This window comes from Amblyraja radiata, chromosome 14, assembly GCF_010909765.2.
Source record: "Amblyraja radiata isolate CabotCenter1 chromosome 14, sAmbRad1.1.pri, whole genome shotgun sequence".
NCBI classification, from domain to species: Eukaryota; Metazoa; Chordata; class Chondrichthyes; order Rajiformes; family Rajidae; genus Amblyraja; species Amblyraja radiata.
The window spans coordinates 56026202-56096245 of record NC_045969.1 but is presented as its reverse complement, the minus strand read 5'-3'; the positions used below and the strand labels follow the sequence as shown (position 1 = coordinate 56096245).

The 70044-nt window shown below is 47.2% G+C and overlaps 1 protein-coding gene across 1 annotated transcript; it reads right to left on the bottom strand.

The window, feature by feature from the left end:
- Positions 1–24269: 24269 nt before the first annotated feature.
- lrrc58 (leucine rich repeat containing 58) lies at positions 24270–63781 on the bottom strand. Its single transcript, XM_033033412.1, has 4 exons — positions 63150–63781; positions 33150–33278; positions 32114–32391; positions 24270–26310 (listed from the first exon to the last, which is right to left on the bottom strand). Exons 1-4 carry the CDS (start codon positions 63626–63628, stop codon positions 26117–26119), a joined length of 1080 nt encoding a protein of 359 aa, XP_032889303.1. The 5' UTR covers positions 63629–63781; the 3' UTR covers positions 24270–26116.
- Positions 63782–70044: the final 6263 nt, after the last annotated feature.

The following is a 70044-nucleotide window of genomic DNA, read 5'->3' as shown; positions in this document are numbered from 1 at the left end:
AGAACCCAGCCTTCAGGCTGCATCTGCGGAGGGAATGGACAAGTGACGTTTTGGGTTGGGGCTCATCTTCAGACTATTTCCATTTTGCCATCTCCCAAACCATCACCGAGTTTGATGCCTCCAGCCATCTCCTCTCCAACCCCGCCCTGCCTGTTTCTATTTCTTGCCCCCAAATACGCAGGTAGGCCGGTTCTTTCCACAAACTACTGCAGCACCATACTCATCTCCAAATGCCTCGATTCCACCTTGTCCCCCCCTTATCCAGTCACTCCCGACCAACACCCCAGACACCTCGCACACTCTTCTACGCTGTTCAATAACTCCCAATTGATCGGCCTGCATTGCCTCATCTTTACCGTGGATGCGCAGTTCCTTTACACCTCCATCCCCCATCAGGAAGGCTTCAGACCCTTCTCAATTCTGAAGAGTCTGAAGAAGGGGCGGTCACGGTGGCGCAGCGGTAGAGTTGCTGCCTTACAGCGAACGCAGCGCTGGGGACCCGGGTTCGATCCCGGCTACGGGTGCCGTCTGTACGGAGTTTGTACCTTCTCCCCGTGACCTGCGTGGGTTTTCTCTGAGATCTTCGGTTTCCTCCCACACTCCAAAGACGTGCAGGTTTGTAGGTTAATTGGCTTGGTAAATGTAAAAAAATTGTCCCTAGTGTGTGTAGGATAGTGTTAATGTGCGGGGATCGCTGGTCGGAGCGGACCCGGTGAGCCTGTTTCCGCGCTGGCCTGTTGGGTCGGGAGCCTTTTGAGTTTAGTTTAGTTTAGAGATACAGCGCGGAAACAGGCCGGAACTAAACTAAACTAAACTCAAAAGGGTCTCAACCCAAAACGTTGTCATTCCACTACCTCCAGAGATGCCGCCCGACCCGTTAAGATACTCCAGCACTTTGTTTTTCTCTTCCAGATTCCAGCGTCTGCAGTTCCACTTGTCCCCAGTATTTTTGTAAGGGATCTGGAAAAATACTTTGGGTCTGACGTTTATGTCACCCTGGCCCAATTGAAGTCTCCAATCCTATCTGGGGTCAATTATTTTCCTTTCCCTCACTCAAATATAAATCATTCAAAGTCCCGTTCACCATTGTCTACCTCTGTGCAAAGCCCATGGTATTGGCTCCTCATATCACCAGATCCGTAATGTAGATTCTGCAAATAATTCCCTTCTATAGCGAGAAACACAACCAGTTTGCCTTACGCCTTTACAAAGATGTTGTCAGGACTTGAGGGCCTGAGCTACAGGGAGAGGTTGGGCAGGCGAGGGCATTATTCCTTGGAGCGCAGGAACATGAGGGGTGATCTTACAGAGGTGTATAATATCATGAGGCAGGTGGGATACATGATGGCAGGTGCCTGGAACAGTCTGCCGTGGGAAGTGGTCAAATCAGATATAAGAGCAATGTTTAAGCAGCATTTAGACAGATGAGCAGGCGGGGAATAAAGGGATCAAGTGTTCAAGAAGGAACTGCAGATGCTGGAAAATCAAAGGTACACAAAAATGCTGGAGAAACTCAGCGGGTGCAGCAGCATCTATGGAGCGAAGGAAATAGGCAACGTTTCGGGCCGAAACCCTTCTTCAGACTGATAGGGGGTGGCGGGGAGAAGGAAGGAAAAAGGAGGAGGAGGAGCCCGGGGGCTGAGGGATGGGAGGAGACAGCAAGGGCTAACAAAATTGGGAGAATTCAATGTTCATGCCCACAGGATGCAGACTCCCCAAGCGGAATATGAGATGCTGTTCCTCCAATTTCCGGTGTTGCTCACTCTGGCCATGGAAGAGACCCAGGACAGAGAGGTCGGATACGGAGTGGGAGGGGGAGTTGGAGTGCTGAGCCAGGAATAAAGGGATATCAATCTTATGCAGGTCGATGGAATTAATTAGAAAGGTTTGATGTTTGACGCAGATATTGTGTGGGGTGATGGGCCTTTTCCTGTGCTGCATGTTCATATCGGCCAATGTTGCAGCATCTTGTGATATGGATCTCCAGGAAATTGAAGTACAATGTACCACTTTCTGAGTGTGTTTAAGAAAGAACTGCAGATGCTGGAAAAACCGAAGGTAGACAAGAATGCTGGAGAAACTCAGCGGGTGAGGCAGCATCTATGGAGCGAAGGAATAGGTGATGTTTCATTTCTCGACCCGAAACGTCACCTATTCCCTCACTCCATAGATGCTGCCTCACTTTCTGAGTGTGTGTATGTGGCTAGATCAACATTTACACCTGCTGCCTCAGAATGTTCCGTAGAAACAAGCTGTCTGAAGAAGGATCCCGACCTGAAACGTCACCCATCCATTTAATGTCCTGATTAATTTTACTGTTTGTATGCCTCGTTGTCACCTTCCCCTCAGCCAACAATGAACCGTTCTACATTCCCTTATCAACGTCTGCACTGATCTGTCATTTTCACACCTTCCCTTCCATATCTCTAGTTTCCCTCTCCCCTGACTCAGTCTGAAGAAGGGTGTCGACCCGAAAACCTCACCCATTCCTTCTCTGAAGAGGTGCTGCCTGTCCCGCTGAGTTAATAGACAATAGGTGCAGGAGTAGGCCATTCGGCCCTTCGAGCCAGCACCGCCATTCAATGTGATCATGACTGATCATCCCCAATCAGTACCCCGTTCCTGCCTTCTCCCCGTATCCCCTGACACTGCTATTTTTAAGAGCCCTATCTAGCTCTCTCTTGAAAGCATCTAGAGAACCTGCCTCCACCGGCAGAGAATTCCACAGACTCACCACTCTCTGTGAGAAAAAGTGTTTCCTCGGCTCCGTTCTAAATGGCTTACTCCTTATTCTTAAACTGTGGCCCCTGGTCCTGGACTCCCCCAACATCGGGAACATGTTTCCTGCCTCTAGCGTGTCCAAGCCCTTAACAATCTTATATGTCTCAATGAGATGCCCTCTCATCCTTCTAAACTCCAGAGTGTACAAGCCCAGCTGCTCCATTCTCTCAGCATATGACAGTCCCGCCATCCCGGGAATTAACCTTGTAAACCTACGCTGCACTCCCTCAATAGCAAGAATGTCCTTCCTCAAGTTACTCCGTCATTGTCTGTCTGTCTCCACAGATGCTGCCTGACTTGCTGATGTACTCCAGCACTCCATGCCTCTGGCTACTTCTTAAATGGAGTAAGTCATAATCACTGGAGGTGAAAAGGAGATGTAATCTTTAAGGTAGACAAAAGTGCTGGAGAAACTCTGAGGGTGAGGCAGCATCTACGGAGCGAAGGAAATAGGCAATGTTTCGGCCAGAATTAGTTTCTCCAGCACTTTTGTCTTCTTTCGATTTTCCAGCATCTGCAGTTCCTTCTTAAACATGAAATCTTTAAGAGTCATTTTATACATTTCTTGGCTGCCTCCAAACTCACTGGATTCCTAATTCAACATCACAAATCAGTCAGATTTGTAAATAACGTATATGAGAATCTACGACTGTATTAGATTTTGTACAAGGTATCTTTGCTTTATCTTCCTCATCTTCCCAGCTGCGGAATGACGATATCTTGTCAGCCTGTGATATCGTGTGGAACGGTGATAAAGAGTTTCACATTCCTGTGTCACCCTCATTTGCCTGCAGTGTTGAACAGTTCAAACGCACCTTTTCCCACTACTCACCAGGACTTCAAGCAATATGGTAATCCTGCAGTTTTAGGTGAATGCATCAATAGGCAATGAGATGCATTAGTGAGAATAGGGCAGACATGTTGCAATCGAGGCAAACCTCATTATCCACTCATAACAAACTCAAATGTGTAAAGTCCCCCTCCTGGGAAGGAAATATTAAATCATTGGTTTTACTTATGGCCCTGTCCCACTGTACGAGCTAATTCAAGAGTTCTCCCGAGTTTCCCCTGATTCGAACTTGGAGATTTACGGTAATGGCCGCTCGTCGGTACTCGGGGCTCTCGTGGACATTTTTCAACTACGCACATTCTACGTACTTACCATGAGTTTGATTTTTTTTTAAACTCGGGAGAGCTCGTGGGTAAACTCGTATAGTGGGACCTTAAAACAATGAAGGGGGAACTGTGCTCAGGGTACAGGTCTCTGAACTCCAGACCAAGTTAGCAGGAGGAGGATCTTAACCCAGCAGACAGAGGCCAGGAATAATCCCCAACTTGAGGTAAATATATATTTGGAGGGGCTCAAGCATGAGGTCAGTCGTTGCAGCAGGCACTTCTTAGGAAAGGTTCAGAGAGTCTCGGAGTTCTTTTACACATGTTGAAAAATCTTCACAAGTCTTCCCGAGCTTACTGCGTTTCCCGAGTACCTGCCATTAGCGTAACGAGCCGCTAAGAGACGTCCCCGAGCTCCGACGTACCCGCGACGTACATTCTACGTGCTTACCACGAGTTTGATTTTTTTTTAAACTCGGGAGAGCTCTTGGGTGAACTCGTACAGTGGGACAGCCCCATTAGAAATTCTGTATGACTAAAATGAATGATTCTAATGATTCAAGTGCATACATCACAACAATATGAACACCAAATTCTTCAATTTCACCTCATGCCTCCCCGACCCCCCTCTCTTTCCCCTGCCCCCTTCCCTCATACCGGTGTGCGCCCATATTCCCCCACCTTCCCAGTCACCCTGTTCCTTTCCCCTCCTCCCCACGCTCATCTCCCACCCCAGAGTCCCATATTTCCTTTTTATTCTCCCTCTTTACCCTCCTCCTACCCCTTCCACCCATCCCCCCCACCCTCTGGCTTTCCACGTCACTCCTCTTATCCTACGCCCTTTTGTCTCCTTTTCGCCTCCAGCCTTTGTCACTTACTCCACCCATCTGACCATCACCCCCCACTCCTCCCTCACCTATATCCACCTATCACTCGCCAGGCTTTGCCCCACCCCCACCTCTCTTTTCCAGTTTTCTCCCCGCAACTCCATCAGCCTGGAGAAGGGTCTCGATCTGAAGCGTTGTCTGTCCATTCCCTCCACAGATGCTGCCTGACCTGCTGAGTTCCTTCAGTACTTGGTGTTTTAATTTTCAGTCAGTAGATACTTATGAACGCAAGGATTTCTATTACTAAATCATGGAGCAAAGGACTGCTGGAAAGCAGGCATACAACTTTGGGTACACTATGTTTTAAGAATACATGGAGTTCTTCCAAAACGACACAAATTGCTGGGTTCACTCAACGGGTCAGGCAACATCTCTGGAGAACATGGATAGGTGACATTTTGGGTCGGGGCCCTTCTTCAGTCTGGCCAGCTGAGTTACTCCAGCACTTTGTGTCCTTCTGTATCAACCAACATCTGCAATTCTTTGATAGACATAAAATGCTGGAGTAACTCAGCGGGACAGGCAGCATCTCTGGAGAGAAGGAATGGGCGACGTTTCGGGTCGAGACCCTTCTTCAGACTGGTTAGGGATAAGGGAAACGAGAGATATAGACGGTGATTGGAGAGATGAAGAACAATGAATGAAAGATATGCGAAAAAGTAACGATGATAACAGAAACAGGCCATTGTTAGCTGTTTGTTGGGTGATAACAAGAAGCTGGTGCGACTTGGGTGGGGGAGGGATAGAGAGAGAGAGGGAATGCCGGGGCTACCTGAAGTGAGAGAAATCAATATTCATACCACTGGGCTGTAAGCTGCCCAAGCGAAATATGAGATGCGGTTCCTCCAATTTGCATTTAGCCTCACTCTGACAATGGAGGAGACCGAGGACAGAAAGGTCTGTGTAGGGATGAGAAGGAGAATTAAAGTGTCCAGCAACCGGGAGATCAGGTTGGTTCAGGCGGGCTGAGCGAAGGTGTTCAGCGAAACGATCGCCCAGTCTGCGTTTGGTCTCGCCGATGTACAAGAGTCCACATCTTGAACAATGGATACAGTAGATGAGGTTGGAGGAGGTGCAAGTGAACCCCTGCCTAACCTGAAAGGACTGTCGGGGTCCCTGGACAGAGTCGAGGGAGGAGGTATAGTGACAGGTGTTGCATCTTCTGCGGTTGCAGGGGAAGGTACCTGGGGAGGGGGTGGGAAGGGTGGGAAGGGATGAGTTAACCAGGGAGTTGCGGAGGGAACGGTCTCAGCGGAAGGCGGAAAGGGGTGGAGATGGGAAAATGTGGCTAGTAGTGGGATCCCGTTGGAGGTGGCGGAAATTTCGGAGGATTATGTGTTGTATGTGACGGCTGATGGGGTGGAAGGTAAGGACTAGGGGGACTCTGTCTCTGTTGCAACTAGGGGGAGCAAGGGCAGAGCTGCGGGGTACCGAGGAGACACGAGTGAGGGCAATTCTGTGTTTCGGCATGGTGCTCCTGCATTTTGTCTGGGAAACATTGTGACTTTCCAAGTGCAAGCATGCATATTCTGAATGATTAGGACAGCTTTTGGGAAGGGAACATTGACAAACCAGGTTCAAGGTTGTGAATGGTCGCTTTTGAGATGTGGAGGGTGATCAAGTCACACCTTGCATCAGATATGAAGAAATGTTTCTGTAGGAATAACAACTGCAGCCAGTCCAGGAGAGATTAACCCCCGGCAGCACATGGATTCAGCGAGTGGAGTTGCTCGTACAGTGACAGCCTTGGCTGCTGTATAAAGAATTTGCTTGTTCTCTGTGACTGCAAAGCTTTCCTCCAGATGCTCTGGTTTCCTCCTTTACAGAGGTGTATATAATCATGAGGGGAATAGATAGGGTGAACACACAGGGTCGGGGAATCAAGAACCAGAGGGCTTAGGTTAAAGATGAAAGGGCCACCTTTTCCCGCAGAAGGTGGTGGGTCTCTGAAACGAGTTTCCAGAGGAGGTAGTTGAGGCAGGCACAACAGCAACATTTAAAAAACATTTAGATAGGTATATAGATAGGCAAGTTGTAGAGGGATATGGGCTAAACGTGGGGAGGTGGGACCAGCTCAACAGGGCCATCTTGGTTGAATGCAATACAATTAGAAAAAATACATTAGTCCACAGTAGTACAGGAGGTGGGCCATGATGTTGCATTGCCGAGGTAGGATTGGGGCTGTGTGCGTTGTTTCAAGAACCTGATCATTGTAGGAAAGTACTGTAGGCTGAGGTTTACAGACTGAGGAATCAAGTTACCTGAAATTGTACAATTCTAGTTGCCTGAAATTGTTGAACTCAGGATAAATCTGTAAGGCTGGAATGTAACCAGGCAGAAGACTGGAAGCTGTTTTCATTCATAGGGTGGTAGGTATTTGGAATGATCTGCCAGAGGAGGCAGTCGAGGCAGGGACTAGAACAGCATTTAAAAGACACTTAGACCGGTATGTGGATAGAAAAAAAGCTGAGAGAGGTATGGGTCAAATGGGACTAGATTAGATGGGGGATCTCAGCCATGTTGGGCTGCACTGTGGCAGGTCAGGAGGCCACAGACTCGGACTGGGATGAAGATTTAAAGTGACGGGTAGCAGGAAGCTCAGGGTGGCCCTGACACACTGAACGCTGGCCCTCTTGAGGTTGGGATTAAAACGTAATATCTGCACCACCATGCCAGCCAAGACTGAAAACAATACGATGGGTGGAAGCTGAATAAGCAATGTCCAGTCACTAGATCGGGTGTCTCTGAAAAGCCCAGCATCGGAATGCTCTTCCTTAACTGTCCATGAGGTGGAGCTGTGAGGACAGCCTTCCTGAGGTGAATAGAAACTATGGTATGTCAAGAGTTAAGAGTGTTTTATTGTCATATGTCGTCAAGTCAAGTTTATTTGTCACATACACATACGAGATGTGCAGTGAAATGAAAAGTGGCAATGCTCGCGGACTTTGTGCAAAAGACAAACAACCAAACAAACTATAAACACAATCATAAACACACATATTCTTTTACATGTTAAATATTGCGGGCGGAAGGAAAAACGTTCAGTAGAGTTAGTCCCTGGTGAGATTGGAGTTTACAGTCCAAATGGCCTCTGGGAAGAAACTCCTTCTCAACCTCTCCGTTCTCACCGCATGGCAACGGAGGCGTTTGCCTGACCGTACCAGCTGGAACAGTCCGTTGCAGGGGTGGAAGGGGTCTCCCATGATATTGTTGGCTCTGGAGTTGCACCTCCTGATGTATAGTTCCTGCAGGGGAGCAAGTGAAGTTCCCATAGTGCGTTCGGCCGAACGCACTACTCTCTGCAGAGCCTTCTTGTCCTTGGCAGAGCAATTCCCAAACCAGATGGTAATGTTCCCGGACAAGATGCTTTCCACCGCCGCTGCGTAGAAGCACTGGAGGATCCTCGGAGACACTCTGAATTTCCTCAATTGCCTGAGGTGGTAAAGGCGCTGCCTTGCCTTACTCACGAGTGCTGAGGCGTGTGATGTCCATGTCATATCCTCAGAGATGTGGACTCCCAGATATTTAAAACAGTTCGCCCTATCCACAGGATCCCCATTTATCCTCAATGGAGTGTACGTCCTCGGATGATGTGCCCTCCTAAAGTCCATGATCAGCTCCTTCGTTTTTTTGATGTTCAAGAGGAGGCTGTTATCCTGGCACCAGAGTGCTAGATCAGCCACCTCCTCCCGGTAGGCCTTCTCGTCGTTGTCTGAGATCAGGCCCACCACCACAGTGTCATCAGCAAACTTAATTATTGAATTGGAGCTGAACCTAGCCACACAGTCATGTGTGTACAGGGAGTACAATAGGGGGCTGAGGACGTAACCCTGGGGCGATCCTGTGCTCAGGGTGAGGGACTTCGATGTATTCCCTCCCATCTTGACTACCTGGGGCCTGGCGGTGAGAAAGTCAAGGACCCAGGCACACAGGGAGATGTTGAGCCCCAATTCCATTAGCTTCCCGGCCAGTCTGGTGGGGACTATCGTGTTGAAGGCTGAACTGTAGTCTATGAACAGCATCCTCACGTAGCCCCCCTTCTGGCTGTCCAGATGGGAGAGAGCGGTGTGCAAGACCTGGGAGACAGCATCGTCCGTGGAATCTGTTCGGACGGTATGCGAACTGCAACGGGTCCATGTTCCGAGGGAGGAAGGCGCAGATGTGTTTCTTCACCAGCCTCTCAAAGCATTTCATGACTACCGAGGTAAGAGAACGGTAGTCATTCAGACAGGCTGGGGAGGTATTTTTTGGTACCGATACAATGATGGATTTTTTGAAACAGGCAGGGACCACGGACTTGTCCAGGGAGAGGTTGAATAATGTAGTGAGCACTGGAGCTAGCTGCGTAGCACAGGACTTGAGTACTCGCCCCGAGATGCCATCGGGGCCTGCAGCTTTCCTCGTGTTCACCCGTGTCAGAGCCCTCCTCACGTCGTGCTCGGACAGCGAGAATGTGTGCACATTCCTCCCTTCAGCTTCGGTAGCCAGCCCACTGGCGGTATTGTCGATAGTCGGCAGACCTGGGGTGGTGTTGCCCCTCTCGAAACGAGCGTAAAAGGAGTTCAGGTCATCAGCTAGGGAGGTGCCGGCACTTGCGGATGAGGGAGGGGTGCTCCGGTAGTTGGTTACAATCCGTAGCCCCTGCCACAGGCTTCTGGTGTCCTGCTGCTCCATCTGTAACTCCATCTTGTCCCTGTACTCCCTCTTTGCGTCCTTCACCGCCCTTCGCAGTCGGTAGGACTCTACCTTGTAGACATCCATGTTTCCTGATGCCAGGCCCGAGTTGTAGGCAGCGGTGCGAGCATTCAAGGCCACACGAACAGACCTGTCTACCCAGGGTTTTTGGTTCGGAAAGGTGCTTACCCTTGCCGTGGGGACGATGTTGTCGGTTACTGTTGCGATGAAGTCCGTGACTGCTTCCGCGAACTCACTGACGTCACTGGAACTTGCTTCGAACATATTCCAGTCGACATCACTCAGTGCATCTTGCAGCATGGCCTCTGACTGGTCGGGCCACCGCTTTACGTCCCTCGCCTCTACCGCTTCCCAAACTATCCTCTGTTGGGACAATGAAACTCTTACATGCTGCAGCACAACAGAATATGTGAATGTGTAAACATAGTACATAATGGGGGAAGAGAACAAAAAGAAACTTCAATAAATAACAAATATTGTGCAATAATAATAATAATAATATAGTCTTTTGCAGTTCAGAGTTTATTCGTTGTTGTGTTGAATAGCCTGATGGCTGTGGGGAAGTAGCTGTTCCTGAACCTGGACTTTAATTTTCAGGCTCCTGTACCTTCTTCCTGATGGTAATGGTGAGATGAGTGTGTGGCCAGGATGGTGTGGGTCCTTGATGATTTTGGCTGCCTTTTTGAGGCAGCGACTACGATAGATCCCTTCGACGGTGGGGAGGTCAAAGCCGGTGATGGACTGGGCAGTGGTCACAACGTTTCGTAGTCTTTTTCACTCCTGGACGTTCAAGTTGCCAAACCAGGCCACGATGCAACCAGTCAGAATGCTCTCTACAGTGCACTTGTTAGGAGAATCCTCTTCGACATGCCGAATCTCCGCAATCTTCTCTGGAAGTAGAGTCGCTGATCTGCCTTCTTTATAATTGCCTCGGTGAGCTGGGTCCAGGAAAGATCTTCTGATATATGCACGCCCAGGAATCTGAAGTTATTGACCCTCTCCACCATCGTCTCATTGATGTGAACAGGATTGTGGGTCCTCTCCTTCCCCTACCAAAGTCCACAATCAGTTCCTTGGTTTTACTGATTTTGAGAGCCAGGCTGTTGTGCTGGTGCCATTTGGTCAATCGGTCGATCTGACTTCTATACTCTGACTCGTCCCTATCTGTGATTCGTCCCACAATAGTGGTGTCGTCGACGAACTTGATGATGGAGTTCCTACTATGTCCAGCTATGCAGTCATGAGTATAGAGTGAGTAAAGCTGGGGGCTGAGCACGCAGTCTTGAGGTGCTCCCGTACTGATTGTTACTGAGGATGAAGTGTTTCCGCCAATTTGAACAGACTGTGGTCTGTGGATGAGGAAGTCGAGAATCCAGTTGAAGAGGGATGCGCAGAGACCCAGTTCCGTGAGCTTGGTAACCAGCTTGGAGGGGATGATGGTATTGAATGCCGAGCTGTAGTCTATAAACAACAGCCTGACGTAAGTGTTTTTATTGTCCAAGTGGTCCAATGCGGAGTGGAGAGCCAATGAGATCACATCCTCCGTTGACCTGTTGTGGCGGTAGGCAAACTGTAGTGGGTCGAAGTTCTTGTCGAGGTAGGAGTTGATATGCACCATAACCAACCTCTCAAAGCATTTCATCACCACAGACGTTAGTGCCACTCGTCAATAGTCAAAGTGATCTACAGGAGGCGCTGCCTCAAAAAAGCAGCCAATATCATCAAACAACTGCAAGTAAGATTCTCATCGCTTCATTCCTGGTTCACACCGCTTGGTTCACACCGCCTCTTCACTCTTGATTTATGATCACAAATGCAAATCCTGCAACCTTCAACATCTAGAAAGAAAATGGCAGAAGGCACATGGGAACACCAACATCCTCACCTCCTCATGAATTGCTTCATCATGGAAGTCCAAATCCAGAGTCCCCACCACACAGGGTTTGAATGCAATCACCTCCTACAAGATACAAGATACATTTATTTGTCACATATACCAATTGGTACAGTGAAATGTGTGGTCGCCATACAGCCATACGAATAATAAAGAGCACAGAACACGATAGTCTTTAACACAAACATCCCCACACAGCGGGATCAAAGTTTCCCACTGTGAAGGAAGGTTCCAAAATTCAATCATCCTCCTCTGTTGTCCTCCCGTGGTCGAGGGGCTCCCGAACCCCCCACTGTCGCCGCTACGGGCCGCCCGATGTTCAGGCCCACTCGCCGAGGTGATGGAAGTCCGACGTCGGGAGTGGAGGACCTCCTCAGCGGCTTGGACATCCGAGTCGGTCACCTCCTACCGGAGTCCGCGGTTCCCAAAGTCCGCAGGCCGCGCTGGCGGCCCTCGGCAACGGGTCCCAGGACTCTGCGATGTTGAAGACAGCACCAGCCATGCTGGGAGCTCTCCAAACCGCAGCTCCGCGATGTTGGAGCAGCTGCCCAACGCTCCAGGTAAGGCATCGCCCTCTCCGCGGTGAATTCAGCGCTGCACCTCCGCTGCTGGAGCTCTGATCCGGTCCCTGGTCCCCGGCAGGAAAGGCCGCTCCAATCCAGGTGGTAGCTCGCGAGGAGGGGGGCAAGGACATGACTCGGAGAATAGTCGCGTCCCCACCAGGAAGTGACTGGGAAACAGTTTACCCCATTACCCTCCCCCCCTCCCCCACATAGAAAAGTTAAAGGTTCCCCAAAACAAACTTTAAAACTGACTAAAAATTAAAAAAAGATTGAAAAACAAACAGACTGTAGGCAGAGGCTGCCTTCAATGCGGCGCCCTGATCACCTCCTACAAGGCGAAATTAGGAGGCAGCTCAAACGACAGCGAAGCATCACTCCCTGATGAGCTCAATGCGTTCTACGCACGGTTTGATAGGGAGAATACAGATGTGCCTTCCCGAGCCCCCATTCGCCCCGATGGTATTACAGTTGCAGTCACAGAGGCCAACGTCAGAAGATCCAGGGGGGTGAACGCTCGGAAAGCGCCTGTACCTGATGGTATACCCGGTCGAGTTCTCAAGACCTGTGCAGACCAACTGGCTGGAGTTTTTACGGACATTTTCAACCTCTCACTTCTGAGGTCTGAGGTTCCCACCTGCTTTAAAAGGGCATCAATTATACCAGTGCCCAAGAAGAGTAAGGTGACGTGCCTCAATGACTATCGACCGGTGGCACTAACGCCGGTGGTGATGAAGTGCTTTGAGAGGTTGGTTATGGTGCACATCAACTCCTACCTCGACAAGAACCTCGTCTCACTACAGTTCACTTACCGCCATAACTGGTCAACGGAGGACGTGATCTCACTGGTTCTCCACTCCGCACTGGACCACTTGGACAATAAAAACACTTACGTCCGGCTGTTGTTTATAGACTACAGCTCGGCGTTTAATACCATCATATCCTCCAAGCTGGTTACCAAGCTCACGGAACTGGGTCTCTGCGCATCCCTCTGCAATTGGATCCTCAACTTCCTCATCCACAGACCACAGTCTGTTTGAATTGAGAGCACCACAGGATGCATCCTCAGCCCCCTGCTCTACTCACTTTATACTCACAACTGTGTAACCGGACACAGTTCCAACTCCATCATCAAGTTTGTCGATAACACCACAGTTGTTGGACAAATTACTGATGACGATAAGTCCGAGTATAGGAAATCGATTGATCAAATAGTGCCAGAACAACAACCTTCCTCTCAACATCAGCAAGACCAAGAAACTGATTGTGGACTTTGGAAGAAGGATGAGGATCCGCAAACCTGTCTACATCAATGGGATGGTGGTGGAGAGTCAAAAGCTTCAAATTCCTGGGCGTGCAAATCTGTGAAGATTTGTCCTGGACTCAGCACATTGATACAATCATAAAAAAAGCCAACCGACACCTCTACTTCCTGAAAGGATTGAGGAGACTTGATATGTCAATGAATACTCTCGTGAACATCTACAGGTGTACAGTAGAGATCATATTGACTTGCTGCATCATGGCCTGGTTCAGCCACTCAAACCACCAAGAACGGAGAGGACTGCAGAGGTTGGTGAACACTGCCGACTCCATCACAGGGTACTGACCTCCCCACCATCGAGGGGATCTACAAGAGTTGCTGTCTGGCCTCACACTCATTTCACTCCTGCCATCGGGAAGAAGGTATATATATATATATGTATGGATGTTAGATTTTTTCAGGCTCCTGTTTCCATGCTGTATGACTTTGTTCTTTTGCATGTAGATATGACAATTAAGCACTGACTTGACTCTTGAATTGCCAGAGTTACTTTGTGAAATTAACCCATGAATGGGTGAACCATCACATCACGTCAGCACAGTTTCAATGCCCTGGTGATTGAGTAAATCCTCTTACAATGGTCAGTAAAAGTATTCACTAGATCAGTGATTCCCAACCTGGGGCCATGGCAAATTTCAGGGGGGCCACAGAAAGGTTTTGGGATTTAGGGGGCCACAGGTTCAATGAAGGGGGCCACAGAGCTACCACCCTGTTGCCTCCTAAATTTCAGTTCTAATAAATTGAAATCTATGTAGTATAGAATAGAATAAAAAAGAATATATGTGCAATTAACTGATATTTTTATGGAAGGTATTATAATATTGAAGTACTTTTTTTCCGCTAATAATGTCAAGGGGGGCCACAGAAAAATTAAAAGATCCCAAGGGGGCCATGAGCTAAATAAGGTTGGGAACCACTGCACTAGATCACTAATCCATGCAGATGGAGAAGATCCTAGATACAGAAAACTATTAAGATAGCTGAAGATAGGCACAAAATGCTGGAGTAACTCAGCAGGACAGGCAGCTTCTCTGGAGAGAAGGAATGGGTATCGTTTCTGGTTGAGACCATTTTTCAGTCTGAGAAGGGTCTCGATCCGAAACGTCACCCATTCCTTTGCTCCAGAGATGCTGCCTGTCCCGTTGAGTTACTCCAGCATTTTGTGCCTATCTTCAGTTTAAACCAGCATCTGCAGTTATTTCCAACACAATGAAAATGGCTGCATTGATTTGGTGCGTTAACATGACCCAAGCAAGAAGCTTCTAAATCCCAGCTCACGGTTTGTTATGTTGTAGTGGTATCACTTGTGGGAGTCAAGGGGTTAATGTTCTTTTGTCCTGTAACATTGAATGTCACTGCATCTTTGCAAAGTAAACCTCGCAGCAATCTGGTGATAGGGCTGCTTATACACAGGTGGACTTTGTACCAGCTCCACGAATACAACTCACATCAAATCAACTCACGTGAATACAACGCACACGGCCAACATGTTCCAGCATGTGATCAAAAACGTGGCTTACTTTACGCTTAATTTTGAAGAATGAGAACGTTGACTTATATTTTATGGTGGTTCAACGCAACGTGATGGGAAGTATTCTTCACAGGACTGTCCAAATACAGCTTTGTCCAGTTGACAACAAGCTCCTTGAACGGTACTGATCAGGAGTGTTTAATTGTCACATGAACCAACAATGCAACACTTCTTGCAGCTTAGCAGGACCTTAAATGCAACACACACACACACACAATAACCGGATAGACTGACAAATTATACTTGCAGGGTTGACGGTGGAGATGCAATGGCGAAGATTTAAGGGAAAATTGTTCGTCCCTGTCTGGTGAAAAAATAAAACAGGGAAGGCGGCTCAACCGAGCTAATGAGAGAAATCAAAGATAGTGTTAAATCCAAGAAAACATAGAAAATAGGTGCAGGAGGAGGCCATTCGGCCCTTCAAGCCAGCACCGCCATTCATTGTGATCCTGGCTGATCGTCCCCAATCAATAACCCGTGCCTGCCTTCTCCCCATATCCCTTGATTCCACTAGCCCCTGGAGCTCTCTCTAACTCTCTCTTTAATCCGTCCAGTGATTTGGCCTCCACTGCCCTCTGTGGCAGGGAATTCCACAAATTCACAACTCTCTGGGTGAAAAAGTGTTTTCTCACCTCAGTCTTAAATGGCCTCCCCTTTATTCTAAGTGTGGCTCCTGGTTCTGGACTCTCCCAACATTGGGAACATTTTTCCTGCATCTAGCTTGTCCAGTCCTTTTATAATTTTACATGTTTCTATAAGATCCCCTCTCAGCCTTCTAAACTCTAGTGAATACAAGCCTAGTCTTTTCAATCTTTCCTCATATGACAGTCCCGCAATCCCAGGGATCAATGTCGTGAACCTACGCTGCACTGCCTCAATCACAAGGATGTCCTTCCTCAAAATCCACGAAGAGGCATATAAATTACGAGGGGAAGCAACAAACATTAGGACTGGGAGACATTTAGAATTCAACAGAGCAGGACAAAGGGGTTAATTATGAGGGGGCAAAAAGAATGTGAAAACTGACTGTAAAAGCTTCTTTAGATGTGTAAAAAGGAAAAGACAAATGTAAGTCCCTTACAGTCAGAGACAGGTGAATTTATAATAGGGAAATGAGGCAATGGTAGTTAAACGAGTACTTTGGTTCTGTCTTCACTAAGGAAGACACAAACAATCTCCCAAAAATAGCAGGGGACCGAGGATCTAGTGGGAGGGAGGAACAGAAGGGAATCCACATTAGTCAGAAAGTGGTGTTAGGTAAACTGTTGGGACTGAAGGCGGATAAACCCCCCAGGGCCTGATGGTCTGCATTCCAGAGTATTCAAGGAGGTGGTCCTAGAAATCGTGGATACATTGGTGATCATTTTCCAATGTTCTCTCGACTCTGGATCAGTTCCTGTGGACTGGAGGGTGGCCAATTTTAAGAAAGGAGGGAGAGAGAAAACAGGGAATGATAGACCAGTTAGCCTTACATCGGTAGTGGGGAAGTTGCTGGAGTCGATTATTAAAGATGTTATAGCAGCGCATTTTGAAAGCAGTGACAGGATTGGTCAAAGTCAGCATGGATTTATGAAGGGGAAATCATGCTTGAATAATCTTCTGGCCTTTTTTGAGGATGTAACAAGTAGAATGGATAAGGGAGAGCCAGTGGATGTGGAGTATCTGGACTTTCAAAAAGCCTTTGACAAGGTCCCACAAGAGATTAGTGTGCAAAATTAGAGCACATGGTATTGGGGGTAGGGTATTGACATGGATAGAGAACTGGTTGGCAGACAGGAAGCAAAGAGTAGGAATTAACGGGTCCTTTTCAGAATGGCAGGCAGTGACTAGTGGGGTGCCGCAAGGCTCGCTGCTGGGACAGCTATCTACAATATATATTAACGATTTAGACGAAGGAATGTAACATCTCCAAGTTTGCGCATGATACAAATCTGGGTGGCAGTGTGAGCTGCAAAGAGGATGCTATGAGGCTGCAGGGTGACTTGGATAGGTTGGGTGAGTGGGCAGAAGCATGGCAGATGCAGTATAATGTGGATAAATGTGAGATTATCCACCTTGATGGCAAGAACAGAAGGCAGATTATTGTGTTGGATTAGGAGAAGGGGAGGTGCAATGAGACCTGGGTGTGCTTGTACATCAGTCACTGAAAGTAAGCATGCAGGTACAGCAGGCAGTGAAGAAAGCTAATGACATGTTTTGCCCTCAATGCGAGAGGATTTGAGTTTAGGAGCAAGGAGGCCCTACTGCAGTTGTACAGGGCCCTGGTGAGACCGCACCTGGAGTATTGTGTGCAATTTTGGTCTCCTATTTGAGGAAGGACATTATTGCTATTGAGGGAGTGCAGCGTAGGTTCACCAAGTTAATTCCCGGGATGGCAGGAATGGGTTGATGAAAGGATGGGTTGACTGGGCTTGTATACACTGGAATTTAGAAGGATGACAGGTTCTCTTAAAAAAACATATAACATTCTTAAAGAATTGGACTGGCTAGATGCAGGAAAAATGTTTCCAATGTCGAGGGCCCTGTTCCTGTGCTATACTGTTCTATGTTCTATATGAGAGGATGGCAAAAGAAAGAGGGTACTTGGTACTTCATGGATCACACATTGCTCTACAACTATCCAAAGCTCTCTTATAGTCCTGATCTGGTTTGGTGTTGTTATTGTCAGGTGTATGGAGGTAGATACAGTGAAGTGCTTGTTCTGCAGGCTATCCAGTCAGATCACACCGTTCATGAGATCAATAGGCCCTCCTCTGGACCAGCACACAGAGTCGCCATGTTCCAGCACCAACTTGCAACTTCCAAGTCTCTGAAAAGTCTGATCTTACCCCAAGGAGAGATGCAATTACCAACATATCTCATGTTAAGGCCCGGTGTCCTGGCGGCACTGGATGGGTGGTCGGGGTGGGCCTGGCCCAGCGCGATGCCGCCGGCTCCGTGCAGCAGCCGTTCCGTGCAGCAGCTGCAGGCCCAGTTCGATCCACTCGCTCGCCTGGCTGAGGTAGGGCCTCCCGCGGCTGCGGCAGCCTCCGCCAACACCTGCGGCCACTGCAAACGTGCCGTATAACTAAAGGGCCTGTCCCACTGTACGACCTAATTCAAAAGCTCTCCTGAGTTTAAAAAAAAATCAAACTCGTGGTAAGCCCGTAGAATATACGTGGCAGGTACGTCGGAGTTCGGGACGTCTCTTAGCGGCTCGTAACGCTAACGGCAGGTACTCGGGAAACGCGGTAAGTTCGTGAAGATTTTTCAACATGTTGAAAAATGTCCACGATAGCCCCGATTACCTACGAGCGGCTATTACCGTAATTTTCCAAGTTCGAATCAGGGGAAACTCGGGAGAACTCTTGAATTAGCTCGTACAGTGGGACAGCCCCTTTACTGTGCCACCCGGTTTTAGATTCTTCAACCCTATGCAAAAGACTGTGAGCGTTCATATTATCCATGCCCTTCATGGTCTTGTACACCTCAATGAGCTCACCCCTCAGCCACCTACGCGCCAAAGAAAAAATAGTCCCAGCCTTTCCACCCTCTCCCTGTAACTCAAGCCCAGACATCCTGACGTACAGTGGCTTGCAAAAGTATTCATACCCCTTGAACTTTTCCACATTTTGTCACGTTACAACCACAAACGTAAATGTATTTTATTGGGATTTTATGTGATAGACCAACACAAAATGGCGCATAATTGTGAAGTGGAAGGAAAATGATACAGGGTTTTCAAATGTTTATACAAATAAAAAACTGAAAAGTGTGGCTGGCAAAAGTATTCAGCCCCCCTGAGTCAATACTTTGTAGAACCACCTTTCGCTGCAATTGCAGCTGCAAGTCTTTTGGGGTATGTCTCTACCAGCTTTGCACATCTAGAGACTGAAATTTTTGCCCATTCTTTGCAAAATAGCTCAAGCTCAGTCAGATTGGATGGAGAGCATCTGTGAACAGCAATTTTCAAGTCTTGCCAGAGGTTCTCAATTGGATTTAGGTCTGGACTTTGACTGGGCCATTCTAACACATGAATATGCTTTGATCTAAACCATTCCATTGTAGCTCTGGCTGTATGTTTAGGGTCGTTGTCCTGCTGGAAGGTGAACCTCCGCCCCAGTCTCAAGTCTTTTGCAGACTCTAACAGGTTTTCTTCCAAGATTGCCCTGTATTTGGCTCCATCCATCTTCCCATCAACTCTGACCAGCTTCCCTGTCCCTGCTGAAGAAAAGCATCCCCACAGCATGATGCTGCCACCAACATGTTTCACAGTGGGGATGGTGTGTTCAGGGTGATGTGCAGTGTTAGTTTTCCGCCACACATAGCGTTTTGCATTTAGGCCAAAAACTTCAATTTTGGTCTCATCTGACCAGAGCACCTTCCTCCACATGTTTGCTGTGTCCCCCACATGGCTTGTGGCAAACTGCAAACGGAACTTCTTATGGCTTTTTTTCAACAATGGCTTTCTTCTTGCCACTCTTCCATAAAGGCCCGATTCGTGGAGTGCACGACTAATAGTTGTCCTGTGAACAGATTCTCCCACCTGAGCTGTGGATCTCTGCAGCTCCTCCAGAGTTACCATGGGCCTCTTGGCTGCTTCTCTGATCAATGCTCTCCTTGCCCGGCCTGTCAGTTTAGGTGGACGGCCATGTCTTGGTAGGTTTGCAGTTATGCCATACTCTTTCCATTTTCGGATGATGGATTGAACAGTGCTCCGTGAGATGTTCAAAGCTTGGGATATTTTTTTTATAACCTAACCCTGCTTTAAACTTCTCCACAACTTTATCCCTGACCTGTCTGGTGTGTTCCTTGGGCTTCATGATGCTGTTTGTTCACTAATGTTCTCTAACAAACCTCTGAGGCCTTCACAGAACAGCTATCTTTATACTGAGATTAGATTACACACAAGTGGACTCTATTTACTAATTAGGTGACTTCTAAAGGCAATTGGTTGCACTGGATTTTATTTAGGGGTATCAGAGTAAAGGGGGCTGAATACTTTTGCACGCCACACTTTTCAGTTTTTTATTTGTAAAAAAATTTGAAAACCATGTATCATTTTCCTTCCACTTCACAAATATGCGCCACTTTGTGTTGGTCTATCACATAAAATCCCAATAAAATACATTTACGTTTGTGGTTGTAACGTGACAAAATGTGGAAAAGTTCAAGGGGTATGAATACTTTTGCAAGCCACTGTAATAGGGACAAAAATAATTTATTAACTACAGCTACAACCACCGAACAAGGTGGAACTTGGATTTTGATAGGTAGCCAACTGGGAACTCAAATGGCTAACCGCTCTCTTGCTTATTAAATTAAATAATAGACACCATAAACACTTAATTGTTCTTAATAATATTGGCACAGTATTTGCAAGTATACATATAAATTAATTTCTACATTTGTTGGTGCAAGTGCTGCAAGTGCAAGGCATAAAATGAGTTTCTCGATTGTTGTGACTAGTTAGTTGTGCAGTGCAAGTGGATGTGACCCATTTTCTAATATAAGCAAATGTTTAAACCGCAAATTTCTACTGAGAAACGCATGTGGACTAACAATTTAGATAAGTAACATAGACAATTTCAATTTAATAAAAGTTGCTAAGTTCTACCATTTGATTCCACTAAAACAAAGTCACTTATGTGAGTCAATAAGGTTGCATGAATGAACTGCAAATAGGGCTGTGGAATTAAGATTAATCGATACAAAATGGGTAAGGCATCACTTTCCAATGCTCTTCAAAACTAAACCTAATACCTGGCAGTGGAACCATACTTCCGTATGGTTATGGACAACAAATGAAACAAGCCAAGAATGATCCCAAGTCGTGCCATACATTAAAATGCATCAAATGTATAGTAAAATCCTGCATCAAAAAATGTTGCTGATCCTCTTTGGCCGTACATTCATAATCAACCGATTTATACAAATGTAACATTAATACATGGTTAATAGCAAGACAAGCAAACTTTTGCACGCCACACTTTTCAGTTTTTTATTTGTAAAAAAATTTGAAAACCATGTATCATTTTCCTTCCACTTCACAAATATGCGCCACTTTGTGTTGGTCTATCACATAAAATCCCAATAAAATACATTTACGTTTGTGGTTGTAACGTGACAAAATGTGGAAAAGTTCAAGGGGTATGAATACTTTTGCAAGCCACTGTATATGTAGACCGGATAAACATATTTTATTTCTACAGTTTCACTACCTGACTTGTCAGGTTTCAACAAACAAGGCATGGATGATTTTTCATGATGAGTTAAGGGACAGAAACACATTTTTAGTTAACTACAAAGACAAGCGCAACTTTCTTTGCCTGAGCTAAAATGAAACCCGGAGGCAGTTAATTTTGTTGAAAGATTAGAAATTAATTAAGTAATTTTTCAAAATTGCTTTTCCTTCAAACAAAATTTATGTTTGATGTATTTTAGTTGCAATCATTATTTACAAAATAATAACTTTCAGAAGTTACAATTTTGAAAAAAGTCAACAAAGAGTTTCCAGTTTTATTCTTTGTGGTGTGTAAAATGTGACTGTGCTCCCTTTCATCACCACACTCAGTACATTGTTTTGATGCTGAAGGCACTGCAATGTTGTTTGATTTGACTGGTTCACATCATGTTCTTGGCTCAGTCTTTCATCTCCGATGAGGACAATTGTCTTGGGGCCTCAACATCTGTTGCATTTGAAGGAGAGGATGTCTTTAATTTGTAATTAAGATGCAGGTGACGGGCGGAAAATGTTGCATTCTTTCATTAACTCATTAAGAGGCAGCTGCTGGATTATGCATCCCGTCATTTGGCAATAATCTTCATTTACTGCATCCCAACTCAATTGTGGTCACAGCCGGCAAGGGCCCCCTCTCACCTGGTTCAAGCTGAATGTCTACCCTGAAGAAAATCCATCCTCATAAATCATCAACTTTCAATTAGAATCAGTGAGTCAGACAGCACGGAAACAGGCCCTTCGGCCCAAGTTGTCCATGCCACCCAATATGCCCCATCGAAGCTGGTCTCAATTGCCCACATTTGGCCCATATCCCTCTATACCTTTCCCATCCATGTACCTGTCCAGGTGCCTTGCAATGTTGTTTTTGTACCTGCCTCAGCTACTAGGCAGAAGGCAGGCACAAAATGCTGGAGTAACTCAGCGGGACAGGCAGCATCTCTGATGTTTTGGGTCGTGACCCTTCTTCAGACTGAGAGTCGGGGGAGGGGGAGATACAGAGATAAGGAAGTGTAAGGTGTGAGAATAAGACCAAAGGGGGCGGAGTTCAAGGAAAATGGAGAATAGATCATTGTTAGTTAAGAGAAGGTAACAAAAGCAAACAGATAAAATGTAATCAGGGACAGTTAGACTGGTCAGAGAACTGGGAAGAGGAGGGATGGAGAGAGAGGGAAAGGAAGGGTTACCTGGAACAGCGGATACAGTAGATAAGGTTGGAGGAGGTGCAAGTGAACCTCTGCCTCGTCTGAAAGGACTTGGACAGAGTCGAGGGAGGAGGTATACCACCAGGGGCGCCACATGATTGGCAGCCCCGCCAACAGTCAGCTTGTTTTTTTGCCTTTTTTTAATTTTGTGTGTTTGTTGAAAGTCTGTGTGAATGTTCTCCGGTTTGTTTTATTTGGGGGGAGGGGGAAGGGTCGGGGAAACATTTTTTCAGTTTCTTACCTTGCCGGAGATGTGATTAATTTTCGGATCGCATTCTCCGGTCGCTCTGCAGCCTACCATCGATGGAGCTGGAGGCCTCCTCAGTCTGACCTTGGGGCCCCACCACGGGGCGTGGACTTAACATCGGAGTCGATCCCTTACCTGGGATTGCTCCATCCGCGGCCTGTGGACTTTATATCGGGAGCTCGCAGCCTCGGGAGAGGCCGTGGATGTCGGGAGCTCCAACGTCACGGAAGGTTCGACCAGCCCCGACGCAGGGTTCGATCACCCGGCACGGGGGAGCTGACATCCCCCCCCGATGCAGGAGCAGATCGCCTCGATGCGGAGGGCCCGCCATCGGCCATGGGAGTCAAGATCATCCCGTAAACGGAGGACTCGAGGCTCCCGACTGCGGGAGAGCAAAGGGAATTTCGCCTTCCATCACAGTGACCCTCCACATTCCTCACAGTGATGGAAGGCAAAACCAAAAAAAATGTTGGTTAAAATGTGTTTTGTGTGTTCCGTTGATTTTTATTTATTTGACTGACTTGGCAAAATAAATTCCTCGTATGTTGCAAAACATACTTGTCTAATAAAGTATTATTTGTGATTGTGATCTCCTGCGGTTGCAGGGGAAGGTGCCTGGGGAGGGGGTGGTTTGTGTGGGAAGGGACGAGTTAACCAGGGAGTTGCGGAGGGAACGGTCTCTACAGAAAGCGGAAAGGAGTGGAGATGGGAAAATGTGGCTACTGGTGGGATCCCGTTGGAGGTGGCAAAAATGTCGTTGGATTATGTGTTGTATGCGAGGGCTGATTGGGTGAAAAGTGAGGACTAGGGAGACTCTGTCCCTGTCGTAACTGGGGGGAGGGGGAACAAGAGCAGAGCTGCGGGATATCGAGGGGATCCTAGTGAGGGCCTCATCTATGATGGAAGAGGGGAACCCCCGTTCCCTAAAGAATGAGGACATCTCAGATGTCCTGGTATGGAACACCTCATCTTGGGTGCAGATGCGGCGTAGACGGAGGAATTGGGAGTTGGGGGATAGAGTCTTTACAGGACGTAGGGTGGGAAGAAGTGTAGTCCAGATAACTGTGAGTCAGTGGGTTTGTAATACGTGTCAGTCAATCATCTGTCTCCTGTGATGGAGAGTGAGATCAAGAAACGGCAGGGAGATATCAGAGATGGTTTGTGAAACTATTTGGAAGCTCGTTCCATGCATCTATTGCTGCGTTTTAGTACATTTTGCTCTCAGTTTGCAGCTGATCGCGCCATCCTTTTCTCCGTCTAGTGAAAACAAAATATTCTGCATGATGCAACAGCAGCAAGAATGTTGGATTACAATTTGCTCATTCCCTCCCAAAAAACATTCACAAACAGTAAACCAAGGTGATAACCATTCTCTATTTGAAGAAACAACACTAACTCAGAAGCCTTTGGTATGGTTTGACCACCGGCTGGTCTGATCAATGAAGAATGATTCATTAGGTTAACATCACTGATATTTGAATAGAAGGAACACCAAAATAACAGAATGTTCCAGGTTAATTCAAATTCTAATATAGACATACCCTGACCAACAGGGCAAACAATGGAGATAGGACTATCAGACTGCTGTCCTTATCCAACCAGTAGATTATGAAAACATAAGACATAGGAGCAGAATTAACCCATTCGGCCCATCGAATCTGCTCTGCCATTCGATCCTGACTGATCTATTCCTCCCTCTCAGCCCCATTCTCGCCTTCTCCCCGTAACCTTTAACTCTTACTAATAAAGAACTCGAGACATCTCCCTGCTAGCAGCAAAGAAGATCACAGAATTACTTCATCATGGATTAAAAAGTATAATTCATGATTTTTATTCAGTTCTGCAATGAACAACGCAAAAAAAAAAATCCTCCTTCTGAATGCAAGGAGTTTGATTCTTTTTAAGTAAAACAATGGTCTTTTTATTTTGTTGATTCACAGCTAAGAAAGATGCGGCTGAATCTCGAGCCCCAGTTTCAGCTCGGCCGCATTCTCAAAACACGTCACGAGTATCTTGTCAAATATTGTGAATCAAATAAAATAAATTAATTTGCACCACACAAGCCCCCAAACTCTCAACAAGTTTGTCCACATTGTGCATTTTATTCAAGGTTTCACCCTAACATTTGAATAGTCTCCAGTGTTATTTAATAAACTGGCTCTACATTAGAATAAATCTGTTTTATATCCCATCTTACACACTTTGTTGCGGTAGACTGTTCCATCACTAAAGTCCCATTTGTTCCTTTCAATAGCATAACTCCAGCATTAAAACGGTAAAACACCAGTCTACGTGAAACTGGGAACAGGACTTGATTAATTTGAACAGCACCAGATGAAATGGAACTCAAATATTATTTTCCAAACACTTCGATGAAAGCAATAATAAACAATAAATCCCACACGGTGTACAAGTTCACAGCTGGGGAAATTTTCTCCCAGCGTTGTATGTATAAACGGCATGTTTCTCTCTGTCCCCATTGCCATCGATAGACGAGTTCAGGGAATGTCCGACATAAACCAATGTGAAGCGTTCATGCTTTCTGTCAGGTAACCAATCCACACGCAACACAACCAATTTCAAATGGATGAATGGGGGGGGGCCAAGTCAATGGACATTTTTAAGGCAGAGATAGATAGATTCTTGATTAGTACGGCTGTCAGGGGTTATGGGGAGGAGGCAGGAGAATAGGGTTAGGAGGGAGAGATAGATCAGCCATGATTGAATGGCAGAGTAGACTTGATGAGCCAAATGGCCAAATTCTCCTTCATATAACTTATGAAGAATGTATACCACGAGAGGAACCTTACGATGGACACCAACAAGTGTCCAGCATTTCCTCAATGGCTTGCAACTTATTTTTTAATGACGAGATGCATGGGCCAAATGGTGCGGTGTTGTTCTGTATTCTGTGACACAGGGAAATATAGTAGAGATGTTGAAAGGTGAGTGTCCTTGACTGGAAACAAGCAAGGACCAGCATTCACTACAAGGCTGCTGCCAAAGTAACTATTCTAGCAAAGGACATGGCTCCACAATTTAAACCCAGTTTGTCAAAAATCAAAAACAATTCTCTGCTTGGTATATTTAAGAAAGCACTGCAGGTGCTGGAAAAATCGAAGGTAGACAAAAAATGCTGGAGAAACTCAGCGGGTGAGGCAGCATCTATGGAGAGAAGGAATAGGCGACGTTTCGGGCCGAGACCCTTTCGGGTCGAAACTCACCCGCTGAGTTTCTCCAGCATTTTTTGTCTACCTTCTGCTTGGTATATTCTATTTTACAGACAGGATCTCCTCAAAAGCAAACATTAGCAAAAGTTTAGTAATAATTTGACGCATTAAAGCTGTGCTTTACATAATATTTTAGACTATTGTTATTTAAAATAACTCTTTGCAAATCCAATAAAGAATTACAGGAACATTTCAAAATCACTGGCATAAAAATATAGTCCTTTAATACAAATATTTAAGAGTCTGTGATAATACTTCAAAGATTAAGAATAATCCAATAAACTGCAAATCTGATGGGGAGGTTTGAATGTTAGTGTAATTGTTTCACGATTGGATTGAATAAAACCCTGACATGTTGTGTTGCATTCGACAGGTTCAAGTCAGCCAGGATTACAGTCATCCAAATCCTCAGGCGAGCGCCGGGAACGGCCGTTAACCAAGGAGAACCTTCTGCATCCGGTGCTGGGGGATGTTGAACTCTTCGTCAGAGTCACAGTCGCTCTGAGAGTTGGAGCTGCAGGGCGAGTAGCATTGCGGGGAACACAGGTAGTGCATGAGGGGCAGGCGGTACTTGCCACAGAAGTCGACAAACTTGATGTGCCGGACACACGAGTCAAAGTAAACTCCTAGGGAGGAAGAACAGATACGTTAGAAAAGTATCACCGAGCCCGGGCACATTTTTACAGAGGGTGCTGGATGCCTGGAACATACTGCAAGGGGTGGTAGTGGAGGCAGACACAATGCTAGTGTACATGGTGATCGCTGGTTGGCACGGACCCGGTGGGCCAAAGGGCCTGTTTCCGCGCTGTATCTCTAAAGTCAGATATATCAGAGGACATTGCGGGAAGCTAGAGAGGAAATTGCGGGAAGCTAGAGAGGAAATTGCGGGAGCCCTGGTTGAAATTTATGAGTCGTCCTTAAATATAGGAGAGGTGCCGGAAGACTGGAGGGTGGCAAATGTTGTGTCTCTATTCAAGAAGGGCTGCAGGGAAAAACGCCGGTGAGCTTAACATCTGTAGTTGGAAAGTTACTGGAGAGTATTCTAAGGGATAGGTTATACAGGCACTTGGAAGGGCAAGGGCTGATTAGGGATAGTCAGCATGGTTTTGTATGTGGGAGGTCATTCATCTCATAAATCTGATCAATTTTTTTGAAGACGTGACCAAAAAGGTCGATGAGGGCAGAGTTGTAGATGTATACAGATTCAGATTCAGATTCAACTTTAATTGTCATTGTCAGTGTACAGTACAGAGACAACGAAATGCAGTTAGCATCTCCCTAGAAGAGCGACATAGAATATGAGCAATAAATACATCTATTTACGTGCATAGTCATAGTGTTTTTCCTATGGGAGGAGGGTCCGGGGGGGGGGGAGTTGACTGGCAATCACCGAGGTACATTGTTGAGTAGTGTGACAGCCGCAGGGAAGAAGCTGTTCCTGGACCTGCTGGTCCGGCAACGGAGAGACCTGTAGCGCCTCCCGGATGGTAGGAGGGTAAACAGTCCATGGTAGGGGTGTGAGCAGTCCTTGGCGATGCTGAGCGCCCTTCGCAGACAACGCTTGCTTTGGACAGACTCAATGGAGGGGAGTGAGGAACCGGTGATGCGTTGGGCAATTTTCACCACCCTCTGCAGTGCTTTCCGGTCGGAGACAGAGCAGTTGCCATACCATACTGTGATACAGTTGGTAAGGATGCTCTCGATGGTGCAGCGGTAGAAGTTCACCAGAATCTGAGGAGACAGATTCAGTCTCCTCAGGAAGAAGAGACGCTGGTGAGCCTTCTTGACCAGAGTTGAGGTATTGTGGGTCCAAGAGAGGTCATCGGAGATGGATACATGGATTTCAGTAAGGCATTCAACAAGATTCCGCATGGTAGGCTGCTCTGGAAGGTTAGATCGCATGGGGTCCAAGGAGCTGAATGGATAGCAAATTGGCTCCATGGAAGGAAGCAGAGGGTGATGGTGGAAGGTTGCTTCTCGGACTGTAGGCCTGTGACTAGTGGTGTGCCTCAGGGTTCGGTGCTGGGGCCGTTACTGTTTGTCATCTACGTCAATGATTTTAATGAGCACATACAGGGCAAGATTAGCAAGTTTGCTGATGATACAAAGTTAGTAGTTTTGCAGATAGTGAAGATGGTTGTGAACGATTGCAGCAGGATCTGGATCAATTGGCCAGGTGGGCGGAGGAATGGTTGATAGAATTTATCTAATATAATCACAGAACAGTGTGAGGTTTGCATTTTGGGACGTCGAACAAGGGCAGGACCTACAAGGATGTTGCCAGGACTAGAGAGTGTGAGCATATAGGGAGAGGTTGAGTAAGCTGGGTCTCTATTCCATGGAGCACAGGAGGATGAGGGGTGTCTTATTGAGGTGTACAAAATCATGAGGGGAATAGATCGGGTAGATGCACAGGGTCTCTTGCCCAGTGTAGGGGAATAGAGGATCAGAGGACATAGGTTCAAGGTGAATGGGGAAAGATTTAATCGGAATCCGAGGGATAACTTTTTCACACAAAGGGTGGTGGGTGTATGAAACAAGCTGCCAGAGGAGGTAGTTGAGGCTGGGACTATCCCATCGTTTAAGAGACAGTTAGACAGGTGCATGAATAGGATGGGTTTGGAGCGATATGGACCAAGCGTAGGCAAGTGGGACTAGTGTTAGAAACATAGAAAATAGGTGCAGGAGGAGGCCATTCGACCCTTCGAGCCAGCACCACTGGGACATTGTTGGCTGGTGTGGGCAAGTTGGGTCGAAGGGCCTGTATCACTCTATGACTAAAAATCTAAAGATAGCGGCATTTAAAATACTTTTGGATAGGCACATGGATATGCAAGGAATGGGTTATGTGCAGGTAGATAAGTTATTCCTTATATGATGAGGAAGAACATCTATGTAGAAAAAAGTATAACAAAATTGAGATTTATTTTTTTTAAACAGAGTGCCGGGTGCCTAGAATGCACTGCAAGGTGGCTACAGAATAGACAGCGGCGTTTAAAAGACTTTTGGATAGGCACGGCTATGCAGGGATAAAGGGATGTGGATTCTTTGGTTAGATTAGAGTTGGTCCTTATATGAGCGAGAACATCTATGAAAAAAAATGTAACTGAATCACAATAATTTTCATTTCTGGCATTGAAATCTCACTTTCTTCTTCGGTGACCAAACTTTGGTCACTGAAAATATCGCTAAATACTCACCGAGTATGTCATTCCTTTCAAAACTTGGATAGGAAAGGTTTAGAAGCATACGGGCCAAACGCGGGCAAGTGGGACTGTGCGCAGATGGGACATCTTGGTGGGCATGGGGAAGTCAGGCCGGAGGGCCTGTTTCTGTGCTGTAATGCTCTATGATGGCAAAGCTAGGATCTTACACATAGACATAAGATATAAGGAGTTGGCTCAGATCCTATCCAAATAGACCACACCCACTGGTTCTCTGTTAGTTATTCTGTAGTGATGTAGAGTCAGAGAAATGACCCTTCAGCCCAACTTATCAATGATTACCAAGATGCCCCATCCAAGCTAGTTCTATTTGTCCACTAAACCTTTCCCATCCATGAGTTAGATAGAGCTCAGATTCAGATTCAGATTCAATTTTAATTGTCATTGTCAGTGTACAGTACAGAGACAACGAAATGCATTTAGCATCTCCCTGGAAGAGCGACATAGCAAATGATTTGAATAAATAATAATAAGTGTCCGGGGGGGGGGGGGTGATTGGCAGTCACCGAGGTACGTTGTTGAGTAGAGTGACAGCCGCCGGGAAGAAGCTGTTCCTGGACCTGCTGGTTCGGCAACGGAGAGACCTGTAGCGCCTCCCGGATGGTAGGAGGGTAAACAGTCCATGGTTGGGGTGAGAGCAGTCCTTGGCGATGCTGAGCGCCCTCCGCAGACAACGCTTGCTTTGGACAGACTCAATGGAGGGGAGCGAGGAACCGGTGATACGTTGGGCAATTTTCACCACCCTCTGCAATGCCTTTCCGGTCGGAGACAGAGCAGTTGCCATACCATACTGTGATACAGTTGGTAAGGATGCTCTCGATGGTGCAGCGGTAGAAGTTCACCAGGATCTGAGGAGACAGATGGACCTTCTTCAGTCTCCTCAGGAAGAAGAGACGCTGGTGAGCCTTCTTGACCAGAGTTGAGGTATTGTGGGTCCAAGAGAGGTCATCGGAGATGTTGACTCCCAGGAACGTGAAGCAAGAAACACGTTCCACCTCCGTCCCGTTGATGTGGATGGGGGTGTGCGTGCTGCCCCTGGACTTCCTGAAGTCTACAATGAGCTCCTTGGTCTTCTTGGAGTTAAGGGCCAGGTTGTTGTCAGCGCACCATGCTGCTAAGCGCTGGACCTCCTCCCTGTAGGCCGACTCATCGTTGTTGCTGATGAGGCCAATCACCATTGTATCATCTGCATACTTGATGATGGTGTTAGTACCATGTACAGGCGTGCAGTCGTAGGTAAAGAGGGAGTAGAGGAGGGGGCTCAGCACACAGCTGTGTGGAACGCCGGTGTTCAGGGTGAGGGTTGAAGAGGTGTGCTTGTCCAACCTAACAGACTGGGGTCTGTTGGTTAGAAAGTCCAGTATCCAGTTGCAGAGGGAGGGGTCGATGCCCAGGTTACCGAGTTTGGTGATCAGTTTTGATGGTATAGAGGCTAGTGGAATCAAGGGATATGGGGAGAAGGCAGGCACGGGTTATTGATTGGGGACGATCAGCCATGATCGCAATGAATGATGGTGCTGGCTCGAAGGGCCGAATGGCCTCTTCCTGCACTTTTTCTATGTTTCTAAGTATCTGTCCAAGTGCTTTTTAAAAGTTGTTGTAGTCCCCGCTTCAACTACCCTCCTTAGGCAGCCTATACCATGCGCCCTCTGCATTGGTCTGCACCATTACGGTGCAGGGGAGGGGAGTCATCCTCCTTAACGTGAAGCCCTGGGGAACGTTGGTGATCAGAGAGACTTGGGGGATGATACAAACCTTCTCTGAAGGTGGCGACACAGATAGACAGGGTGGTGAAGGAGGTATATGGCACGCTTGCTTGCCTTCATCAACCGTGGCACTGAATGCAAGAATGGGGACGTCAGGATGTTTCCTGGATTGGAGGCAAGATTGGATTGGCTGGGGCTGCATTCACTGGAGTAAAGGAGGTTGGGGGTGACCTGGCAGAGGTTTATAAAATCATGAGAGGCAGAGATAGGGTAGCTGATCAGTGTGTTTTGTCCAAGAGTAGGGGAGTCTAAAACTAGAGGGCATAGGTTTAAGAGTAGACACAAGGAATTCCAGATGCTAGTTTATAAAAAAAGACACAAAGTGCTGGAGGAACTCAGCAGGAAAGACAACATCTCTGGAGAACACGGATGGGTGACGTTTCAGGTTCTCACATAGGTTTAAACGTGAGGCGAGAGATTTAAAGGGGATCTGAGGAGCAAACATGGACTTGATGGGCCGAAGAGCCTGTTCCCACGCTGTATCTTTCCATTTAATTCAATTTCTCACACAAAGTGGGGAAAATTTATTCAAATTAAAACTATACTGACCTAGTGCACTGAACCATACTAATAAGAAAAGACAACTCCTTAGGATTTGAATAAAAATCAATTAGATCTCAGTGCATTCTTTAGACTTTAGAGGTACAGCATAGAAACAGGCCCTTCAGCCCACCGAGCCTGCGCCAACCAGCGATCCCTGTACCCTAGCACTATCCGACACACTAAGAACATTTTAACCAAAGCCAATTAACCTACAAACCTGCACATCTTTGGAGTGTGGGAGGAAACCGGAGCACCCAGAGAAAACCCACGCATATTCCTGGGATGGCAGGACTTTCATATGAAGAAAGACTGGATAGACTCGGCTTGTACTCGCTAGAATTTAGAAGATTGAGGGGGGATCTTATAGAAACGTACAAAATTATTAAGGGGTTGGACAGGCTAGATGCAGGAAGATTGTTCCCGATGTTGGGGAAGACCAGAACAAGGGGTCACAGCTTAAGGATAAGGGGGAAATCCTTTAAAACCGAGATGAGAAAAACATTTTTCACACAGAGAATGGTGAATCTCTGGAATTCTCTGCCACAGAAGGTGGTTGAGGCCAGTTCATTGGCTATATTTAAGAGGGAGTTAGATGTGGCCCTTGTGGCTAAGGGGATCAGAGGATATGGAGAGAAGGCAGGTACGGGAGACTGAGTTGGATGATCAGCCATGATCATATTGAATGGCGGTGCAGGCTCGTAGGGCCGAATGGCCTACTCCTGCACCTAATTTCTATGTTTCTATGTGTACAACCTTTCTACAGTCAGCACCCATGGTCAGGATCAAACCTGGGTCTCGGGCAGGGTGAAGCACCATGAGGCAGTTACTCGACCACTGCGCCACTGGACTGCCCCCCCCCCCCCACTCGCCACTAAAGACAACATCAATCTTCTTACCTGCACACTTGGGATTGGGGCACTTGCTGGCAGAATCCAAGTAGCTGACCAGGTTTGCGGGCATGTCTTTGTGAGAGTACTGGAAGTTGCGGGATTTGACAATGCGGCCAGCCAGCTCCAGCAGCGACGGAGGGTTGTAGATGAAGTCCTTGACGAACCGCACCACCAGGGGGTTGCCGCGGAGACTCAGCTCCTGCAGGTGCACCAGGGTGAGGATTTCTTGAGGAAGGTATGTGAGCAAGTTGTTGTGAAGGCTGAGTGACCGCAGAGAATTCAGCCTGGAAGGTGGAGGAACGACGGCAGTCAGTGTGATGGGAGGCTCTGGTCATTACCCAATGACGTCTGTTAAATAGAACATTCTGGCAAGCTGAAGCACCTCGCAAGCCCTTTCTATCATTCAACGTCGTGAAAGATGGCAGACTGACTCCATAATCCCTTCATAATACAATGGCCAGCAGCTTCATGGTGCTCACATTGAGTGAGGGAGAGCTTGTTGTCCTGACACCACCTCACTGACTTCCCCATCCTCCACTCTGTCTCACCATTGAGTGGGGTCAGGCCCATCACAGTGATGGCATCTGCAGATGCTCAGAATGGCTCATGCCACTCTCAGGGTGGTCTAAACCCCAATGTTGATGAGTTACAACACAACGTCTTCACAACAGGCCACGGGTTAACCAAGTGGAGTTATAAATGTACTTTAGACTTTGGAGATACAGCTTGGAAACAGGCCCTTCGGCCCACCGAGTCCACGCTGGCCCACCGAGTCCACGCGGACCAGCGATCACTCCGTACACTTACACTATCCTACACACCAGTGACAATTTACTGAAGCCAATTAACCTACAAAACCTGTAGGTCTTTGGAATGTGGGAGGACACCGGAGCACCCGGAGGAAACATATGCGGTCACTGGGAGAACGTACAAACTCCGTTGGGACAGCGGCCGAGGTCAAGATGGAAGCTGGGTCCCTGGCACTGTAAGGCAGCAACTCTACCGCTGCGCCACCCCAAAGAAGCTTTACCCCATTACTCACTGCGCAAGCTGCGGTGGAAGGCCTTGAATCTGGTTGTCACACAGTCCCAGGTAGCTGAGGTAAGGCAGGTTGGCAAGTTCCGGCGGGATGGATAGAATCCCATTCCCACCCAGGTACAACAGCTCCAGGCTAAAGGGGAACAGAAAGCAAAAGTGTTAAAAAACACTGCAGCTGGCAGGTCATCCATGCGACAGAAATATGACAGCACTGAAGGCCACTGGGCCGACCGTCCGCCCAACTGGTACTCTGGAGAACACTACAGTTAGTCCCATGCCCAGTTGTTTCCCTGTAGCCCGATTAGTTTCCTCCCTCGAGCTAAACAATCCTTTTGAAATTGGTCCTTCTCCACCATCCTGCAAGGCTGTGAATTCTTGATCACCGGAGCCAACATTATTGGACCTAAGCTGGAATGGGTGCAGAGAAGATTTACAAGGCCAGGCCTCGAATAGCGAGACGCTGGACTCCATTCCTTGCAGCACAGGAAGGCCGAGGGGTGATCTCCTAGATGTGTACAAAACCAAGAGGGGAATTGATAGGTTGCATGCAGAGTCTTTTACCCAGAGTAGGGGAATCAAAAATCAGAGAACATAAGTTTAAGGTGAGAGGGGAAAGATTTGATAGGAACCCGAGAGGCAACGTTTTCACACAGAGGGGTATATGGAACAAGCTGCCATTGGAAGTAGGAGTCAACCCAGACCACCTCCATCTTCAATATAAATATATGTATTTCCTTAAAAAAGGGAGACCAAATCTTCTTGCGATATTCCAGCTCTGGTTTCACCAGCATCTTGCATTGAAAATCCTCTAATGACATGATCCCACATTGCCAACAGGGAATGCATTAGTGGCCATTGGAGAAAAGCATAGAAAAGTACAGTAAAGGAACAAGCCCTTCAGCAACCTCTCCAAAGCCACCACATCCTTCCTATAATGGGGCAACCAGAACTGCACAAATACCCAAACTGCAGACTTATAAAACCGCAACAACTCATATACTTAATGCCCCAACCGATGAAGTCGAGTGTACCATACACCTTTTCTCCCGCCCTTCTTCAGACCCTTCAGGGCTCTCACTTAACTTTTTTTCCCTGTTGATAGCCGGGCAACCTTGACAGCTTTTTAGGTTGCCAAATGACAGTTTAGGTGGTTATTTAAGACGGCTTGCATGACGTGTGCGATAATGTGCTCGGACGAAGCGCGTAGTTACCAGTCGGAATTATGCTCAATGAAGCATTCACATATTATGTTCAAGAAGGAACTGCAGATGCTGGAAAATCGAAGGTAGACAAAAGTGCTGGAGAAACTCAGCGGGTGCAGCAGCATCTATGGAGCGAAGGCTGGAACCCATCAGTCTGAAGAAGGGTTTCGGCCCGAAACGTTGCCTATTTCCTTCGCTCCATAGATGCTGCCGCATCCGCTGAGTTTCTCCAGCACTTTTGTATACATTCACATATTATTTCTGCTTCAAATAACTCACAAACTAAACATATTCACCAATCAAGACATGATATATACCACAATGACATGCAGCAAATTTATAATACAGTATCTTAACTCTTTTTACACATTGCAATTAATGCAATTTCTATTAGTTCTTTCCACTTCCAAACAAAAATGTGGTTGGATTATTCAGCATATGATTAACCTGTGTCAATAAATCCTGGACCATGGTCACATATGTGCTTAACCATGCACACTACAGATTGATGCAAGCATGTTTTCAGTGAAGGATTGAAAATTATCATGACATGGCCATAGCATGGGTCGTATTGGTACAGAAACACTCTCACTTCCCACATAATTTATCCATAACGAAATATACAGGTTGCAAGGAATTTTCTAAAGGCATTTTATGATAATAGCTGTTAAAACCGACTATACCCATCTGACAGGTTAAACATTACACTAACTGACAGGAGATGGCCAAAGGACATAACTGCAGCAAATGTTCTTTTGGTAATACAGTATGTTTAAAGGTGTCAAAACAAATAATAACATTGGGAATTAAAACACATTTGTTTACATTCCGTTATCAAACATAGTCAATATTCGCTCTGAAGACCATGAAGCACAATAGGGTCAGGGGGTGTGTGAATCAGTGCGGGGTAGATAGATGGCGGGGGGGGTGGTGAGAAGGCAGTCGGTGCGGAATAGATGGATTGAGGCAGGAGAATTAGTACGTGTTGGTTGGAGTATGTAAAATTGTGAGGGGGGGTAGATTGGGGGGGGGGGGGGTAGATGGGGAGGGGAGCACAAGGGATGTCAGTGAGGACAAGAGGAGGGAATGGGGATCAGTGCGGGATGGAGAGGAGGGGTCCCAGGATAAGAGGGGTGGAGGGGGCGTACAAGAGAGAGCGAGAGAGAGGGGGAGGGGTAAGGGGAAGAGGAGGTGGGGAGGAAGGAAGGTCAGCGCTCCTCGGACAACATTTCCCCGCTGCCTTGGCCGTCCCTGTCCAACGCCAAAGTGCTGCCGCCAAAGGGGGCGGCGGTTACGATCTCCTCACCACCACCTCCCCTCCTCCGCCAGCCGACAGGAAGATGCGGGGCCGAGCGGTGCAGCTCAAAGATCCTATAGCTATAGGATCTTTGGTGCAGCTGTTTCAGACGGCGGAAGGAGGCCTCCCTCTCCCTCCCTCCCACCTCCCGACCTTGGTGTGCGAGAGGGGTTGTTTTGAAAGCGCCGTTGGCGGATTTGCAAGCAGCGGCCGTTATCAGGGCGCTGCTTGCAAATCTGCCAACGGCGCTTTCAAAACAACCCCTCTCGCACGCCGAGGCCGGGAGGAGGGAGGTAGAGGGAGGCCTCCTTCCACCGGGCGGGGTGTGGGAGGAGGAGGCGGTGGAGCCGCTATCGCGGCCGCTGCTGCCGCTGTTCGGGACCTGTCATTCGCTCCAACCCTCCGTCACCGCGCACCTAGTATCTTTGCCCCGCAATACAGCCGCCGTCGACACGAAACATCACGTTCCTATTCTCCGGAGATGCTGCCTGACCCACGGAGTTACTCTAGTTTTTTGTGTCTATAGGTATAAACCAGAATCTGCGTGCCAAGCCGGGTAAAATGACTCGGAGTTTAGGTTGCCCGGCGACACTTTGGGTGGTCAATGGCACCTGGGCAACCTCTAATTTCTAGCCCTGCCCTTTCCATAGAGGGTTCACGTTGACAGTCGTGCTGAACCAAAATAACACAACCCCTTAACCAGAAATAGAATTGTGGAAGCAGCCCAGACTATCACACAAACCAACCTCCCTTCCATTGACTCCATCTACACTTCACGCTGCCTCGGCAAGACCCGCAGCATAATCAAGGACCAGACTCACCCTGGTCACTGCCTCTTCTCTCCTCTCCCATCAGGCAAGACATACAGAAGTGTGAAAATGCTCACCTCCAGATGCAGGGACAGTTTCTACCCAACTGTGAAGAGGAAACTGAACCATCCTATGACCAACTAGAGAGTCATCTACCTCATTGGAAACCCTTGGACTATTTGTAATCGGACTTTACCTTGCACCAAACGTTATTCCCTTCATCATGTATCTGTACACTGTGGATGGCAGATTGTAAGCATGTATTGCCTTTCTACTGACTGGTTAGCAAGCAACAAAAAGCTTTGCACTGTACCTCAGTACACATGACAATAAACTATGCTAAATTAAAAGATACAAAAGTCCATGCATGATTGTATTGATCAGCCACTGTCACTGGATTCCATGGGACATTGGTGGCACTGGTTGTTATTTACACTTTGCTGTGTGATTTGACTGTGCACAACGTACTCTTGGGTCCACTGGAGATCTTCCAGCTGGCAATGGGATTGCCAATAGACCAACCGTGCCCAGTGTAAACTGGAGCTGGTCTGGACCCCAGCAGTCCAGTGTGGCCCCCTGCCTTTCGCAAGCTAAAGTGGGATCTTATTCTAAAGAATACTGGTGGCACGGTGGTGTATCGGTAGAGCCGCAGCCTAACAGCGCTACAGACCCAGGGTCGATCCCAACTACGGGTGCTGTCTGTACGGAGTTTGTATGTTCTCCCCGTGAGTTTTCTCCAGGTGCTCCAGTTTCCTCACACACCCCAGAGACGTACAGGTTTCTAGGTTAATTGACTTGGTATAATTGTAAATTGTCCCTAGTGTAGATGATTGTCCCATGAGGGGAAGCAGCCTTCTAACATTTACACCATCAGCTCCCATCCTCCTCTTGAATCTTGTATTGTACGATTCAATAACATTCTTTCTTAATCTCCCAAATCCTATGATGTGGGACAGCTGGTAGACCTGCTGCTTTACAGCGCCAGAGACCCAGATTTGATCCTGGTCTCAGGTGCTGTGTGTGTGGAGTTTGCACGTTCTCCCTGTGACTGCCTGCGTGGGTTTCCTCGCACATCCCAAAGATGTGTGTGTTTGTAGGTTAATTGGCCTGTGTAAATTGTCCCTGGTGTGTAGGGAGTGGATGAGTAAGTGGGATAACATAGAACTAGTGTGAACCTGCCCTGAGCAATGTTCAGCCTATTTCCATGCTGTATCTCAAAATTAAACTTACTCCACCATTCCTCATGAGACCTGCATTCCAGGAGCCACTAATACCCCAGGGCGGTGCTGCCTCCAGGTTAAGTATACTATTCATTAAATAGACACCAAATCTCCATGCTGTGCTCCAAGTGTAGTCTCAGTAAAACCCAGTTCAATAGTAGCACGGTTTCCATCGCGTTTACAGAAACGGGAAATACTGGAAGAGGGTCAGTCAGGCGTGGAAAGAGAAACCAGTCAACATAGAAACATAGAAATTAGGTGCAGGAGTAGGCCATTCGGCCCTTCGAGCCTGCACCGCCATTCAATATGATCATGGCTGATCATCCAACTCAGTATCCCGTACCTGCCTTCTCTCCATACCCTCTGATCCCCTTAGCCACAAGGGCCACATCTAACTCCCTCTTAAATATAGCCAATGAACTGGCCTCGACTACCCTCTGTGGCAGAGAGTTCCAGAGATTCACCACTCTCTGTGTGAAAAAAGTTCTTCTCATCTCGGTTTTAAAGGATTTCCCCCTTATCCTTAAGCTGTGACCCCTTGTCCTGGACTTCCCCAACATCGGGAGCAATCTTCCTGCATCTAGCCTGTCCAACCCCTTAAGAATTTTATAAGTTTCTATAAGATCCCCTCTCAATCTCCTAAATTCTAGAGAGTATAAACCAAGTCTATCCAGTCTTTCTTCATAAGACAGTCCTGACATCCCAGGAATCAGTCTGGTGAACCTTCTCTGCACTCCCTCTAGGGCAATAATGTCCTTCCTCAGATTTGGAGACCAAAACTGTACGCAATACTCCAGGTGTGGTCTCACCAAGACCCTGTACAACTGCAGTAGAACCTCCCTGCTCCTATACTCAAATCCTTTTGCTATGAAAGCTAACATACCATTCGCTTTCTTCACTGCCTGCTGCACCTGCATGCCTACTTTCAATGACTGGTGTACCATGACACCCAGGTCTCGCTGCATCTCCCCTTTTCCTAGTCGGCCACCATTTAGATAATAGTCTGCTTTCCTGTTTTTGCCACCAAAATGGATAACCTCACATTTATCCACATTATACTGCATCTGCCAAACATTTGCCCACTCACCCAGCCTATCCAAGTCACCTTGCAGTCTCCTAGCATCCTCCTCACAGCTAACACTGCCCCCCAGCTTAGTGTCATCCGCAAACTTGGAGATAATGCCTTCAATTCCCTCATCCAGATCATTAATATATATTGTAAATAGCTGGGGTCCCAGCACTGAGCCCTGCGGCACCCCACTAGTCACTGCCTGCCATTGTGAAAAGGACCCGTTTACTCCTACTCTTTGCTTCCTGTTTGCCAGCCAGTTCTCTATCCACATCAATACTGAACCCCCAATGCCATGTGCTTTAAGTTTGTATACTAATCTCTTATGTGGGACCTTGTCGAAAGCCTTCTGGAAGTCCAGATACACCACATCCACTGGTTCTCCCCTATCCACGCTACTAGTTACATCCTCGAAAAATTCTATAAGATTCGTCAGACATGATTTACCTTTTGTAAATCCATGCTGACTTTGTCCAATGATTTCACCACTTTCCAAATGTGCTGCTATCCCATCTTTAATAACTGACTCTAGTAGTTTCCCCACTACCGATGTTAGACTAACTGGTCTGTAATTCCCCGTTTTCTCTCTCCCTCCCTTCTTAAAAAGTGGGGTTACGTTTGCTACCCGCCAATCCTCAAGAACTACTCCAGAATCTAAAGAGTTTTGAAAGATTATTACTAATGCATCCACTATTTCTGGAGCTACTTCCTTAAGTACTCTGGGATGCAGCCTATCTGGCCCTGGGGATTTATTGGCCTTTAATCCATTCAATTTACACAACACCACTTCCCGGCTAACCTGGATTTCACTCAATTCCTCCAACTCCTTTGACCCGCGGTCCCCTGCTATTTCCGGCAGATTATTTATGTCTTCCTTAGTGAAGACGGAACCAAAGTAGTTATTCAATTGGTCCGCCATATCCTTGTTCCCCATGATCAACTCACCTGTTTCTGACTGCAAGGGACCTACATTTGTTTTAACTAATCTCTTTCTTTTCACATATCTATAAAAACTTTTGCAGTCAGTTTTTATGTTCCCTGCCAGTTTTCTTTCATAATCTATTTTTCCTTTCCTAATTAAGCCCTTTGTCCTCTGCTGGTCTCTGAATTTCTCCCAGTCCTCCGGTATGCTGCTTTTTCTGGCTAATTTGTACGCATCATCCTTCGCTTTGATACTATCCCTGATTTCCCTTGTTATCCACGGATGTACTACCTTCCCTGATTTATTCTTTTGCCAAACTGGGATGAACAATTTTTGTAGTTCATCCATGCAGTCTTTAAATGTCTTCCATTGCATATCCACCGTCAACCCTTTTAGAATTAATTGCCAGTCAATCTTGGCCAATTCACGTCTCATACCCTCAAAGTTACCTTTCTTTAAGTTCAGAACCATTGTTTCTGAATTAACAATGTCACTCTCCATCCTAATGAAGAACTCAACCATATTATGGTCACTCTTGCCCAAGGGGGCACGTACAACAAGACTGCTAACTAACCCTTCCTTATTACTCAATACCCAGTCTAAAATAGCCTGCTCTCTTGTTGGTTCCTCTACATGTTGATTTAGATAACTATCCCGCATACATTCCAAGAAATCCTCTTCCTCAGCACCCCTGCCAATTTGATTCACCCAATCTATATGTAGATTGAAGTCACCCATTATAACGGTTTTGCCTTTGTCGCACGCATTTCTAATTTCCTGTTTGATACCATCTCCAACTTCACTACTACTGTTAGGTGGCCTGTACACAACACCCACCAGCGTTTTCTGCCCCTTAGTGTTTCGCAGCTCTACCCATACCGATTCCACATCCTCCAAACTAATGTCCTTCCTTTCCATTGTGTTAATCTCCTCTCTAATCAGCAACGCTACCCCACCTCCTTTTCCTTTCCCTCTATCCCTCCTGAATATTGAATATCCCTGGATGTTCAGCTCCCAGCCTTGGTCACCCTGGAGCCATGTCTCCGTGATCCCAACTATATCATAGTCATTAATAGCTATCTGCACATTCAACTCATCCACCTTATTACGAATGCTCCTTGCATTGAGACACAAAGCCTTCAGGCTTGTTTTCACAACACTCTTACCCCTTATACAATTATGTTGAAAAGTGGCCCTTTTTGATTTTTGCCCTGGTTTTGTCTGCCTGCCACTTTTACTTTTCACCTTGCTACCTATTGCTTCTACCCTCATTTTACACCCCTCTGTCTCTACGCTCACACATTTAAGAAACCCTTTCCCTTTAACTCCATCCTCCACTATCCCATTCGACACCCCACCCCCCTTATTCAGTTTAAAACCACCCGTGTAGCAGTGGCAAACCTGCCTGCCAGAATGCTGGTCCCACACCTGTTAAGATGCAATCCGTCCCTTTTGTACAGTTCCCCCTTACCCCAAAACAGATCCCAGTGATCTAAGAATCTAAATCCCTGCCCCGTGCACCAGTTCCTCAGCCACACGTTCAGGTCCCGTATCTCCCTGTTCCTGCTCTCGCCAGCACGAGGAACTGGAAGCAAACCGGAGATAACAACCCTGGAGGTCCTGCTTTTCAGCATTTTTCCGAGCTCTCTAAAGTCACGCTGCAGAATATTCATCCCCTTCTTTCCGACATCGTTTGTGCCGACATGCACTACCACTTCCGGATGTTCACCTTCGCCCTTGAGGATTTTCTGCACTCAACAATTGGGGAACCCTTCCTCAGAACCTTTCTCTGCAGATGCTGCTCGTCTGGCTGAGTTCTTCAGGCATTTTCTGTTTCTATTTCAGATTCGATCATCTGCTGTTTGGTTTTCCTTCTTGTCTTCTCTCCTTCTTGCAGTCTTCTCTCCTTCTTGCAGTAAAGGCCAACCTTCCATTTGACTGCCCAATTCCTTCATGCGACTGATGGCTAACTCAATGATTCGTGTCTGAGGATGCAGAGATTGCTCCGAATTGCTCTGGTGGCGCTTCGATGGCAGCCTCACCTACAGTCTGTCTGTCCTTTTCGTCTTTTTATTTTTTATTTTTAGTGTTAATGTTCTGTGGTTTGTTTTATGTGGGGGGGGGGGGGAGGGAGAAACTATTTTTCAATCTCTTACCTTGCCGGAGATGCGATTGTTTTCCGGGTCATATCTCTGGTCACTCTGCGGCCTAACATCGTGGATCCGGCGGCCTTGCTCGGGACTGTCTGTGAGCCCCACCGCGGGGCGTGGACTTACCATCGGAGCCGATTCCTTGCCTGGGATCGACGCTCCAACTGCAGGCCTGCGGACTTTAACATCAAGGAGCTCGCAGTCTCGGGTTGAGACCGACGTCGGGAAGCTCAAAAAGCCACACGACTTTCGACCCGGGGTAGATCACCCAGCGCGGGAGAGCTGTGATTCCCCCCAATGCAGCAGCTTGATCGCCCCGACGAGGAGGCCCGCCTCCGGCTACGGGAGAAAGATCGTCCCGTCAACGGAAGGTGAGGCCCCTGACTGCTGGAGGACAAAGAAGGGAGAAATTGAACTTTTTTCGCCTTTCATCTCAGTGAGGAATGTGGAGGAGTCACTGTGGTGGATGTTTACGTTAAAATGTATTTTGTGTGTTTTGTTGCTTTTTATTGGTATGACTGTATGGCAAATCAAATTCCTCGTATGTTGCAAAACATACTTGGCTAATAAAGTATGATTATGGTTATGATTAATTAGTCTTGCACCCGTTTAAATAATATTCCCATTTTGTTTATGTCTGATCAATATCCAACTATCTCTTGAAAACATCCAGTGAATTGGCCTCCACTGCTTTCTGTGAGATTTCCACAGATTCACAACTCTCTGGGTGAAAAAGTTTTTCCTCATCTCAGTCCTAAATGGCCTACCCCTTATTCTTAAACTGTGACCCCTGGTTCTGCACTCCCCCCAACATCGGGAATGTTTTTCCTGCATTAAGCCTGTCCAATCCTTTAAAAAATGTATATGTTTCTATACGTTTCCCTTTCATCCTTCTGATGAGTATAGAAGTGGGATGTAATGTTAAAATTGTACAAGGCATTGGTGAGACCAATTCTGGAGTATGGTGTACAATTTTGGTCGCCCAATTATAGGAAGGATGTCAACAAAATAGAGAGATTACAGAAGAGATTTACTAAAATGTTGCCTGGGTTTCAACAAACTAAGTTACAGAGAAAGGTTGAACAAGTTAGGTCTTTATTCTTTGGAGCGCAGAAGGTTAAGGGGGGACTTGATAGAGGTCTTTAAAATGATGAGAGGGATAAACAGAGTTGACGTGGATAAGCTTGTCCCATTGAGAGTAGGGAAGATTCAAACAAGACTTCAGAATTAAGGGACAGAAGTTCAGGGGTAACATGAGGGGGAACTTCTTTACTCAGAGAGTGGTAGCTGTGTGGAATGAGCTTCCAGTGGAAGTGGTGGAGGCAGGTTCGATTTTATCATTTAAAAATAAATTGGATAGGTATATGGATGGGAAAGGAATGGAGGGTTGTGGTCTGAGTGCAGGTAGATGGGACTTGGGGAGAATAAGTGTTTGGCACGGACTTGTAGGGCCGAGATGGCCTGTTTCCGTTCTGTAATTGTTATATGGTTATATGGTTATAATGCCAGTGAATATAAGCCCAGTCAATCCGTTATTTCATTCTTCTTTAGTTTTAGTTTTACAGATACAGCATGGAAACAAGTCCCTCGGCCCACCAAGTCCATGCCAACCAGCGATCACCCTTTTACATAGATTCTATGTTATCCTACTAGGGACAATTTACAGAGGGCCAATTAACCTACAAACCTGCACATCTTTGAGATGTGGGAGTAAACCAGAGCACCCGGGGGAAACCCACGTGGTCACATGGAGAACGTGCAAACTCCACACACAGACGACGTGATTGAATCCAGGTCTCTGGCGCTGAGGCAGCAACTCTACCGTTGCGCCACCTATATGTATATTCAGAATCAAAAATGAAATAACACCAGTGGTGTTATGGAGCCTACTGTATGTACTAGAATCCACACAGGTATCTCTCACATGAACTCTTACACTTTGGGCGTGGTTGACATCAAACTCAACCTCTGGGGCTGAACAGAATCAGTAACAGATGGAAAATTAAATGCCGCCTACAAAGTATAATAGGAACAGTCAATTCAGGCACCACACAGCACTTTACAATGCGATTAACCAACTCACTAAACAAATATTTGCTTTCACAGAGTACAATTGTACTACGCTAAATGACTCAATAAAACAACATTTACATTAACACAGTAGAATTTTACAATTCTCTCACAGACACCTAGAAAATAAAATTAATCACAAACTCAATGTTTTGTACATTCTCAAATATTGATTTAAAATAAAACCGGCAACATTCTCAATGAAAAATATTCAACATGAACTTTCATGGACCAAGTAATTCACCATAATCACACGTCATTACAAGGAAAATGGCTTCACTTCATGGATCGAGCCAAAAAAATGAATAAATGCCTATTGCTTTCTACTTCAGCAAGGCCTTTGATAAGGTTCTGCATGGTAGAGGTTCTGGAAGGTTAAAGCCCTGTCCCACGGTACGAGTTCATTCCAAGAGCTCTCCCGAGTTTAGAAAAAATCAAACTCGTGGTAAGCACGGAGAATGAACGTAGCGGGTACGTCGGAGCTCGGGGACGTCTCTTAGCGGCTCGTAACACTAACGGCAGGTACTCGGGAAGACTCGCTAACGGCAGGGAAGCTCGGGAAGACTCGTGAAGATTTTTCAACATGTTGTAAAATGTCCACGAGAGCCCCGAGTGGCCATTACCGTAAATCTCCGAGTTCGAATCAGGGCAAACACGGGAGAGCTCTTGGAATGAACCCGTACCGTGGGACAGGGTTATATGATTGCATGGGATCCAGGAAGAGCAAGGTAACTGGATACAGAATTGGCCTCATGGAAGGCAGCAGAGGGGCTGGACGGTGGAAGGTTGTTTTTCGGACGAGTGGTGTGTCTCTGGGAATGCTGCTGTTTGGGGTTTGTATCAACGATTTGGATGAGACTGTACAAGGCACGATTAAGTAAGTTTGCAGATTACATTAAAATAGACATCATAGATAGTGAAGCTGGTAATCAAGAATGACAGCAGGATCTTGATTAGTTGGGCAAGTGGGCTGAGGAATGGTTAATGGAGTTTCATGTCGATAAGTGAGAGGTGCTCCATTTTGGGAAGTCAAACCAGGGCAGGACCTACACAGTGAATGGCAGGGCCCTGGGGAGTGTTGTGGAGCAGAGGGAACTAGGATCACAGGTACATAGTTCCCTGAAAGTGACGTCACAGGTAGACAGGGTGGTGAACATGGTACTTTGGCACGCTGCCCTTCATCAGTCGGGGTACGGGAGTACATCTTGAGAACGTGGATAGGCCATTTTTGAGATCTGGTCCCGTTACCAAACCATGTCCTGCAGTGAGGCTGCTTGACTTGCTGAGTTACTCTAGTGAAGATAGACACAAAATGCTGGAGGACCTCAGTGGGACAGGCAGCATCTCCGGATAGAAGGAATGGGTGATGTTTTGGGTTACTCTAGCACTGACTAAGTGTTGCCTTATTGTGTATGTATGCATGTGGGTGGGAGTGAGATAGTCACACAGCACCGAAACAGGTCCACAGCCTAACTCAATGAGCACCAAGATGCCCCATCTAAGCAATTTCGATTTGTCTGTGGCTTTCCCACATCCCTCTAAACCTATCCTATTCATGTACCTGTCCAAATGTCTTTAAAATTTTTGTTATGGTACTTTCCTCAACTACCTCCTTTGGCAGCTCGTTCCATATACCCATCCACATCAATGATTTGTGTAAGAATGTACAAGGAATGATTAGTAAGTTTGCAAATGACATTAAAATAGGTGGTGTGTTATGCTCAATGGTGTACAAAATACCCGGGTCCGTCTCCTCCGTGGTAACTCACCCTCATGGCCTTCTCCATCGAAACGCGTGGTGCCCACCATGACGAACACCAACCCCATCCCCCCCCCCCCCCCCTGTGTCTCGGCGGCGGCAGCGAGCATGCAGGCAGGCGGGAACGGGCCGAGCGGCAGCAGCGGGTGGTCGGACAGCGTCGGGTCAAGCGGAACCGCAGATGCTGCTTTTTATGGATGGAGGGAGTGACTGAGGTTAGGGGAAGGGAGAGGGAAGGGGAGGTGAGGGAGGGATTGGGGGAGGTGAGGGGGAAAGATCCTGGGGAGGTGAGGAGGGAGAGTGGTGGGATTGAGGGAGAGGAAGGGAGGGAGAGGGGGAGAGTGGGGGCGGTGATGAGAGTGGGGGAGGAGGGGAATAGAGAGAGAGGAGGGGGGAGTGGGGAAGGTAGGGAGTGGGGAATAGAGAGGAGGGCAGTGGGGGAGGTCAGGAGGGATAGTGGGAGGTGAGGAGTGGGGGATAGAGGGATAGGAGGGGGGTAGGGATGGGAGAGGAGTTATGGAGGGAGTGACTGAGGGTAGGAGAAAGGAGAGATAGGGAGAGGTGAGGGAGGGATTAGGGGGGAGGAAGAGAGGGGAAAGAAGAGGGAGGGTGAAGAGGAGGCGGCGGGAGTGCTGGGAATGCGTCGCGTCTGCGCAGTTGGGGGCTATGCGTGAGTGGAGCAATATTGCGTTGGGGGGGATGGGTTATATTGGGGGAACGGGTGAGTGGTGGAATATTGTATTGGGGAACGGGTTGCGTTGGGGGACCAGGCCTCCCATGTGACAGGGACCCAACGGGTCCCACTCACTCTAGTATCCCTTTAAATCTTTTGTGTCAATAAACCTGTCTACATGTCTCTTAAACTCTAATTGTAGCTGCTTCGATAACATCCTTCCGCAGTTTGTTCCATTTATTAACACCATTTGTGTGAAAAGAATTGTTTTAACTTCAGAACAGGATGGCAGCGACATGTTAATCATTCCAAAACGCTGAGAATCGTCTGACAATATGCATGGAATCGAGTCAAGAGTATTTAATTGTCATATGTAGTACCTGCAATGGAATAATTACATTCTTATTCACAGCAACTTTACAGGCCCATAAACACAATAATACGCAGATAATATAATAATCAATAATACAATACATTAATATGCATACTAGATAACTATAATAGTGCAAAACCAAAGTCTAAGTGCAACATAGTCTGTGGAAGATGAACTTGCTGAGGGTATTGTTGAGGCGACCCCCATGTGACATAGATCACATCTGAGCGACCAGCTGGAATTACTGCACCAGATGTGACTTTATCCTGCCTCTCATTGGACTTTTAGCCACAGATGAGAGCAGGAACGTTGGATATGGAATCTGAGAGTTAAACAGCATGGAAACAGGCTTATTGACATTGATTTTTCTTTTTTGTTATCTCTGTGTACTCTGTTAATGGGCTGTTAAAATGTTGCAAGAATATCATTCATTGTCAGTACTTAAGACCTTTTTGATCCCTGGTACAGAATGACCATTGGACACCCATTTACAGGAATCTAACACTAGTCCTTTGCTGAGACAAGGAACTGCAGATGCTGGCATACAAAAAAAGACACTAAGTGCTGGAGTAACTCAATAGGTCAGGCAGTATTCTTGGAGAACATGGATAGTTCAAGAATAGCTTCTTCCCTACACCCATTAAACACTGCAACCTCAAATAAGCTCTGAACTACATAGACTATTGTTATTATTGCACTATCATTGTTTTGTGTGTGTGTGTGTGTGTGTGTGTGTGTGTGTGTGTGTGTGTGTGCGCGTGTACACATATACAGATCATTTATATGCGTGTGAGTATGTGTGTATATCCACACTCTGAATTATTTTTTCCTCATATATTATATTGTTTAAGGTGTACAATGTGTATATAGTATACATTTGTCTACCTATGTTTACATATTCTGTTGTTCTGCTGCAAGTAAGAATGTCATTGTTCTATCTGGGACATGTAACAATACAACACTCTTGATGCATGACTAGGTGACGTTTCAGGTTGGGATCCTACTACAGACTAATCCTACACTCTTTCATCCCCGTCACCTTCCCCAAGCTTTCCTGCCACTTCCCACAGGGATAAATGAACGTTCCGACCATCACGTCTTTGCTATGAAAACCGGTGGAAGTTAGAGAGTGTCCTGGAGAAATCTGCAGCTCACATCGAACGTGCAAACTCTGTACAGACAGTACGCGATACTGGGATTAGCTCCAGGTCTCGGCAGCCCTGACACTACAAGAGAAAGCATTATGCGAGTTCCTGGCCTCTTGTGGAAAATCACCGTTGGCTGGGTGATGACAAACACGCTTTCATTTTGCAATCGCATTAGATTTCTTCAAGCCATTTCCTCAAATCTGGGCCAATGTGTCATTTTGTATTTTGCAAACAGCCCTCACCTGAAGGCACACAAGAAAAACTTACCCATTCTGTACCAACACCTCTGCCCTGGGCCTCCTCCATTGCCAGAGTGAGGCCACACGCAAACTAGAGGAACAGCACCTCATATTCTGCTTGGGTAGCTTACAACCCAATGGTATTCTCCAATTTTGGGTAAATAATAACCATCTCCAGCTTCCCCCCCAACTCCACCAGTCCGAAATCCTATCTGTCCACTCCCTCCACAGATGCTGCCTGACCTGACCGGGGGCTCGGGAGACTGTGGAGCTGCGGACTACTCACCATCGTGGGGCTGGCCGGCCTCGGAGCGTGGGGAGCGGTGGTGACTCTCTGCTGCGACTCGACTCCTGGGGCTCGGAGGCTCCAGCAACGCAGCCGCAGGTCCGGTGGACTGGGACATCGGGAGCTCGCGGGTCCGGGTGGAGAGACCGCTTCTTGGAGCTCCCGCAACGCGACTTCTCCAGCCCGTGTCGTGGGGTTGGAACGACCCGGAGCGGGGACGTACAACGCCCGGCGCGGCTTCATGGCCGTGGGACATTACAGCGCCCGCCGGGGGCTCCAACACTGTGACTTTTAGACCGGGAGCGGGGCCGTAAATCGCCCGGCACGGCTAAAATGGCCGTGGGACTTATCATCGCCTGCCTGGGGCTTGGACATCGGGAAAGAAATAGAGTACAGGGGAGAGAAAAGACTTTGCCTTCCATCACAGTGGGTTCACTGTGATGGATGTTTGTGTGAATTAAATTGTGTGTATGTCTGTAGGAAATTGTCTTGTATGGCTGTATGGCTGTGGAAACGGAATTTCGTTTGAGCCTCACTGAGGCTCAAATGACAATAAATTGTATTGTATTGTATTTTATTGACCTGCTGAGTTACTCAAACACTTTGTGCCTGCTCAAGATTCTAGCATCTGCAATTCCTCGTTTCTACAAGAAAATGAACAAAATAATGAGCACCAGTGTTGTGGCATCTGAATGTGTGCGCATCTAAAGCCGACCCCTTCCAATGACATGTTTCCAGCATAGAGGTCATGGTCACAGAGATGTACAGCACAGAAAGAGGCCATTCAGCCCGCCAACTCTGTGCCTGCCATTTACACCCTTCCATTCAACTCATTTTCCATCCTTCCAACATTCTCATCAAACCCCCCAGATTCCACCACTCTCCTCCGCGTGGCTATTGACAGCGGCCATTTCACCGAGCAACCCACAAGACTTTGGGAGGAAACCGTCAATGCACATCGAAACTTCCAATTCAAATGCTCAAGTCACACTGAAGCGATTGCAGACTACGGGTGGAGCAAAAATGAATCCAGGGGTGAACTGGCAAATATCACAACTAACTCTGCCAAATATGTTAATGCCCATAAAGCTCACAGTCCCATGCTTGTTGAATACATTGGACTCAAGCCAGGAGTTCCTAGTATTGTAATTCTACTAACGGTTTGTTCAATATCCAGAGCAGTCTACGCTTTGAAAAACAATAGATCTCAAACTGAATACACATAGGAGACGTGCAGTTAATTTCAATCGACACATCCTCCTCCTTGGTGAGTTTTATTTGCAAATACAAAACCTTGTCACCATACATTGACTCAGTATTATTATCACAGAAGGATTCACCCAAAATACAATCTGCATTTTACTCAAACCATCCTGCATTCCACTCCAATTTGCATTCATTTGCAGTCACAAGGAACGGCAGGTGCTGGAATCTTGAGCAAAACACAAAATGCTGGAGGAACTCAGCAGGCCAGTCAGCAACGGAGGAGGGAATGGACATTTGAGATTTCGGGTTGGGACTCTTCTTCAGACCGATCACTGCAGAAGGTGTCTCATGGATAGGGTTCAGGATGATTGGTTAACTGAGTTACAAGAAGACTAATTGATCGCACTTAATTAATGTGCTGCATGACCACACATTGATTGAAAGTGGAGACTGAGATGCAAGCACATAGGATTAGGTTTATTATTGCCACATGTACAGTGGTACAGTGAAAAGCTTTGTTTTGCAAATACAAGTGCAATATAGGTTGAGCAATGGGGAAGTTCCAGAGTGCAGAATATAGTACTCAGCATAGTAACGCATCAGTTACAGAGACAAAGTACAATGTCCTGATTACAAAGTACAAATTTGAGTATAGGAGCAGGGAGGTTTTTACTGCAGTTGTACAGGGTCTTGGTGAGACCACGCCTGGAGTATTGCGTACAGTTTTGGTCTCCCAATCTGAGGAAGGACATTCTTGCCATAGAGGGAGTACAGAGAAGGTTCACCAGACTGATTCCTGGGATGTCAGGACTTTCATATGAAGAAAGACTGGATAAACCCGGCTTGTTCTCGCTAGAATTTAGAAGATTGAGGGGGGATCTTATAGAAATTTACAAAATTCTTAAGGGGTTGGACAGGCTAGATGCAGGAAGATTGTTCCCGATGTTGGGGAAGTCCAGAACAAGGGGTCACAGTTTAAGGATAAAGGGGAAATCTTTTAGGACTGAGATGAGAAAAACATTTTTCACACAGAGAGTGGTGAATCTCTGGAATTCTCTGCCACAGAATGTAGTTGAGGCCAGTTCATTGGCTATATTTAAGAGGGAGTTAGATGTGGCCCTTGTGGCTAAAGGGATCCAGGGGTATGGAGAGAAGGCAGGTACAGGATTCTGAGTTGGATGATCAGCCATGATCATATTGAATGGCGGTGCAGGCTCGAAGTGCTGAATGGCCTACTCCTGCACCTATTTTCTATGTTTTCTATGTCCTCAAAGGGGTAGAGGTGAATCGGACAGTACCCCGGCTTATGGAAGAAGTTTTTGGTGCTATTTGTTGTACAGTTTTGGGGCACCAAAGACCTTTGGCAAATTAATTGTTGTAGCGATAGCAATAAAACAGGGACCTGTGTGGTGGGGGAGAGAGAAGCAATACTTTGGGCCTCCGTAGTCTTGGTACGAGTGGAGGAAAAAAGCCATGGGAAGTACTGTGGTTGGGAATAGAGATGGGGTGTAGTGCGGCAGATGGGAGGTATATTCCATGGATCTCAGGATACGGAGTGGAGATCGGAAGAGGATGACAGTGAAGAGCCGAGGGCAACATCCCATAACTGCAGCCAATGAGCAGCTGGTGGGTGAAGGATCACACCTGATGGTCCGTCAAGACCAGGAAGAGTTGTCTATGATTGTAGCCGAGGATTGGTGAGGATGTGGCAGTAGAGGGAGGTGAGTTGGGGTGTTATTGGAGACAGAGGCAAACATAGAACCCTTAATGGGATGGAAGGGGGGGGGTCTGAACATAGGAGCTTCAATAAAGCAACGTCGGGAGGGGGGGGGATTACATCAAATAAACAAATATGCCGCACTCCCAGAAGTGGCTGGCCAATTTTCCCTCTCCATCAGCCAATATTATCCGTAAAGCAGCCAACATAATCAAGGACCTATACCCTGCCCATTCCCTCTTCTCCCCTCTCTCATTGGATGAAGGATTCACATACCACCAGATTCAGGAACAGCTTCTTCCCCACTGTTATCAGACCACTGAGCCATCAGCTAAGGTGCAGCCCGAATCTTGCAACCTACCTCAGTGCAGAACTCGGACCTTTTCTCTGCAACAGTAACTTTATAAGCCTGTAAACAGTATATTCTGCACTCTGCTATTTTTCTCTTTGTCCTACCTGTTGTACCTGTGTACGGGGTGATTGTACTCATGCACAGTCTGATTTGACTGGATAGCATGCAAACAAAATATTTTCACTGTACACGTGACAACAGAATAAACCAATACCGAAACGTGTTGCTATCGCATTGCCCTCCAGAAAAAGAATCAATGTTCAAATGCGTTGCACGGAAAAAACAAACAATAAAGCAACTTCTAGGCCAGAACATTTTGTGTGGAAAGTTAACAGTACAGAACTGAAAATTATTCCCCGTTCCTCCCTGCATTGGTGACATTTGCTGAGTGAGGGAAAAGTCAAGAGTCAAATATTAGGAGTGTATTATTATCACGTGGTAGACAAAAATGCTGGAGAAACTCAGCGGGTGCAGCAGCATCTATGGAGCGAAGGAAATAGGCAACGTTTCGAGCCGAAACCCTTCTTCAGACTGATGTGGGGTCCATGTGGTATCAGGTGGGTTCAGGACACATGATATTATTATCATGTGTCCTGAAACAAGAATGAAATCCTTACTTGCAGCAGCAAAAGGGGGAAAGTGTTAGCTGAAACAATATTAGGTTGAAGGAAACTCAGTGCTTATAACAACGTCAAGTTCAGCAGATAGATAAAAAGAGTCAGTCAGTATTTGGCTTCAAAGCAGCTCATGTTTATGTCGTTGGCACACCAGAGGACTAGTTCAATTCAAAGTGGCATCAAGGAAGTTGGTCTACAATCTGCTGACTGGAATGTGCTGTCATTATAAAGGGCCTGTCCCACTTTCACAACCTAATTCACGCCTTTACTCGTGGACATTTTTCATCAGGCTAGAAAAAACGCCGCGACCTACTTGATGCCACGAGCACCTACGACTAGCATCACGACTTGCTACGACCTACCTATGACCTCGTGACGACCATGCTGCGAGTATGAGTCAAGGGCAAACTCGACAGAGGTCGTGAATTAGGTCATGAAACCCAGCACAGAAAGGCTGGTCACACCACCCAACACATTTATTGGCAAACTTCACTGATCCACGGCACAGTGTTTCCACTGACTGATAATCTTTGTTACCGGCAAGAAAGTGCATTCGAGTGCAACTTTTCTCAAAACACAAGGCAGCAGGATTTGGTTTAGTAATAAAAAGGAACTGCAAATGCTGGTTGATATCAAAGATAGATGCGAAATGCTGGAGTAACTCAGCGGGTCAGGCAGCATCTATGGAGAAAATGGATCGGTGAAGTTTCATGTCGGGACCCTTCTTCGGACTGATTGTAGCAGGAGAGTGGATGAAAAACTGGAAGCAAAGAAAATAACAGGACAAATCACGGCTGGCAACAACAGGACAAATCAGGGATGGCAACATAACATTTAGTTTAGTTTATCTTAAAGAAACAGCACGGAAATAGGCCCTTCGGCCCACCGAGTCCACGCCGACTATCGATCACCCGTTCACACTAGTTCTATGTTATCCCACATTCTCATCCACTCCCTACACACTAGGGGCAATTTACAGAGGCCAATAAACCTCCAAACCCACATATCCTAGGGCTGTTGGAGGATACCAGAGCTCCCGGAGAAAACCCACACAGTCACAGAGAGCACGTACAAATTCCACACAGTCAGCACCCAAGATAGATATTGAACCCAGGTCTCTGGTGCTGAGAGGCAGTAGCACTACCAGCTGTGCCACTGTGCTGCCCTTTTGCACAAATCTTCTATTCATTGCTTTTGTTGTATACATACCTTATACATAAGCACACACAAGTCTGAAGAAGGGTCCCAACCCAAAATGTCACCTAGCCATATTCTCCAGAGATGCTGCCTGACTCGCTGAGTTGTTTCAGCACTTTGTGTCTTTATTTGTAAAGCAGCATCTACAGTTCCACATTATTATAAATGGTCTTTTCATTAAAATCTTGACCAAGCAAGCTTTCATTCTTTGCTCTGACAAACTGTCCTTTGCATGTACACAAACTGGTTATTGTATCCCAAGTCTGAAGAGTTCCAACCTTGATGGACACGTAATTATGATATCATAAAGTTTGGGCTGGGGTGTTACGCTGTATGTGTGGAAGGGGGTGCTGAGTGTTTCAAACCTCTCAGAAACAAATGCTATAAATTTCTTGTACGGAGTCGAAGAATAGCAACATAATTCCTTTGATTATTTAAATATTCCTGATCCAATAACAGGTTCGTCCATTAAATTTCCTGTTATAAAGTTAAAATAAGCAAGGCCTTACTTCAACAAGGCCATTGATAAGGTTCCGCATGGCAGGTTGCTCTGGGAGGTTGGATCTCATGGGATCCAGGGAGAGCTAGCTAACTAAGAGGCAACGTTTTCACACAAAGTGTGGTGGATATGTGGAACGAGCTGCGTGAGGAGATAGTTGACGCTGATGCTAAAACAGCATTTAATAGACGTCAGACAGGTACATGGCCGGCAAAGGTTTAGAGGGATATAGGCTAATGGCGGGCAAATAGCACTGGCTGAGATGGGGCATCTTGGTCGCTTTGGGCAAGTTGGGCCAAAGGGCGTGTGACTCTGTAAGTCTACATATTTCCCGACATACAGCAGGAAGACAAAAGCGACCTGACTGCTCAACGGGAGCTCAGAGAACACAATAATGCCATCGGGTTTGCATGTCCATTGATTTCTTGATGTATCTAAAGAGCCCCACAATAGAACATAGAACAGTAGAGCACAGAAACAGGCCCTTCAGCCCAGAATATCTGTGCTGAACATGATACCAACTCGATCTACCTGCACATAATCCATATCTCTCCATTCCCTGCATATCCACGTGCCTATCCAAAAGCCTTTTAAACGCCATCAACGTGTCTGCCTCCACCAGCAGCGTGTTCCAAGCACCACCTTCTGTCCCTGCATACCTCCTTTATACCTTGCCCCGCTCAAATGAAAGGACCCTGACTAAAGAGTGCTGATCTTTGTTATCCCCAGGACTGAAGCTGCGAGTTCTTTCATTTATACCTCGGCCATGTATATGAATGGGGAAGGTTCAGTGGAATATGGGCCAGACGCAGGCAAATGGGACGACCTTAGATTGAGCATCTTGGCGTCATGGACGACGAGGGCCGAAGGGTCTCTGTCCATGTGTATAATGCAGAAGACTTTAATCATATAGACCCTAACATTGATCAAGATCTACATTTAAATGTTAGGATTTACATTTGTATAACAGCCTTCAATGAATAAGCTGCCTTGTAATAAGCTGCAAGTTGCATGGAAGCATTTAGATTACTTAATTTCATATTATTGCTTGCAGAGAGTGATAATATCAAACAGGAACCAATGACATTTACACTAACATTTGAAACAGATTCTATCAAATGGCATACATTCCCAAAAGCTATGCACTTTTGATCCAGGAGTCTTATTTACAGTTTTGCATTAAATGATGAAGAAGGGTCTCGGCCCGAAACATCACCAATTCCTTCTATCCAGAGACGCAGCCTGTCCCGCTGAGTTACTTCAGCATTTTGTGTCTATCTACTATATAATATTCTTAGGCTGTTCTTGGACCTTATGATTTCCCCTTCAAAAATCCATGCTGACTTTGACTGATCCTGTTACTGCTTTCCAAATGTGCTGCTATAACATCTTTAGTAATTGACTCCAGCATCTTCCCCACTACCGATGTACGGCTAACTCGTGTATAATTCCTCGTTTTCTCCCTACCTCTTTTCTTAAGAAGTGGTTACCTCCAGTCCACAGGAACTGATCCAGTGTCGAGAGAACATTGGAAAATGATCACCAATGCATCTACAAATTTCTAGGGCCACCTCCTTGAGTACTCTGGGATGCAGACCCTCAGGCCCTGGGGATTTATCTGCCTTCAGTCTCAACAGTTTACCGAACACCATTTCCTGACTAATCTATATTCCCTTCAGTTCCTCCCCCCCACTAGATCCTCAGTCCCCTAGTATATCTTGGAAATTGTTTGTGTCTTCCTTAGTGAAGACAGAACCAAAGTACTCGTTTAACTGTTCTGCCATTTCCTCGTTTCCCATTATAAATTCACCTGTCTCTGACTGTAGGGGACCTACATTTGTCTTCACTAATCTTTTCCTTTTTACATATCTAAAGAAGATATTTGGTGGGGAAGAGAAGTCGGTAGTTTGTCCTCATCTCTCTAACAAATGTTGGTTATCATAAGACCATTGTGCAAGGGGAACTCCAGTGAAGTTAAACACTAAGTGCTGGAGGGACTCAGCGGGTGAGGCAGCGTCTGTGGAGGGAATGGACAGACGACTTTTCGGGTTAAGATCCTTCTTCAGTCTTCGGAATCACTTTTGGCCTGGTGGCTACTATTTTCACACAGATGGCCATTGACATGCTGCTGTTTCACTCTCCAGTTGACCGTCTCTGAAAAGTCCCCACCCACCATAGAAGAATAAATGCGTCATTTAACACAGGTGAACACAGACGTGCAGAAATTTACGGGCATCTCGAAGTGACTGAGCAACTACAAGGATAATGTGAGACACTGATCATTGCACCAAGATGCTGGCTTTTCCCCAGATACAAACGCCGTCATCGAGCATGCAGATGAGATACAGGGAACTGCAGATGCTGGAATCTTGAGCTAAACACAAAGTACTGGAGGAACTTAGAGGGTCAGGCAGCATCTGTGGAGAGAATGGGCAGGCGATGTTTCAGGTCGGTACTCTTCTTCAGACTGATGGAGAAGTGGGGAGAGAGCTGGAAAAAAAGTGGTGGGGGCAGGACAAAGCGTGGAGGGGGAGAGAGATGATAACAACTGAATTCTCCAATTTCATGGAATGCCTCCCTATCTTCCTCTCTTTCCCTGCCCCCGCAACCCCCCCCCCCCACTACATGCACATTTTCCCCACCACCTTGTCCATCACAGATGCTGCCCGACCCGCTGAGTTCCTCCAGATTTTGCTCCAGATTCCAACACCTGCCGTCCCTTGTGTCTTGGTTAAATTATTCAAGTTGTCCTGGGTAAACTTGCCTGTTTACAAAGCCCAGTGTCCAATAGACGTTTCATAAACCTGCCATGCTATCATCAGTGGGGCAGCACTGTGGCGCTGCCCCACAGCGTCAGAGACCCGGGTTCCATCCTGACCTTGTGAGCTGTCTGTGTGGAGATTGCACATTCTCGCTATGACCGTGTGGGTTTCCCCCGGGTGCTCCGGCTTCCTCCCACATCCCAAAGATTAATTGCAGGTTAATTGGCCCCTCTGTAAATTGTCCCTAGTGTGTAGGGAGTGGATGAGAAAGTGGGATAACATAGAACTAGTGTGATCGGTGGCCGGCACGGAATCGGTGGGCCGAAGGGCCTGTTTCCATGTTGTATCTGAAGTCACAGTGAGGGTGGACCCAGCTTGGTGATTTTGTGCATCGCTGTTGATTACCCAACAGTTAAACCAGTTGTTTTTCAAAGTCGTTTCCACAAATTGCATCATTTTACATTATTGTATTCAAAAACATTCAACACTTCTTCCTTTTCCTCCTGAAGTCTGATACTTTCATGTTGAGAGTTTACTTCGCATTCCCCTGCTCGAACTTAAGACTCTGAACTGAATGCCTTCCTAAAAATAAAATCCCGATGAAGGGGAACAGCTGTTAAGATGAAGCTCTCACTGAAAACACTTTTGCAACAAGTGCATGTGATGTTACGACAGGCACTTTTTGTTGTTGTTTTTCTGTCTTGTTTTAGTTAAATTTTAGTTTATTAGGTTGTGTTATGGGGGGGGGGGTGGGGGTGAAACATGTTTTTTTGTCTCTTCCTTCGGGGGAATGCGACTTTTTCTTGTCGTATCCCCCTTCTCTGCCTCCGTCTGCGCTGAGGCCTAATGGCAGAGCTGGCGGTCTCCAACCTGCGACCGACCTCGAGGCTCCGGAGGCAGAGCCAGCCAGGACTTATAACGCAAGGCTGGCCGACTTCAGGGCTGAGGCGGCAGCGGCCCGACTCGCTGATGCGGCGTTCCAGCTTTCGGCAGCGGCCTGACTCGGAGCTGATGCAGCGGTGGCCTGACTCGGAGCTGAGGCAGCGGGACTCGGAGCGGAGGCAGCAGTGGCCCGTCTCGCTGAGGCAGCGGGACTTTGAGCTGAGGAAGCGGGACTCGGAGCGGAGGCAGCGGTGGCCCGACTCGCTGAGGCAGCGGGACTCGGAGCTGAGGCAGCGGGACTCGGAGCTGAGGCTGTGATGGGCCGACTCGGAGCGGAGACGGCGTTCCGGCTTTTGGCAGCGGCGACATCACTTCGGAGGTCCGCTGGACTGGTGGGCGGCATCTTCGGCCTGGATCGCCTCAGCGCAGAGGGAGAACAAGGAGGGAAGAGACAGAGACTAAGACTTTTGCCTCCATCACAGTGAGGAGGTGCTTGGTGAACTCACTGTGGAGGATGTTAATTTGTGTTTATTGTATGTTTTCCTGCCTTCTCCTCATAACCCCTGACATAGTAGGATTATTCTGCCAAGTGATAGGCAGCCGATATCCTCAAAGATCCACACCACCCTGGCCACGCTCCCATCTCACTGCCACCGTACAGGAGCCTGACAACCGTGATCTCCAAGTTCAAGCCTCTTCCCAGCAGCCATCGGGCTCTTGAACACTGCACAACACTAACGTCAGCTACCATGATCTTCTATGGACTGTGCCTTTGGTTCCACTAAGACTTCATTTAAGCACTATTATGGTCTAATTACCTCATATTACTGGTTATTTATTTATTTATTGCATTATTGACTATATATTATCTGTGTGTTAGTGCGTTTAAAGGCCTGTTAAGCTGTGGCAAGTATGAATTTTATTGTTCCTTTACGTGACAATTAAACACTTTTGAAATTACACATTTTACACACGTTTCAGATGCTGCAACGCATACCAAATGCAACATGTACCATTTCATCAAAAAACATAAGTAGCTCTAATGTTCATAAATTAATCTATTATCAGAATAAATGAATGCAGTCTTTAACCGAACAATGAAAGAATGCAGGTACATCAGCATTCTGCAATAATCTCCATAAGCTTTATTTAAGCTTCAGCCACAATTGTCTGCAAACATCTTCTATCTCTAATACATGCTTTACTAACTTGCAATGCAGCAACATACATCCCTGAACAAATGTTGCCACATTACTGGGACAAAAGCACAGGTCTTCTCCTCTCCCCAAAAGTGCCAGATGGTTTATGAAAGTAAAATCAATAGTAATATGTAAAAACATCAACTTGCAGAACATAGAACAGTACAGCTCAGTAACAGGCCTTTCAGCCCGTCTGTGTGCCGAACAAGATCACGTTACCTATCCACGTTCTCCAGAGATGCTGCCTTAAATTTAATGTAACTATGAAGCCATGTTACTGACTAATGCAAAAAAGATCTTCCTCTAAGACTGATCAAGCAGGTGGATGGTGTAAAATATCAGAAAAGCACCAGTTCACGATTGAACCATGAAAAATGCAATCCTCTCAAACATTTTAAAACCAGCCTAAGGTGATCAACCTCATCAATTAATTACTATTGATCCATCACTGCTTGCATCACGGCCTGGTTCAACAACTCAAATGCTCAGGAACAGAAGGAGATTGCAAAACGTGGTGCACACTGCCCTGTCCATCACGGGTACTGACCTCTCCACCATCAGAGTTCTACAACCTCAACAAGGCAGCCAGCATCATCATGGACCCACACCACCCTGGCCACACACCCATCTCATTTCAGTCCTGCCATCGGGAAGAAGATACAGGAGTCCAAAAACCGTAATCTCCAGGTCCAGGAACACCTTCTTCCCAACAACTATCAAGTTATTGAACACTACAAACTCCAGCTAAACTACAAACTGTTGCACTAGGGACATTGGGCTTTTTGCTTTGACTATATTGTATTTTTTATTTATTGAGTTTTTTTGTTTATTATATTATCTACTGAGTGCTGTTCTGTTTCATTATTCCGTTTTGGTACATATGACAATAAAACACACATGACTCTCATGCCCATTTTTAAACTCATACATCCCTTCAGAAAGTCACCAGTTATATCCCGGTCCCACAGTGCGAGCTCATTCCAAGAGCTCTCCTGAGTTTAAAAAAAAATCAAACTCGTGGTAAGCACGGAGAATGAACGTAGCAGGTACGTCGGTGCTCGGGGACGACTCTTAGCGCTAACGGCAGGTACTCGGGAAGACTCGCTAACGGCAGGGAAGCACGGGAAGACCAGTGAAGATTTTTAAACATGATGAAAAATGTCCACGAGAGCCCCGAGTACCGACGTGTGACCATTACTGTAAATCTCCGAGTTCGAATCAGGGCAAACTCAGGAGAGCTCTTGGAATGAACTCGTACTGTGGGACAGGGGTTTCACTCTTGAGTTGGCCTGTTGCATGCAACTTGTTCAACAGAAACATTTGCATTGAAGATAGATACAAAAAGCTGGAGGAACAGGCTACAAATGCAGAAGGAGTTGGGGTCTTGCGAGATCAATAAGTTTGTTGCAGGCAAAGCGTTGGAAGTTAGAGAGACACAAGAGTTCAGAATGGGATTTGCAAATAATTTGGTGGGTTGTACAAGGCGAAGTAACAATGATATGGGGGGGGGGGGGGAGGTGAGGAACAGATTTGGAAATAACATAGCTCTACTAAATGAACACCTAGATATCTAAAGAAGGGTCCCGACCCGAAACGTCATCTGTCCACAAATGCTGCCTGAGCCGCTGAGCCAATCCAGCACTCTATGTTCTATGCAAGATTGCAGCACCTGCACTTCCTTGTTTCCATGCAGATTTTTTTTTCATTCAAACCCCAGGGTACAAGCAGCAGAGTTTCATGTGAACGTGATCACTTGCTTATTTGTCTATCAAATAGACCTATGTTTCTATTTCAACCTCTCCCTGTTGCCAAAAGAGGAGGTGTTTGTGGACTGAGTTTGTGGCAGGGGCTTTAGGGCTCCTTAATATTTACATGGAGGAAATTTCTGCTCATCCATCATTGGATGGTAATATGTACTCTTATCATCAAGAGATAGTCATGGAGTGATGCAGTGTGGAAACAGGCCCTTTGACCCGACCTGCCCACACTGGCCAACATGCCCCATCTATACTAGTCCCACCAGCCTGCATTTGACCCACATCCCTCCAACTGTATCCTATCAATGTACCTGTTCAATTGTTTCTTAAACGTTGCAATAGTCCCTGCTTCAACTACCTCCTCTGACAGCTCATTCCATACACCTAACACCCTTTGTGTGAAAAAGCTACCCCTCAGATTTCTATTAAACCTTTCTCCCTTCACCTTAAACCCATGTCCTCTGGTTCTCGATTCCCCTACTCTGGGCAAGGGACTCTACCCGATCTATTCCTCATGATTTTATACACCTCTATATGATCACATCTCACCCTCCTGTGCTCCAAGGATGAAGGAGAGTCAGAGGCGAGTGTCATCAGCATTCAACGTAGACACAAGAGACTTCAGATGCTGGAATCTTAAGCAAAGCACTATGTGCTGGAGGAACTCAGCGAGTCAGGCAGCATCTGTGGAGGGGATGGACAGACGACATTTCGGGCCGGGACCCTTCTTCCGACAGATTGGATAGGGGGAGAAAGTCAAGTCAAGTCACTTTATTTCTATAGCACATTTAAAAAACAACTCTCATTGGCCAAAGTGCTTTACATTGGTGGAGGTACTAACGAAAGGCTGTAAATTATGTACTACAATGCTGAGGACAATATTCTGCACTCTGTATCTTCCCCTTTGCTCTATTGTACTCGAGTTTGGCTTGCTTGTATTTATGGTATATTTGATCTATTTGGATAGCATGCAAAAAACAAAGCTTTTCACTGATCCTCATAAGAAATCGACCAAAAAGAGAGGTGGAGGAATGGTAAGTGATACGTGGATAAAGGTGAGAGGGAGGGGGAGGGGGTATTTGACAGATGAGTGGAGTATGTGACAAAGGCCAGAAATTAAAAGGAGTCAGATAAGGAGAGGCGGAGTGAAATGTAAATCCAGAGGGAGGCTTGTGGGCGGAATGGGACAGGGGAAGGGGAAGAGGAAGAGATAAAATATCATCAGCATACACGTGGAAACTGAGTTTTTCCTCTGGCCATGCGTCTAAATACAAGGCAGCAAAGGACAAAGTTCAGGAGGACAATACTAAACGGTCGATACTGACAACATGGCAGTTAGTTCCAAAAGATGATCAAAGCAAGTGTTCAGCTATGGTCAATATAAATTTCAAGACTTAGATTACAACAGTGAAACAATTATTATATATATATATAAAATGTACCATTTTCAATTAAACAAATTGCAGGGATCCATATCCATAATGATAACACAGCCACAAAATACAAAGGCCAAATATCCGTCTCAAGTCACAAATGAGATCGGAAATAAAAACATTCTACAAAAGGACAATCATGGCAAATTAGGGAAGTATAAAATTGTCACTGCCAATCTTACACACGCTCACTATTTATGACTATCATCTCAGGGAATATGCATCAGGACTGAGTTATCCATCAAACCCACATCTAACAACGCATCATGATAATAATGGATGGGATTTATATAGCGCCTTTCTAATACTCAAGGCGCTTTACATCGCATTATTCATTCACTCCTCAGTCACACTCGGTGGTGGTAAGCTACTTCTGTAGCCACAGCTGCCCTGGGGCAGACTGACGGAAGCGTGGCTGCCATTCTGCGCCTACGGCCCCTCCGACCACCACCAATCACTCACACACATTCACACACAGGCAAAGGTGGGTGAAGTGTCTTGCCCAAGGACACAACGACATGTGATACCATCGACGGATTGGAGTCAGAGTCATGCAACACAGAAACAGGCCATTCAGCCCAATTAATCGATACCGACCAAGATGTCCCTGTCTTAGTTATAGTCCCATTTGGCTATATCGCTCTAAACATTTCCTATCCATATACCTGTCCAAGTGTATTTCAAATGTTATAGTACCTGCCTCAACCACCTCCTCTGACAGCTCGTTCCACAGAGTAAAAAAAAGTTGCCCCTCAGGTTCCTATTAAATCGTTTTTCTCTAACTTTACTCCTGTGCCCCCTAGTTCTTGATTGCCCCGCCCTGGGAAAAAGACAATGTGTCTCTTCCTCTCATGACTTTATACACTCCTATAAGATCACCCCTCAGCCTCCTGTGCTCCAAGGAATACAGTCCTCGCCTGCTCAGCCTCTCCCCATAGCTCAGGCACTCGAATCCTGGCAACATCCTCGAAAATCTTCACTTCACAAAATGTCAACGGACTTATTCAAAACAGGTGGCTTATATAACCGAGTTCCAAGAGTGCAAAGCAAGCAGTTTACATGCCTTACCTCTTCAGCTGTTGATGAAAAACGGGTTCTGGTGGATATCAAAACCAAAGGAGAAACAAAAAACTGCAGAATATTTTAGAATAGTGCAGAATATTTACCTGGTTAAGTACTCTATCTCTGCTGGGATGGTTTTAAGCCTGTTTCCCCCAAGTGAGAGAGACTTGAGTCTTTGCAATTCTAGAAGCTGAGGAGGAACCTCCTCGAATCGATTGCCACTGAAGTTGACAACCTCCAAGTTCATCTTTCCGAAGTCTTTGGGCAGCGAGAACTCGTCCATCCTGTTGTTTTTGGCTATCAAGGTCTTAAGTTTGCTCAGTCCCAAGATCTGGTCGCAGATATGGGCCAGCCCATTGGAGCTAATGTCCAGGAACAACAGGTTGCTCAAGTAGGCGACGTTTCCAGGGAAGACGGTGAACCTGTTGTGTGTCAGCAGCAGTTGGTGAGTCTCCTTCCTCTTCTCCTCGCTGATGTCCTCCAACGCCACCAAAGTCTCCAGGTTCATCCTGGACAAGTTCAGTACGTTGTCCCCTTCCATGTTTTCCAAGACATCCATCGCCGAGCCTGGCAAGGCGAACATGTTCAATATGGTGATGAGGGGGAGGGGGGGGGGGGGCAACACTCACTCACTCAACTATCAATGGAACAGCGTCCGGCCTGGGGCGGCGGGCCCCGTGCCCCGGAATCGGAATTGTCCATAACCCGCCTCCAGTTCGCATGGCCTGAACCACGACTGCGCAGGTTCCGGGGCTCCCCCTCCCGCCGTGGGATGGGGTCACGTGGGGACCGCGCTCGCGGAGGCGGCTGACGTCATGGCCATTGTGAGCTGCGTGGTGACGCATTGGGCGACGTGAGGCGGTCCTTGGAGACCAGGTTGTCCTCCAGGATGGGGTCTGGTTGCCAGGTGAGGTGGAGGCAGGCAGGAGGCAGGTGTATATTCTATGTCCCTTCTATGTTCTATGTTCCTTGATCTCATCTCTTTTGATGTCTTGTTTTCAAGTCAAGTCAAGACTTCAAGTCAACTTTATTTGTCACATACACATACAAGATGTGCAGTGAAATGAAATGGATCTGCACCTCCTGATGTATAGGTCCTGCAGGGAGGTCGAGTGTAGTTCCTATAGTGCGTTCGGCTGAACGCACTACTCTCTGCAGAGCCTTCCCAAACCAGTTTGTGATGTTGCCAGACAAGATACTTTCTACAGCCCCAGAGTAGAAGCACTGGAGGATCCTCAGAGAGACTCTGAATTTCCTCAGCTGCCTGAGGTGGTAAAGGCGCTGCCTTGCCTTACTCACCAGTGTGGCAGTGTGTGTTATCCATGTCAGATCCTCCAGGGCTGCCAACATTGGGTGAGAGTTGGGAGTGAGAAATTGCGAGAGACCAAGCCTGAGGAGGTAAGGGGGGAGGGGGGGGGGGGTGGGGTGAAAGGAGGGTGTCCCCCTCCCATTGGTACGGAACTTTTGCATTTTTCAGCTTGAAATTGTGCAATATGGTGCAGACTGTAGCGAGTCTTTTAACTTACACTTGAATGTAATATATATGCTTTAAAATGGATTGGAGCATTTTTGAAAGTGGGGAGGCTGAGCGATCACTGATCACTGGCCTTGGGGGTACCCGGTGAGGGAGTGGAGCAACCGAGTGGGGAGAGCGTGTGGAAGAAGGGTGTCCCCCCTCCCAGGGTAGGAAGTTTTTGAAATTTGATGTATTAAAATCATGTTTTAGTGCACTGTAGAAGTATGATTTCAATGTTTTTTGTATGAAGTATTTTTAAGAGGTAACTTTTTATGGGGTAACTTGATCCACACAAAGGGTGATGGGTGTATGGAACAAGCTGCCAGAGGAGGTAGTTGAGGCAGGGACCATCCCAACATTTAAGAAAAAGTTAGACTGATTCCACTCTCTCTCTCCACCTCCCTTTGAGAGTCTGTCCCTTCGGCACAGAGACTCTCGCGGCAGCGGCGCAATGTTTCCGACGCCTCCGGCGGCCCGGGACTCTTGCACTGCTCCATGGCCGGAACTGCAGCGAGCGACTCGCCAGCCCCGCAAACACTCACCAGCCCCGCAAACACTCACCAGCCCCGACTCCCCGCATCTGTATCCGCCCGCTGCTTCCATCCCTCCCTCAGCCCCGGCTCTCCAACACCCACGGACCATGCAGTTTATCTGAGTTTTGAAATTTTCTTTGATCACAGAATTTCTCACCACAGAGCGTGAGAAATTTCTGATCAGCGTGAGGGCGTGAGAGTTTATTCAAATGCGTGATTTTCACGCTCAAAGCGTGAGAGTTGGCAGCCCTGGATCCTCTGTGATGTGGACTCTCAGGTATTTAAAGCAGCTCACCCTATCCACAGTAGTCCCATTTATCTCCAGTGGCGTGTACGTCCTCGGATGTTGTGCCCTTCTAAAGTCCACAACCAGCTCCTTAGTTTTTGTGACATTCAAGAGGAGGCTGTTGTCCTGACTCCCAGGTGCCAGATCAGCCACCTCCTCCCGGTAGGCCTTCTCATCGTTATCAGAGATCAGGCCCACCACCTCACTGTCATCAGAAAACTTGATGATGTTCACACCTCATTCTTCCTTATCTCTGTGTCTCCCTCTCCCCTGGCTCTCAGTCTGAAGAAGGGTCTCGACCCAAAATGTCACCCATTCCTTCTAACCTGAGATACTGCCTGTTCCGCTGAGTTACTCCAGCATTTTGTGTCTATCTTCGGTGTAAACCAGCATTTGCAGTTCCTTCCTAAATAATAATAATCTATGTAGTTCAGAGCTTATTTGTGGTTGTAGTGTTTAATAACCTGATGGCTGTCGGGAACAAACTGTTCCTGAACTTGGATGTTACAGTTTTCAGGCTCAAGTACCTTCTTCCAGATGGCATGAGTGAAATGAGCATGTGTCTCCTCAGTACCCTGCAGTTCCACCCTTGCTCCCCCTCCCCCTAGTTGCAACAGAGACAGAGTCCCCCTAGTCCTTACCTTCCACCCCATCAGCTGTCTCATACAACACATAATCCTCCGAAAATTCCGCCACCTCCAACGCGATCTCTCCACTAGTCACATTTTCCCATCTCCACCTACCGCAGAGACCGTTCCCTCCGCAGCTCCCTAGTTAACTCATCCCTTCCCACCCAAACCACCCAGGTACCTTCCCCAGCAACCACAGAAGGTGCAACAGCTATTGCTATACCTCCTCCCTCGACTCTGTCCAAGTACCCCCATACAGTCCTTTCAGGTTAGGCAGTGGTTCACTTGCACCTCCTCCAAACCTATCTACTGCATCCATTGTTCAAGATGTGAACTCTTATACATCGGTGAGACCAAACGTAGACTGGACGATCGTTTCGCGGAACACCTTCGCTCAGCCCGCCTGAACCTACCTGATCTCCCGGTTGCTGGACACTTTAATTCCTTTCCATTTCAATACAGACCTTTCTGTCCTTGGTCTCTTCCATTGTCAGAGTGAGGCTAAACACAAATTGGAGGAACAGCAGCTCATATTTCGCTTGGGCAGCTTACAGCCCAGTGGTATGAATATTGATTTCTCTCACTTCAGGTAGCCCTGGCATTCCCCCTCTCTCTATCTCTCCCCCACCCAAGTCGCACTAACGTCTCGTTTTCACCCAACAAACAACTAACAATGGCTTGTTTCCTTTATCATCATTACTTTTTTGAATATCTTTTATTTGTTGTTCTTTATCTCTTCACATCACCGTCTATATCTCTCGTTTCCCTTATCCCTAACCAGTCTGAAGAAGGGTCTCGACCAGAAACATCACCCATTCCATCTCTCCAGAGATGCTGCCTGAGTTACTCCAGCATTTTGTGTCTATCTTTGGATTAAAGCAGCATCTGCAGTTCCTTCCTACACATAGAACTAGTGTGAACAGGTGATTGGAGTTTGACGTGGACTTGGTGGGTTGAAGGGGCTGTTTCCATGCTGTATCTCTACATTAAATTAAACTGAAAATACAATCAAGCCAAACTCAAGTACCATAGATAGAGCGAAGGGAGAGATACTGAACACAGAATATGGTTCTCAGCAATCTCTCACTGCTGAGGTCTGAGGTTCCCTCCTGCTTTAAGAGGGAATCAATAATACCAGTGCCCAAGAAGAGTAAGGTGACGTGCCTCAATGACTATTGACCTGTGGCAATAACGTCCATGGTGATGAAGTGCTTTGAGAGGTTGGTAATGGTGCATATCAACTCCTACCTCAATAAGAACCTCGACCCACTACAGTTCGCCTACCGTCACAATAGGGCACGGGGGATGCGATCTCACTGGCTCTCCACTCCACACCGGGCCACTTGGACGGTAAAAACACTTATGTCAGGCTGTTTATAGACTACAGCTCGCCGTTCAATACCATCATCCCCTCCAAGCTGGTTACAAAGCCGCCTGCCACTTTTGCGGGCTGGAAGAGTCTGTGTACCACGTGTACATGGAGTGCGTGAGGCTGCAGCCACTGTTTCAATACCTAAAGGGGCTGCTCCTTGCCTTCTGGCTGCATTTTTCACCCACCATCCTCATCTTTGGACACCCTGTGCGTAGGGGTGAGGGTAGGGCTGAAGATGTGCTGGTTGGGTTGCTCCTGGGCCTGGCCAAGCTGGCCATCCGCGAGTCACGGCGCCAGACGGTGGAGGGCTCTACCCGAGCCGGCTGCCTGCCCCTTTTCCGGGGATATGTCCGTGCCCGGGTGCGGATGGAAAGGGAATACGCCCTGTCTACGGGCACCCTGAGGGAGTTCCGGGACCTCATCTTTGGACACCCTGTGCGTAGGGGAGAGGGTAGGGCTGAAGATGTCCTGGTTGGTACACAAAATTGCTGGAGGAACTCAGCGGGTGCAGCAGCATCTATGGAGCGAAGGAAATAGGCGACGTTTCGGGCCGAAACCCTTCTTCAGACTGATGGGGGGTGGGGAAAGAAAGAAGGAAAAAGGGAGGAGGAGGAGCCCGAGGGCGGGCGGATGGGAGGGGGGGAGGAGACAGCTAGAGGGTGAAGGAAGGGGAGGGGACAGCACAGGCTAGCCAAATTGGGGGAATTCAATGTTGATGCCATAAGGGCGCAAGGACCCCAGACGGAATATGAGGTGCTGTTCCTCCAATTTCCGCTGTTGCTCACTCTGGCAATGGAGGAGACCCAGGACAGAGAGGTCGGATTGGGAATGGGAGGGGGAGTTGAAGTGCTGAGCCACCGGGAGGTCATGTAGGTTAAGGCGGACTGAGCGGAGGTGTTCGGCGAAACGGTCGCCCAACCTACGCTTGGTCTCACCGATGTAAATTAGCTGACATCTAGAGCAGCGGATGCAGTAGATGAGGTTGGAGGAGATACAGGTGAACCTTTGTCGCACCTGGAACGACTGCTTGGGACCTTGAATGGAGTCGAGGGGGGAGGTGAAGGGACAGGTGTTGCATTTCTTGCGGTTGCAACGGAAAGTGCCCGGGGAGGGGGTGGTGCGGGAGGGAAGGGAAGAATTGACGAGGGAGTTGCGGAGGGAGCGGTCTTTGCGGAAGGCAGACATGGGGGGAGATGGGAAGATGTGGCGAGTGGTGGGGTCACGTTGGAGGTGGCGGAAGTGGCGGAGGATTATGTGTTGTATTTGCCGGCTGGTGGGGTGAAAGGTGAGGACCAGAGGGACTCTGCCCTTGTTGCGTGTGCGGGGATGGGGAGAGAGAGCAGTGTTGCGGGGTATGGATGAGACCCTGGTGTGAGCCTCATCTATGGTGGCGGAGGGGAATCCCCGTTCCCTGAAGAACGAGGACATTTCCGATGCCCTGGTATGAAATGTCTCATCCTGGGAACAGATGCGGCGTAGGCGGAGGAATTGGGAGTAAGGGATGGAGTCTTTACAGGGGGCAGGGTGGGAAGACGTGTAGTCCAGATAGCCATGTGAGTCAGTGGGTTTATAATGTATGTCGGTCAGGAGTCTGTCCCCTGCGATGGAGATGGTGAGGTCAAGGAATGGTAGGGAAGTGTCGGAAATCGTCCAGGTGTATTGGAGTGCCGGATGGAAGTTGGTGGTGAAGTGGATGAAGTCAGTCAGTTGTGTGTGGGTGCAGGAGGTGGCACCAAAGCAGTCGTCAATGTGCTGGTTGGGTTGCTCCTGGGCCTGGCCAAGCTGGCCATCCGCGAGTCACGGCGCCAGACGGCGGAGGGCTCTACCCGAGCCAGCTGCCTGCCCCTTTTCCGGGGATACGTCCGTGCCCGGGTGCGGATGGAAAGGGAATACGCCCTGTCTACGGGCACCCTGAGGGAGTTCCGGGACCGCTGGGCACCGAGGGGGGTTGAATGTATCCTTGACAAGGATTGCAATATAATTGTTTAGCTCGTCTTGTATTATGGTGGTGTTTTGTTTTATTGTATTGTCAATAAAATTTTAATATTTTTATAAATATTTTTTATTTAAAAAAAAATTAATTAAAAAAAAAAAAAAAAAAAAAAAAAAAAAGCTGGTTACAATGTTTCCTCGACACCCTTCGTCTCCCTCCGAGACGCAGGGAGGCGTGTCCTGTACAGGCTCCTCCTCCACACCCTGCACTTCCTCGCCCTGGTCCACCGTCCGGACACCAAGTGGCGGTCGGTGTTCCCTTCCGGTCGCGAGGGGGGCCCCCGGTGGGGGTCCCTCTACGCAGGGATTCTCCCCCTCTACATTGGGGACCTGGGGTGGAGGGTATTGCACCGAGGTGTTCCCTGCAACCTGTTTCTCTCGCGGTTCACAGACTCGCCAGCCGCCTGCCACTTTTGCGGGCTGGAAGAGTCTGTGTACCACGTGTACATGGAGTGCGTGAGGCTGCAGCCACTGTTTCAATACCTAAAGGGGCTGCTCCTTGCCTTCTGGCTGCATTTCTCACCCACCATCCTCATCTTTGGACACCCTGTGCGTAGGGGAGAGGGTAGGGCTGAAGATGTCCTGGTTGGGTTGCTCCTGGGCCTGGCCAAGCTGGCCATCCGTGAGTCAAGGCGCCAGACAGTGGAGGGCTCTACCCGAGCCGGCTGCCT

What these genes read in the sequence shown, in the direction of transcription:
- lrrc58 (XM_033033412.1), bottom strand. Translation starts at nt 63,628, where the DNA reads ATGTTCGCCTTGCCAGGCTCGGCGATGGATGTCTTGGAAAACATGGAA. An exon ending in GAGATAGAGTACTTAACCAG is followed by an intron (nt 33,279 to 63,149) that starts GTAAATATTCTG and finishes GTTCCCCTTTAG; the next exon opens with CCTGGAGCTGTTGTACCTGG. An exon ending in CCCCAATCCCAAGTGTGCAG is followed by an intron (nt 26,311 to 32,113) that starts GTAAGAAGATTG and finishes CTTCCTCCCTAG; the next exon opens with GAGTTTACTTTGACTCGTGT.